Raw genomic sequence first — 72,089 nt, forward strand, 5'->3', positions numbered from 1 at the left:
AAATGGACTGCCTTGTTTGCCTCAATATCTGCTTCTTTGTTATTCATTCTCAAAACATGGAAGAATTTCAGATTTAGGGACTTTTCCATGCCTTTAATCCTTGTAATTATCCTTGCTAGCTACAAGTCCGCTGGATTAGAATTGGTCGCCACTACTTTGATGATAACCTGGGAATACCCAAAGACATTTGCCTCCCTAAGGCCCAGCTCTTTGAGGAGTTTGATTCCTTGAAAAAGAGCCATTGCTTCAGCTTGTATGCTTGAGGAATGGCCTAATCCCCAAGCAAATCTATGTGGAGAAGTGTCATGTGGGATTATGATGAGCCCTCCATCTCCATCAATTCATGGATTCCCTTTGGTTGCCCCATCAAAGAAGAGAGAGGGAAGAGTTTGTTTGGTCAGCCAGGATTGAAAATCTTCTTCATTTTCCCTGATTTTCCATTCTTTGAGGGTTGGAGGAGAGTTGTTCAATTTTTGAAACTTGAAATTGAGGGTAGTTCCCAAATCTATGTCATGTTGGCTTAGGTTTGAATCATCTCCTTTGTCTTCCAGCCAATCAACAAGTTGAATTTCCACTGAGTTGGCAACTATTATGTAGTCCTGTTCCTTATTCCGGAATATCCTTCTATTCCTTTCCAGCCAAATTTTCCAGCTAATGAATTTAGGAAAAGCACTCCACGTTGACCTGATTGTTTTGTTTTTTGGAAATGAGCCTAGATATCTAGCCATCCAGCCCGCCAACAGATTCGAAACTGAGGAGGGTAAAGTGAACTTGTATTTCCAGGAAACAATAAGCTCCTGCCATATAGAAGCTGCGAACTTGCACTCGATCATGAGGTGGAAGGTGGATTCTAAGTTTTCTTTGCAGAGCATGCATCTAGAAGGTCCATAGATGCCCCTTTTCTACAGCCTGTCTTCAGTGAGAATTTTTTGATGGAAAAGAAGCCAGTAGAAGTGGTCAAATTTTGAAATTGAAGGGATTTTCCAAATGCCTGCCCAGGGGGTAGGGTTGGGAGGCATGTGAGGTCGCTCTATACATTTAGCGTATCCCTGAGCTACCATGTAGCTTGCCCGATTTGTGCCCCAGCCTCTCACGTCCTGCCTACGCGCATGAATTGGAGCCAGCACGTGCATCTTTGTGGTGAATGTTGCCAGCTCTGAATGTAAGGCAGGTGGAACTGGGAGCTGTTTCCAACCCGTCCAAACATCATCCTTCCAGTTCGAGAGGTCCCACAGTGTGTTGATGCTAGCCTCTAACATCCAACGTTTCAACTCTGTCATGTCTCTCGATTCGTCCAGCGGGGGTCTATTCAAGATATTGTCATTCCACAGATGGATACGTTTTCCATTTCCTAGTATCCAAAAGGAATGATTTCTTATCAACGATCCAATTCTATTGGTGAGCATGCTGAAAGGAGTTATGAGTTGATTTTTGGGCTGATACAGGCATCTAAGTCTCGTTCCTCTGAAGTATTTCCTCCACAGTGCAACTTGTACCCAGCCTGGATTTGGAGCTATGATTTTCCAAATCAATTTGGCTCCCATGGCTAGGTTTTGAACACTGAGATATTTGAAGTTCAGTCCTCCCTCCTGAATTGGTCTGGTGACTATTTCCCAATTGACTAGGGAAATTCTCTTCTCGTTTTGTTTGCCTCCTTTCCAGAAAAACTGTCTGATTAGCTCCTCCATCTTTTTGATGATTCCCACAGGCGCCAAGAGAACAAAGAATTTGAATAACGGAAGGCTGTTGAGCACTAATTTTCTGGAAATGTTGAGCCAAGAGGATCCCCAGGCCTACATTTTTCTTTTAATTTGTCTAACTAGGGATACCAATCTTTGCTCAAGGCCCTCTTGTGGAAGATGGGTAGACCAAGATATTTAAATGAGGACCAAGAAGTTGAGGCTACAAATACGAGGCATCTGGCAATGGAGCTTGCAGTTGAAGCAAGAATATTCCAACAGTAGATATGGCATTTTCCATTGTTTAATACGCTGCCCGAGACCTTACAGTAGTCTTCTAGAACTTCTTTGAATTTAACAGCTGATTGAGGAGATGCAGCCCCCAACAGTAATGTATCATCAGCGAAGAGGGCCTGATTGATGCTTTTAACCCCTCTTGCAATGCATAGGCCAGTGATGTCTTGATCTTGCTACTTTTTTTCTAAATAAAAGCTCAGGATATAGGCCTATAGGACGAATAGGAGGGGTGAAAGGGGACACCCCTGCCTCAGCCCTCTAGAGGCTTTGAAAAAATCAGCAGCCCTACCATTCACCACGGGGGCAATCCAATGCTCCGAAATGCAAGCTTTGATCCACTTGATGAAATTTTGACTGAACCCCAGTTTTTGCAACACATCAAACAAGAACCTATGTCTAACACGATCAAAATCATTTGTTAGATCTAATTTAATAACCATACCTCTTTCCTTTCGGTGCAAGCTAGAATGAATCGCCTCTTGAACCAGAACGAAATTGTCCACCAACTGCCTGCCATGTATAAATCCACCTTGATTCTCCTGGATGATTTTGGGGAGAATTCTTTTCAACCTATTAGCTATTACTTTGGCTATCACTTTGTACCCAATATTGCATAAGGAGATTGGGCAAAATCTGCTGAATGAGTTTGCTCCTTTCTCTTTGGGAATGAGTGCGAGGAAGGCTTAATTTGTGCAGCCTCCAATCTTCTGATAGTCTTGGGACTTCTGAATCATTTTTAAGAACTCCTTCTCAACAATCTGCTAACAGGTCTGGAGAAATCTCGGCGTAAAACCGTCCAGTCCTAGAGCTTTGTCGGGATCCATTGTGAAAAGGGCCTCCTTGACTTCCTTTTGCGTGATTTTTCTTTCAAGTGCCTGGTTCATCTTGGAGGTGATAAGGCTAGGGACAGCGTCCAACAGACTGTCATTTTGCCCAGATCCTAAATCTTCCCTATACAGCTTCTCAACGTGCTGAGGCTGCCTTTTTTATGTTGTTAAAGTCCTTCAATATGCAGTCATCTTCTTTTATTTCAGTGATGGAATTACGACCTTTCCTGGCTTGGGCTTGTTTATGGAAAAAGGAGGAGTTTCTGTGGCCGGATTTAAGCCAAAGACTTCTGGACTTGAGCCTCCAATATTCTTCTTCTGCCAGACAGGCTTTATGGAAACTTTGCTGAAGCTTGGCCTCCTTTTCCAACTCATTTTTAGTGATTTCAGCTGCTTCAAGATGGAGATGGTGACTTTCTAGAGCGATTTGTATTTTTTTCCTTTCCGCAGCAGGGTTGGGTAGGTTCTTAGCCCAAATTTTTAGCATGACTTTAACCCTTCTAAGTTTTTCCTCCCAGACAAAAAAGGCAGATCCCTTGATTGGATCTTTCCAGTAGTCTCTGACCTTTTCCATGAAGTCTATCTCTTTGATCCAGAGAGAGCTGAATCTGAAAGGTATAGGTCCGAGATCCTTGGGGGCCAGCAGCTCTAGGCTAATGGGCTTGTGGTTTGATACGCTGCTGTGAAGAATGCGCATTCTAGTTTCTAAACCAAGAAGTAAGAAGGAGCTTTGTACCAAAAATTTGTCAAGTCTTGCTACTATGTACCCCGGGCCCACTCTCTTATTTGACCACATGAACTTACCAGTAGTCGGCTTAATGTCTATCAGATCCCACTCTTGCATGAGGTCTTCTACCAATTCTCTTGCCGGATCCCTAACAATACTGCCTCCCCTTTTTTCTGATGAGAGGAGGGTGAGGTTGAGGTCTCCGACTATGATTATATTCTCCAAATTCTCTAGATCTGCCAAGTTTTTGATGGAATCCCAGCATTGTTTTGTCTCACCTGCATTGTTAGGAGCATATACATTGAACAGGCAAATGGTTTCCTTAGATTCTAAGTGCTGCAATTTTAACAAAATCCAATGAGTGTTTAGGGATTCAGAGATTAGTGAGAACTTATTTGGATTCCAGAGCGACCCAAGTCCTCCCGATGCTCCACGGGCAGAGGTTGCTTTCGCTCCATCTTTCTTCCAAATTTTTTTGCTTGCCTGGAGGAAGGCTGAATCCTCCAATTTAGTCTCCTGGATGAGAAGGATGTCCAGGGCTTCTAGTCTTATTAAACTCTTCATTGCTTCTTCCTTGGCTTTAGTGCCCATTCCCCTACAATTCCAGGAGACTATCTTCATCATTTACTTTTGTTGTGATGAGCTCCTTTGGAGCCCTGGGTTTGGATCCTCTTCATCTTTGAGGTTTTTGCTAGGAGTTTCTCTAACGTTGGCTGGCTGCCCTGAATCTTGTCCTTATAAGTTTCTTGTTCTCCTTTTTCCTTTGCTGACATGCGCCCTCTTGTAGATCTTCTAGGGGAAGACTGTGATTCACCTATTTCCCCTTCTTCCTCCGATTCCTCGGACTCTTGGGTTTCCTCTTCTTCTTTTGACATCCTCTATTTGGATCTCTCTAGTACACTTTTGGAGGGGGAGGCTTTAGATGGAGAGATCTCCTTTGGGACTTCTGTCTCCTGCGTGTTCATGATTTCAGATCCAAGGATCTCAAATTTGTTCCCTTGGCTTTCCATGGACGGTTTCTAAGCAGGGCCCGCTTGGGGGGCTTTTGCATTTGGATTTGCATTCTTCCTGTGTGAAGTTTTGGGGTGCTTTGCCTAATTCCATCCTTCTTCCTTCCCTTTTTCTTCTACCCCTTTGGATGGGCAGTCTCTGGTGAAGTGTCCATAGACATGGCACTTTCGGCATTTGAATGATAGTTGTTCATAGTCCAGTTTCTGTACATGCGTCTAGAGACCTACAACTATTTTGATGGCTTCTGGTAGCCCAACCTCCAGATCTACCTCTACACAAATTCTGGCACAATCGTACTGATCTTTGTTGTTGGCCTTATCTATAAATTTCCCAAGAGTGTTTGCAATATGTTTCAAAGAGTCCCAGTTCCAGCAGTGAACGGGAAGATTGGGGAGTCTTACCCACACGAGGACCGTTGTAGGCACATCCACTGCTGGATCGAAGTCTGGCATCCATTTGTTTAAATATAGACCTTAAGGGCCCATGAAGTAGGGGCCATTCCTGAAAATGAGATCCTTGTCCTCTTTTGCAGAAAATTCAAATAAAAAATATTCTCTTCCAAGGAAGTAGGAGGTTAACTTGTCTTTTATCAGAGGAGCCCAGTTCCTAGCGACCCTGTTCTCAGTTGATTTCGGGGAAGGCCAAAGTCCTATAAACCGACCGACCAGAGCACGATCTGCAAGAGATAAGGCTACCTGAATCGAACCTTCAGGGGGAAGAGCGATCTCAGGGATATCTTCTAATTTTTTCACAAACTTAGTGGCTTCCACACATTTCTTATTAGGCAGAGAGGCCAGCAAGGTTCTGAAGGCCTCAACAGCAGAAGGCGGAGGAGGGGAGGAAGACCCCTGTGGGGAGTCAGTTCCTCCATGGAGAGCTAGCAGATCCAACCAGACCGGCCGCAGCTTGAAGCGGAACCCTCAGCGGACCTGCACGTAGGGATCAGGACACACATAGAGTGGGCGCGCTCGCAGGCTTCAGATCGCAAGGAATGTGGATCTCGCAGGTTGCAGAGAAGGAGCCGAGCTCAATCCCCATCACATTAAGATTGTTATTCTACCCCTCTGTTGGCTAAAAATTCCACTAGAGAATTTGCCTTGCCCCTGACATGGGAGAAAATTATCAATTCTTATTAGGGGAGAATGAGGGGTTGGAAGCCTCTATTCCTAGTAATGAGAAGACCATGGATTAAGTCTTTTATCTCATTTGCATTGTTGCTTCCATGTCCTACGCATATTTTGTAAACTATGAGGATATCTCTCATGTAGTTTCTTATGACTCCTATTCCTGCTTTCCTTATGTTTCCTTTTGAAGCTTTGTCAAAGTTTAGTTTGTAATGATGTTCTTGAGGTGCCCAGATAGCTAGACTTAAATCTATAGGTCTGGGCCATGTAATTGTGTTATGGCTTAGATTGATTAAATTGCCACCATGCTAGGATGGATTTTTCTTAGGGAGGCCCAGACCAAATACCCTCCCGAGTTTTATGCTGGTCATAAAATATTCCTTCCAAAATTCCTCGACCAGAAGGATTGGGGCCAAAACCCAAAGTCTGTTTAGAACTTGGCTTTGGAAGGGGGTTTTTGCCCAAGTCTTGACAGTCAGGACAACATCTCCTCAAACTCTATCATTTCTTCTAAATCCCTCTGCAATTTTATCCCAAAGTTTCTATAACACATGTGTCAACCAGGTGATCCATGGATTCTTGTTGATTTTTGTACATATAGTACAATGAGGGTCCAATAAATTCCCTTTAATCAGGTTCTCTCGGGTAAGGATTATGCGCTTTGTTAGAAGCCAAATGAACGTGGATACCTTCAACCATAAGCCTAAGGACTATAGCTTCTTCCAAAACAAGTCTAGGTCATCTTGTGGTGTTTGGAGAGTTAGGTGATAAATTTCTTTTACTGTGAAGGCTCCTAGAATTTTGTAGCCCCATCACAAGATGTCTGATCTTGCATTTTTCCTTATGATTTTGCACTCATTTCGTTCCGCATATTTTTAGTCTTCCATGTGTCCCTCTCCCTTCTAGAGCATTGGGATATGCCTTTGGATTTTGGTGTTGTCATCCTCTAATCAATAGTGATGGACTTGAATTCGCCCTGATATTTAAGCATTGCCTTGGCTTAAGGGGAGTTGGAAGTTGCTGACAAGGCTAGGAATTTGTTGCCATGAATCCTCCCAAAATCTCGTTGAGTTTCCATCATGGATTTTCCAAAAGCTATGCACTTGGACAATGTGTTTGTTGTGGCTTGTCAGGTACCCGATTAGGCATCCCTTGATTGATAAAGATAATCACATAAGGCCCTGCTTTACTAACTCATTTTCATACTTCATGTGCCATAGGTGCGTCTAGGACTCTGATGTGTATTTAACCCACCTCCACCATATTTTGGCTCCCAATACCATGTTGAAAATTTTTGGATCTTGCAAACCAAGACCTCCCTTTACTTTTGATAGATTAAGGGTGTCCCATTTGACTAATGACCATTTTTGCTTAAGATGATTGCCTCCCAATAAGAAAGTTCTTCGCAAATTTTTGATACTTTTTAAGACCCACTTGGGTGCGGCTAGGACTAAGAAAATATATATCAACATGGATTGGAGCATGAATTTGAGAACAACATGACGACCAACTATGTTTAGAGAGCAGAAAGTCCAACTTTTGAGTTTTTTGTTGAGTTTGTCCTGAAGTTCCCGCCAGGAGGAATGCTTGATGGTCATGTTAGTTAAGGGTTCACCCAAGTATTGGAGGGAAGGGAAATAGTGGAGAAACCGAGAATTTTGATGAGCATTGGGAGGCCTAGGTCACAATTTCGTGAGATTTTAGGTTCATGTCATCACATTGAGCTTGTTATTCTACCCCTTTGTTGGCTAAAAATTCTGCTAGAGAATTTTCCTTGCACCTGACATGGGAGAAATTTATTAATTCTTATCAAGGGAGAATGAGGGGTTGGAGACCTCTATTCCTAGCAATGAGAAGACCATGGATTAAGTCTTTGAGCTCATTTGCATTGTTGCTTCCATGTCCTGTGTATCTTTTGTAAACTATGAGGATATCACTTGTGTAGTTTCTTATGACTCTTATTCCTGCTTTCCTTATGTTTCCCTTTGAAGCTTTGTCAAAGTTTAGTTTGTAATGATGTTCTGGACATAACCAGATAGCTAGACTTATATCTCTATGTCTAGGACATATAATTGTGTTGTGGCTTAGATTGATTAAATTTCCGCCATGCTAGGATGGTTTTTTCTTTGGGAGGCCCAGACCAAATACCCTCCTGAGTTTTATGCTGGTCATAAAATAGTCCTCCCAAATTTCCTAGATTAGAAGGCTTGGGCCATAACCAAAGTATGTTTATAACTTGGCTTTGGAAGGGGTTTTTCGCCCAAGTCTTGATAGTCGAGACAACATCTCCTCAAACTCTATCAGTTCTTCTAAAGCCCTCTACAATTTTATCGCAAAGTTGATATATTGCAGGTGTCAACCAGGGGATCCATGGATTCTTGTTGATTTTTGCACATATAGCACAATGATGGTCTAATAAATTCCCTTTTAATCGAGTTCTCCCAGAACAATGTAAACTTTGAAACGGGAACTGATACTGTTACCCGTTTTGTAGAGATAGCAAAAAAGTGACCCGATTTTGGAAAGGGGTGATGTAGAACACACATGTTTTTTTTAGAGCATAGTTTTTAGCACTATAATTTTTTTTATATACATTGCGTTTTAGAATGGTAGTGATTTTGATGTTGATTTTAAAAAGTGGTAATTCTACACCATGCCCTTTTTTAAAAGGATTTTTTTTTTACTTTTAATTTTATAATGTATGAAATGTAAATAATTATTTTGTAAATTTAGTAACTTTGAAAGTGGTCTTCTTCTTCATATTTTCTTGTTTTTATTTTTATTTTTATTTTTTTGTAGTGAGGTTTTTATTGTTTTGCATATTTAAAGAAGAAGGTCGATATTTTGGATTTTTGATATTCTACATATTTATACATCGTTAATTAAATTTTCAATCCACATGAAATAATTGTCTCTAAAAAACATATATAATATATATATATATATATATATATATATATATATATATATATAGATATAAAAGACAAAAATAAAAAATAAAAAATAAAAAATGTTAAAAAAAATTATCTCATTAACCATAAAAGAATTTGTAATATATATATATATATATATATATATATATATATATATATATATAAGGAAAAAAAACATTAAAAGAAAAAAAAAAAACTAGTAAAATTAATATTAAAAAAACAAAAATTAACTCAAATTATAAAAATAAATAAAAATAAAAAATAAAAATAAAATTGAATATTATTAAAAAAACCAAAAAAAATAAAAAAATAAATAAAAATTTAACATTTAACATTTAAATTTTATTTTTTAAAACAATTTTATTTATTAAAAAAAATATTATTATTAACCTCTTTTTATAAAACAAATTTTGTTTCTTATTTTAAAAATAAATCATTAAAAAGAAATTTAAATTTTTATTTATATAAAAAAAAAATCAATTAAATTTTCCTTATGGATTTTTTTAAAACCATTTTTTTTTTTTTAAATAATTATTATATTAATTTTTTTAAACATTTTTTTTCTTATTTAAAAAAAAAAACATTAAGAAAATTTTATACGAATAAAAATTTTTAATTTTTAATTTTAAAATTTATAATAATTATTTAAAAAAAATACGATTAAAAATTTTTAATTTAAAATTTTACAATTCATAATTATTATTTAAAAGATCCCTAACTCCCAAAGAAAATAATCCAATCTTCTTTGAACGCTTTCGCCCAATTTCCCCATGTAGTGTGTATTACAAAATTTTGACTAAAATTTTGGCAAATTTCCACAAACATATCCTCTTCAAGCTAATCTATGAAAATTGGCAAACAAAACCATGATAACCAAGGGAGGAATGGCGAGGGTTTCTGAAGCACTAGGGTTTGCAGAGAAAGGACCGAAAGAGGAGCAACAGGGGAGATAAAGGCTGCAGACAAATACAAGGAGCGCCAGAGAAATAAGGCGGTGCAGAAAGAAGGAAGGAAGGCTCATAGAGCCAGGAGGGGCTGAAAGAAGCCATGGTAAGAGACCCTGGGAGGGGAGAGATCCCCTCCTACAAAAATGTAACAGCGGGGGAACAAGTGAAAGCAGATTAGGAAGAGAATCGGGGAACGAAAGAAGGGATGCGCTGGTGATGGGGAATCAGTGGCAAGCAAGATTAGGAGGCAAGTGCCTACCCAGAGCCCTAAAAAAACAAGGTTTGTGATCCCAAACAACAAACTCGAAGAATACATATGTTATATGAGAGATCACACTTTGATATGTAAGTTTGTAGGGTTCTGGCCGGCGGAAAAGGACCTAGCAAAGTGGATACACCAAAGGTGGAAGCCAAAAGGCCATATTGATTTAAAGCTGGGGGCAAAGGGCTTTTTTACAGTGATATTTGCCAATTTAGAAGACAAGGAAAGGATCTTCGAAGGGGGCCCGTATTTTATGAACAAGGCAGGTTTATTCATGAGACACTGGGAAGACAGATATAACCCTGATCAAGAAAAGATGTTAGCAGCACCTGTCTGGGTCCGGTTATTCGGCCTACCAATAGAGTTCTGGGACCCTGAAATCCTGGAGGGGATTGGAAATACAATAGGGTCTTTTTGAAAGTATCGGAATCTACAAAGAGAGGAAGATATACATCCTACGCAAGAATATGCGTATACATGAACATATCAGAGCCCTTGCTGGAATACATAGAGCTAGAATACCATGATGAAATATGGCAACAACCAATGGATTATGAACATATACCTTTCAGGTGCAGAAGGTGCCATGAATACGGACATCTCTTTAAACAATGCCCTTTGAACGCTGGAGAGGAAACAACAAGGAAGGCTAAAGAAGAAAGGGGAAGGACGGAGGAAACAAAAAAAGAAAACGAAGGATTCCAGGAAATCCAAAGAAAAAAGGGACATGGAAAAGAAACAGTAAATAAACCCCAAAACCCAAAATATGTACCAGTAGAATGTCAAAATAAGTTCAGTATACTACAATAAGAAGGAGAGATGGAAATGAAGAAGTAGACAAGGATTCTACCAAAGGCATAAAGGTAAAGGAATTAATTCAAGAAAACACAGAAAAAGTAGGAACATAGGAGAGCGCAGATATAGAGCAAACACAGATGGAGATTGATCTACAAAAGGAGAATGGAAATGATGAGGAACAAGTAATGAAGAAGCTGCTACAAGATTGGAGGAACTTGGAAGAACGGTTTATACCAGAAGAGCAAAAACAACTATATAAAGAAATGTTTCGGAATACGAGAAGAAAGAAGCCCACATGGCAAGCCCTATGGAACAAGCAGGAATACAGGAAACACAAAATGTAGGAATGGTTAGTTCTGGCAAAGGAAGTAGGAAAAGAGGAAGAAGGCCAATGAGCAAAACTATACAGGTGGTAGGGGAAACTCTAGTAAACTCAGGAAGATTCATGCCTCTCTCAGAGGTATTCCAACAACAGTCAAAAAGTTTTAAATGATTTTAACAAGCTGGAACATCAGAGGTCTCAACAGTAAAGGAAGACAAAGGTATCTAAAGGAAAGGATGAAGAAAGACAAACCTAATATAATGATATTACAAGAAACTAAGCTCGGTGCAAAAAATTAGAAGAAATAATGCGAAAAAACAAAATACAATATGAAGTTATGGCGCAGGATGCGACTGGCACAGCTAGAGGATTGGCAATACTTTGGAATCCAGAAGAGGTGCAAGCTAAAGATTGGGTAAGTCTCCCTAGAATTCTCTCAGGTTTATTTAGACTGATAGGGTCTGCAGAATGGGTGCTCATCACCGAAGTTTACGGACCACATATACCAAGGGAACGTAAAAACGTCCTTAAGGATTTACAAACTACTCGTAGACTTCTTCCTAGGATCCCATGGATAGTAGGAGGGGACTTTAATATGATTAAAGCCCTAGAAGAAAAAAAGGGAGGGAAAGCAGACCAGATCAAGATATGGAGGCTTTCAGTGAAATGTTAACAGAGCAAATATTAGTAGACATCCCTACGATAAATGGAGTTTACATGTGGAACAATCGGAGGGGAGGCAGAAATCAAATAGCCTCAAGGCTGGATAGATTCTTAGTATCAGAACAGATCTTAAACAGGGATGTATTTATAGAAGCAAAGATCCTACCAACCTTGGGCTCGGACAACTTGCCTATAAGACTGGAAATAGATATTAAAAATAACCCTCACAAATGACCTTTCAGGTTTGAAGCCTTCTGGCTTAGAAACAACCAGTTCATAACAAAGGTTGAGGAATGGTGGACCAACAGTCAACAAAGAGGAAGAAACAAGCTGCATACCTTTCAGCTAAAGGTCAAGGAACTGAAAGGGAAAATAAAAAAATGGAACAAGGAAGAGTTTGGAAACATTTTTCTGGAGTAGCAGAGATTAGAGAGGAAAATGGAAGAATTGCAACAAAAAATCATAACAGAAGGGCGAAGTGAGGAAAAGAGCAGAGAAGGAGGAACTCTAATCAGTCAACTAGAAGAAAGGAGAAAGCAGGAAGAGATCTTATGGAGACAAAAGTCCAGGGTAAAATGGCTTCGTGAAGGAGAGAGGAACACAAAAGTTTTCCACCAAGCTATGGTTCAACATAGACAAAGGAACATAATCTTTTCCATCTTAAACTGTGAAGGGCAAAGAGTTACAGAACATGAAGAAATGGAACAAGTTTTAGTAGATTACCACAAAGAGATGTTAACAGAACCTAGGGTCAACAGAAATGAGGCAACAGAAAGAATTTGCAATGAAATCCCCAAAATAAGGCACCTGGACCTGATGGATTTACGGCAGAATTTTATCAAGCAAGCTGGCACTTCCTGGGACAAGAAATTCTAGAGGTGGTAGAAGAGTCGAGAAGGCAGCAAAAGTTATGGCCAAGTCTTAACTCTACTCTATTTACTCTTATTCCTATATCGGCCAAAGTAGAGAATGCCCAAGGTTTCCGCCCAATAGCTCTTTGTAATGTTATTTATAAAATTATTCGAACCCTCATAGCAAAAAGATTGAAACCTATCCTGGTGAACATTATATCCCCGGAACAAACTGGTTTCGTAGAAGGGAGACAAATCCTTGATGGGCTGGTGGTGGCCCAGGAGGTGATTCATTCTCTAAAGGAAAAAAAAGAGAAAGGAATGATGATAAAGCTGGATTTGTCAAAAGCTTTTGATCGCCTCAACTGGAACTTCCTCAAAGCAACGCTTAGGGCTTTTGGTTTTAGTAATAGATGGATAGAATGGATCTATAACATGATAGCAACACCAAGCTTCTCTATCCTTTTGAACGGTACCCCCACCGCGACTTTCAACACTACCAGAGGATTAAGACAGGGAGACCCCCTGTCCCCCTTTCTGTTCATCATGGCGGTAGATGGTCTGGGAAGATACATCAAAAAAGAGATGAGGGAAAGGAAGATAAAAGGACTTAGGTTATGGGGTAATAATATGCCTATCACCCATCAGCAGTTCGTGGAATATATCATACTATTCTGCGAGGTATCACTAAGGGAAGTAAGAAGAGTGGAAAAGATCCTGGATATGTTTGTAGAAGCATCATGTATGGAAATCAATAAAGAAAAACCCTGCACTTTCATCTTTAACACCCCATAATCAATTAAAATTTACTTAACCAGAACTTTGGGCTTCAGACTTGGAGAGCTCCCAACTAAATACCTAGGGAACCAACTAGCTTTAAACCCTACACGAGTATCAAACTGGTATCATACTATTGACAAACTCAAGAGTAGACTTGAAAGTTGGTCCTTCAGAACGCTCAATAGAGCAGGAAGAATTGTGCTCTTGAAATCAATTCTCCAGGCCATCCCAATATACCCCTATCAGTGATGGCAGCCCCCAAAGGAATTTGTAGTAAAATAAAGGAAATTCTTGTGAAATTCTTATGGGTAGGTCCCAAACAGGAAAAGAAATGGGCCCTCGTGTCTTGGAAGGGAATATCGAAACACAAAGAGGAAGGAGGCTTGGGCCTCAGGGACCCCAGAACTCTAAATCAAGTCCTGGGGGCAAAACTCTGGTGGAGATGGATGAGAGGAGGAAGGGATATATGGAAACAAATATGGACTCAGAAATATAACATGCCCAAAACAACAGAAGACATCCTTAGAGTGACAAAAATTCCTAAAGGATCCTTAATCTGGAACCTAGCAAGCCAAAACAGAGAACTTATAAACAAATTTTCCTTCTAGGAAATCAGAAACGGGAGCATTGCTCAATTCTGGGAGGAAGCATCACAACAAAGGGACAAATTGGTTGAAATTCAAACCATTCAAAACACTTACCAGAAGGCAGAAACGATGGGACTAAAGAGGGTTAAAGATTACTGGAAGGAAGAAGAAACATATGAAATTTGGAGGATATGGAGAAAGCCAGAAGAATGGGATGAGACTATTGACGAAGCTCAGAGATAGATACTAATAAAAGAGTTGGAGACAAGAAGAATAAAAAAGAGTACGGGACCAGACATACTCAGATGGGGGAAAGCTACTAAAGGGACCTTTACAGTCAAGGAAGCCTACTATTTAGCCACTCGAAGAGAGGAAGAAGAGGAAGACAAGGACTAGAACCAACTATGGAGGAATAAATGGTGGCCGAAAGTAATAATATTTGCATGGCTAGTAGGGAAAGGGAGAATCCTGACATGGGACAAGTTACAGAAAAGAGGTTTTCAAGGCCCCCCCAGATGCAGTATTTGCGAACAAGAAGAAGAGACTCAGGAACATCTATTAAATTCCTGCCCTTATGCACAACATCAATGTGAGGAAGTTAAGAACCTCTTTGGGAAATCTAACAGAGATCCGACTGATATAAAGTAGACCATCTTCCATTGGGGAAAAGGCCATTTCTCAGGATCCATAGTAAAGAGAATATGGAGCTTACGGTAGGATTTGTCATATGGCTCTTGTGGAAAGAACGAAATCAAAGGATATTTCAGGATAAAAATAATCCACCAGAGAATATCTAGGGGAAAATTCAAAAAGCAATAAGAGAAACCATCTTGACAGAAAATGGGGAGGAGGACGAATGGAACACAACCCCGGAGGAGAAAATAATCTTAGCTAGACTCAATATAAAACACAATATGATATATCCTCGAAAGGAGAAACCTCAAAAACCAAATATACAAAGCCATGGTCAATTCAAATACCCAGGGGAAAACTTCATTAAACTGAATTTTGACGGGGCCTCAAAAGGAAACCCAGGACCTGCGGGCTTAGGAGGCATCTTCAAAGATAATATTGGTCGCACCAGATGGGTGTACGCGGACAAGGGAGGCTTAATGACCAACAATGAAGCTGAAATGATGGTTGTATACCAAGGTATTAAAATAGCAATAAGAAATGGATATAGGAACCTGGAGATAGAAGGATATTCGCAAATAGTAATTGAAATGCTCAGAAAGTTGGATAATGGAAAAGACTGGGAACAAGTGGCTAAGAGCTGGAGGATGGCAGGATTAATCCAAGACATGGCTAACATCCTGAAGCGCATAGAATATAAAATAATCAGTCATGTAAAACGAGAAGGAAACAAAGCAGCAGACTTTCTAGCAAATTGGGGATGCCAAGAAGGTAAAGTCGACAGTATATGGCCAACAATCTTGAACAAACCTGGGTGGGAAACTCTAAACTTAATAATAACTCAGGATGGAAATTGTTGGACACCTAATCCTAAAGGGTTAGTGTGGAATTCAAATGGACAAAGCAGTCCAAGAGACCTTGGGATCTGAATCCCAAGAGTCACCTATTGTACTATAAATGTGTATCTTTTGTTAATAAAAATAGAACTCACTGATTTATCTTTCACACTGTTTTCCTATCCATGTGTGTTTGACATGGTATCAGAGCCATGATGTGTGGCCTGTGTAGTTTTGTGCAACTGGTCTGAGCACTGGCCTTTGTCATTCTGACTTGAGCACAGGTCCCAGTCCTCAGAATAGTCGTAACTCCTTTTCTCTGGCACACCAGCGCTGCCTTTGTAACGCCAGTCTGTCCATGATGTTCTCTGGCGCACCAGCGCTGCCTTTGTAACGCCTGTCTGTCATATGCGTTTTATTTCTGAACGCTGGCCTGCTCCACATGTCGTGTCTGAGCGCTGTACATTAAAAAAAAAATTGTGAATAGCGCTGTCATTTGAAGCGTTTGCGCTGCCCTTATACCTGCGCTCTCTGTCTGCCAGGCGACTGTCCATAAACGTTTGATGTTCTGACTGTGCTTTCCTTGGAAGGTCGTGCTGCTGCTTTTCACCATATGTTTGTATCTCTGCGGCTTTCTCTAATGAATGCATCCGTTATGAGAACTCCCTTGTGCGTTCCTGGACATACCTCTACGTGATTCTTTGCAGAATCCCTGAAGCTCTGTCACGGCTTTCTCTAAGAGATTCTAGCATAAACGTATTGTCATTTGGATCCGGTGCCGCTGTGGAGGAACTTTGGTCCACAGGAATGCTTCGGTTCTTGCAAAGAATGATGGGTATACCAATATTCCCGTTGCATATGGTAAATCAAATCGCACGTCTATCATTTATTTGCACTCAGGTGTGGACTTGTTAAAACCAAAATACTTCTTCCCGTGGCCTGATCTTCGCTAACATATAACCTCGGCCTCGCACAGTCCTCCATTTGATCTCCCATATAGACGTTGTTGTAACAATGCATTCTGTCCAGTAATGAAACGAAGGCTGTCGGGAGGGATTTACATTCAGGTGAGCGTTGCAGTGTGACTCTCTCTGCTGGACGTGTGCTGTCTTCCACTAGAGCTGTTGTCTCTGCAAATTGTGCAGCAAATTGCTTGGTCTGTCGGGAGGGATTTAACATTCACGCTGCAGTGTGACTCTGTTGGAAAAACGCTCCAACGTGGTCGAACCTCGAAGTGGGTCAAGGATCGTAAGGCAGTGTTTTCATGTGTGATATATATGTGCGCAAGATGAAACCGATAAAAACAAGTCACGTCACATGAAGCTATGGAGAATACGGATGGATGCATCTGAACTGCGCCATGGATTTCTTTTACACAAGACAAATGGTATAAGGAAATCGCTCAGATATATTACCTCATAAATAAATTTGTCCGTGAGCTAAAATGTCAATATAGGAATTGTTGTGATCCTTGTTATGAACGATCGTTCATTTTCTAATGTTTCTTTTCATGGCGGTGCACCTTTTGTTTGTATATTGTTATGAACCCCTCGGCAACGCAGTGGAACCGGGGTCTGTATGCGCAGTTGGATATTTAATTGATATTTCAGTGTCTACTTGTGTATAAATGGTATTATGAAGTCACAGGATGGGGTAATTCTTGTTATTTCAATTCTGCGGAGCCTCTATTAGTCTCTCTAATTTTGCAGCAATGAGCTGTTTTCCTAATCTTTCTTCAAACCTTTCATGGACGCGAGGAGAGCCCAAGTTGGTATCATAGAAAATACTTGCGAAGGATCCTCGGTTTGAAAGATTGCCTTGCACACATGGAGGCACTTATGCAGATGACTGCATTGTAGAACGTGTTACGCAGCATAAATACTATATTGTAGCTACATCGGAATTTAAAGCGTCGAATTAGGAAGATTCCTGGTGTACCTATTATATACATTACCCAACACAAGTACTCTATTGAACGCTTGCCAGAAGCAACCATTGGAGGCGCGCCACGATTTTAGAATTGATTCTATCGATGTCATGCTTGATTTAAATCTTGTCCTTCAATCATTTAAGGAGCTCTTTGAAGTAGGAACTAATGTCGCAAAGCTTGACTAACTCATTTGAATAAATAAGGAGTTTACATTCTTGCAGTGGATCATCTAGGTCACATTATGAGCACAGGGCCTTTTGTTCTATTCATCTCTGAGGAAATAATCTAAGCAGCAATATGAGCAAATATTCAGACATATTTAAACTAGGATTTGTATTTCCTGTGGTGGCGATGTTTTGATGCAGCAAGACATTCCATAATCATTGAAGACATAATAAGAATCAGATTTGAAGACTCTGAAAGATGCAGTAGAAGTACATCTACCCAGGTTTGTGTCATAATTCTGAAGAAGGCGCAATTGTAAGCTAAAAATCCGAACCTGCCTATACAGTACTCTAATCTTTGATGCAAGGAGTGTTGTTGACTGTTTGCATTAAACAGAGATTAGATTTAGAGATTTGATATGACAGTATTGACACATTATTCTTTGTAAATGCCTATGATAAAGCATCTATTGAATTGGTACTGCTGACATTGATGATCTATAGACATGTATTGATGAAGTGAAGTATGATTTCACATTCTAGAGTTTCAGAGAGATTGACATTCCTTGATTCCACTGTTGTATAAAGAGTTTGGTGAGCTGATTGTAATCTTTTATGTTGCATGCTCCTCATTTGCTCACATTTATAAAGGATATTGCAATGACATTAAATTGTGAGTGATTGTTGCTGGTTGATAGTCGTGATCAGTTTCTTTAATGTATAAGATGATGAAGGAAATGACCAGACTTGAAGATGCATTAAAGTTACTGAATATCCTATTTCATTCCACTCCTGATGGGACAGTCAAAATCAGTAAGGATTTTCTCTCAGAAATTCAGACATGTCTACAAAATGCACAGGAAAAGATTGATTTTTTGCAGCTTGAATCACAGCTACAACAAGAAGAGCTACATCAAAATAGACACCATTCTGAACTTGTTTTTGTTCAGAACATTGAGACAACCACCCATCAGCAGCATGTCAATAATGTTACAGTTCATTCAGATAAAACAGCAGTTGTACATGCAGATGCAGAAACTAAGACTGCACTTCCCAAGCCCATCATCAGACCTTGGGAACAGCTTGTCCACAACAAGCACAAAACTGGTCTTGGATATGACAAGGACTTGTCCTTTCATATTCCAGACTACGCCAAGCCCATTCAGTTTCAGAGTGCTGGATTCATTCATAACAGTTCACTTGCTCCTCATGACAGTTCACCTCCAGCTGTTTCAGACTCTGCCCCTCTTCTACAGCAACAACAACAGCAACAACAACAACACATTGTAAAATGCCAACACTGTGACCGAGTTGGCCATCTGAAAGATCATTGTTTTGATCTTCATCCATGTGAGCACTGTCATAAAACCAGCCATTCTTCACACAGATGCTTTAAAAACAAAGGTCCTGCAAGAACAAAGATTCATCTTGGATGGATCGCTTCTTGGCAATGGGCATCAACAACCAAGAAGATATTCCAAACACATGTTAGAACTTGTTCCAGAATATTGAACAGTCTTGCAGTTGAGTTTTCTCCATCATCTCACCTTGTATCTGACAGGGGGGGAAATGATGGTCATCTACAAGCTTCAAAGCCACATCAAGCGAGCCTGAGCCACAACCTGCCACACCAGTTTCAGAGTTGCAGCCAGAGACAAAGATGCCCGTGAACAGATTGAGAACACTTCCTCTAGCAGAAGACACCAGCTTCTTGCCAGTTTTGGAAGAGTTCCAGGAATTGCATTAAGCATTCCAGAGTTGTTGGTTATCCTTAAACCATCACAGGTTGAGACTTCCCTTTTCAGGTTGAAGTTTTACCTTTTATGTGGGGTGAGACCTCCCTTTTATGGTTGAAGGTTTCCCTCTTTAAAACAATAGGATCACTTCCTCTAGCAGAAAACTTCAGTTTCTTGCCAGTTTTGGAAGAGTTCCGGGAACTGCACTAAGCGTTCCAGTGTTGGTGGTCATCCTTAAACCACCGCCCTTTTTTACCAACATTTCATAGAGCACATTCAGCCTAGTGCTGCCATACATTTTTTGCACATGTTGTATTAGAGCTCTCTTCTTGGACTCATACATAACCCTTCGGATTAAGGGGGGGAATGTTGGACACCTAATCCTAAAGGGTTAGTGTGGAATTCGAATGGACAAAGCAGTCCAAGAGACCTTGGGATCTGAATCCCAAGAGTCACCTATTGTACTATAAATGTGTATCTTTTGTTAATAAAAATAGAACTCACTGATTTATCTTTCACACTGTTTTCCTATCCATGTGTGTTTGACAGAAATGAAGCCTCAAAACAATAAGAAGAAGTGGGAAGGACCCCCGATCGAGGTGGTGAACGTGGCAAGGAGTGAAGGTTACAAAAGGACGAGAGATGATAAGTTGGAGCCACCTTGCATTAAGAACCAATGGCAGATGGAATGTACATTAAGAGATCTAAATATTATTTCAAAACGCAGCAGAAAGGATCATTTGAAGCGCAGAGCTGGTGGAGGTGACGGTAGAACGGTGATGGGACAAGGACCAGGTCTATAAGGGCAAGTCGAGGAGGAGTGGGCAATTATGGAGAGTGCAGATGGCAGAGAAGGGCGGTGCAACAGTGTAAGAAAGGCCGGCAGGTGAAAGGAAGTGGTTACGGGTGGAGGTATAAGGGAAAGCTTACAGGGAGTATCCCCGAAACGAGCAACGAAGGAAAGGAAAAGTAGTTAAACAGAGCAGAAAGAATCGAACAGAGTCTGCCTACAGGATTAAAGAGAATACAGTGTAAATGCACAAAGAATAGAATGAAGAGGAATGCAGCGCCGGAATGTAGGGATGAAGGACCCTCGCGATCAGGAGGCATCAAGCGAGAACGCTAGGAGGGGGAGGAGCAGACCAAGGCGAACATAAAGGAAATATATGACCTGGAACAGGAATGCCAACCGCGGATAAGGAAGAGCGAAAGAGGGAAAGCGAGGATTATGGAGGATAACCGAACAGTAAATGAGGCCAAAAAAGTTAAGGAGAGCAGAGACCGAGCAGAGGAAGCAGGCTGGAGTTCGCCCGATAGCACGGCTGGATAGGGAAGTAAGGCAAGAGAATATAGGGGAAGAGGAACAGGACGTGGAAGGGGCCGCAGAGGGAGAGGAGGTCGACGGCAAGTTGGCAACCGGGAATAGGGCCGCACCAGACTAGGAGCATACAAACACGCGAGGAAAACAATGGAACGCCAGGTGAGGTATGCTGAGAGAGCTTATAGCCAAAACATGCATGCAGACATTAGGAGAATAATTCAGAACCTGGAAGAGGAAGCAACTCAGGAGCAGTCAAAATCGGAGATGGAGGATTGGGAATATCTACTACCTGACCCTGGTAATACTAGAGGACGCATGTCTCTCTATAAACAGGCCCTTCATGTTTACTGGGTCATGAAACGACTGTTAGCAAAGGCCATGGAGTAGGTGGCCATGGAGATGGCGAAACTAGCCCAAGGTATTCCTAATCTCAAGAAGGAGATGAACGACATTCAAATTACTCTGATGATGCAGGATGGAAAGTTGGACGAGATACAACAGTAGACAGAGAAGCTGACCCACGAAGCCAAAGAGGATAAGCACCAATCGAGTGCAATGGAAGAATGATCAGCCAAGATATGTTTTTTGTCTCCTTAGCTAGGAAGCCAAATAGTTTTGCTTATCTCTGTTTTATTTTTAAGAATGAAACTAGCAGAAAGTGATGGCATCTTTGAAAGTTTAGTATATGTAACATGGGCAAACAGAGTAAGTAGATACTATTTTTGGATGGCTATTAAAAACTACAAGTGGCCAATAGACCTAGTTTCCCTTCGGGGCGGGTTGAGGCCACCACTTGAATGTACTGGTTTTTAACTCGTCTTAATAGAAATGGTTCCACCTTAGCTTACAAAAAAAATATATTTAAAAATAATAATAATAATTAACTTTTCTCGAAAAAGGCTGAAGGAGAAATGGCGGATTCCGTTCAGTGCTTCGGTGGGAATAAGACGACCATAGCCGTGACATACTGCAAGAAGGGCCGAGGTTTGATCAAGATCAATGGCTGCCCCATTGAGTCGATTGAACCTGAGATTCTCCGTTACAAGGCAGTCGAGCCCATTCTTCTATTGGGACGCCATCGCTTCGCTGGCGTGGACATGAGAATCAGAGAGAAAGGAGGAGGGCACACTTCGCAGATCTACGCGATTAGGCAAAGCATTGCAAAAGCACTGGTTGCCTTTTACCAGAAGTACGTGGACGAGCAGTCGAAGAAGGAGATAAAGGATATTCTCGTTAGGCATGACAAGACTCTGCTGGTGGCTGATCCAAGGCGCTGTGAGCCGAAGAAGTTCGGAGTTGTTCATCAGGCTTACGCTCACGCCAACACTGCCCCTCTACCCCCGCCTCCTGCATTCAAAGATGGGGGACTGCATGTTGCAGATCTGCTCCATCACACAAGAGATTGGCCCAAACTCTACAGATCCGGGCTGGATCTATCCGATCTGATCAAGATTCAAGAATACCCAACCTGGGACGTGGCAGGGTTGGGGATTGTAGTTTTTCATAATGATTCGGTTGTTGCATTCAAAGAAGGGGGACTGCATGTTGCAGATCTACTCCCTCTCACAATGGGCTGGCACAAATACTGCAGATCCGGGCCAAATCCTTCTGATCTGACCAATTTCCGAGAACACCCTGAACCTAGGCAGCAGATCGGTGACAATTTGCATCGATCGAGCAGAGGGGATGCAGATCTTGACATGCAAATGGAAGATCGACCCAATAAGAGGTTAGACCTGGAAGACTGCCTACAGCCAGAGCACATGGCAATTAGCAGTGACATCGACTTAGGAAGATCAGGAACTCAGCCAAAACCCAGACTTCAGGTAACAACAACTCGTTTTCAGATTTTTATTAAAACCCCTGAGGGGAAATCCTGGATAGTATGGGTACATGCAGGAAGCTCTATCATGCAGCTGAAACAACAAATCTGGGCATTGACCGGATATCCTGTTCAAATCCAACATTTGGTCAGTGGTAGGTGGTCTCTCCAAGACACTAGAACTTTGGAAAGCTACGAGATTAGTCCAGAAAAAACCATTGTTTTAAACCTCAGGCTGAGAGGAGGGGCTCTGCCTCAGGGACAACCAAGCTTCTCAGGAGGAGACAAGGGGAAAAAGACAGCATCTCAGCATCAACCCAAGGGAGGGTTCTCCTACAAAAACATTCTACAAGGTAACAGAGATTTAGGGTCCTCTCCAGATCAAGGCGGATATATACCCAGGCCATACATAGTAGATCAGCTAGGGCAAACTCCAGCCCTTAATTTTGACTCTACAGGGCTTGATGATTTCGTTAAATCTTATGAAACGCAGGCCCTAATCTGTCGCTTCAACAGTTTTTGGCCAAAACCATCAGATCTATTTCACTGGATTTTCACTAGTTGGACCATGGAATGTGATATACATTTATGCTCCAAGGGGTTTTTCATAGTTAGATTCGCATCCAGGGAAGTCAGAGATACAATCATCAGTGCTGGACCTTGGTTCTGGGGAACGTCGGGGTTGTTCATGACTCCATGGTTTCCAGATTTCGATCCAAACAAAATGACTGTATCCAAAGTGCCGGTCTGGGTCCGTCTATACAACCTTCCCCTTCACTTTTGGAGTGAACGTGTTTTGGAAGGAATTGGGAACATCATAGGGAAATACATCAAAACAGATCTGGGAAGGATTGATGAAAGGGTCTTCACTTTTGCACGCATATGTGTGGAAGTAGATCTAAGTAAAGGGCTGCCAGACAACATAAGGCTGATCTACAAACAACAAAATTGGCTGCAAGCACTAGACTATGAAAATACAGCTTTCAGATGCAGGCTATGCAGGCAAACAGGACACCTGCAAAGCACATGTCCAGAAGCCAAGAAAGCAAACAATAAAAGAAAGCAGAAAGAGAAGTAGAGGAAAGGATGGAAATTTTCTCCCCCTAACTCAGAAGACGAAGAATCAGAAGCAGAAGAGGAAGATACCCCCGCAGAGAAAGCTGAGGTATCTCAAGAAATGGAGACACAGAAGGAAACTACATCAGACAACAAGGCTTCACAGCTTCACCCAAATCAGGCAGAGAAGGCAAACGAGGATCAGAGCATGGGAGGGATCAAACGGCATCACCACTCAGATACTTCGGATTCAGACAAGGAAGCAGGATCTCAGAAAGCAGAAACACAGTTGGTCATAGCTACGATCGAGCCCACCCAAGGAGAGTGGCGCAAGGTCGAAAAGAAAAAGGGAAGAAAAACTTGAAGTGTGAGTTTTTACTCACTACCGAACTCAGTTTTTCTTGCCTCCTCCATTTTTCTCTTTTTTCCCTTTCTTCTTCTTCATCTGCACGTTAGCTTTGTAACGTTGCGTGGGGTGCGAAAGCACTCAAGCCCAATGGGCGTTTTATGGAAATGCTTCAAGCATATGCTAGTGTAACTTTTCATTTTTTAAATAAAAAGTTACCGATTTTTCCACTGGAAAAAAATAATTAACTTTTCTCGCCCCCCGGCCATCCGTGGTGGCACGACGGTGGGCAAAGGGTCCAACACGCAGACCCTCCACCCACTGCCACGACACCACGGGTGGCCGAGGGACGGGCGTACGATTCTAGTGGCGTGGCGGTGGGCGTAGGGTCATGCGGGCAGGCCCTCTGCCCACCACCGCACCACCACAGGCAGCCGAGGGGCGAGCGTCCGATTCCTGGAATCGGACGCCCGCCCCCGACTGCCTGTTGTAGTGCAACAGTGGGTGGACGAGCCCTGCGTGCAGGACCCTCCATCCACTGCCGTGCCACCACGGGTGGTCGGGGGTCGGGCAGGCCCTCCGCGCCACCACGGGCGGCCGGGGGCAGGAAAAGTTAATTTTTTTTTTATAAATAATAATTATCAATTGTAAAATTTTAAATTAAAATTTTTTAATCATATAATTTTTTTTTAAATAATAATTCTAAATTTTAAAATTTTTAATTACAAATTTTTAATCGTATAATTTTTTTAAATAATAATTATAAATTTTAAAATAAAATCAAAATTGAAATTTTAAATTATTTTTTTTTAAAGAATTTTTAAATCTTAAATTAAAAATTTTAATTCGTTTAAAAAAAAATTAAGAATTTTTTAATGATTTTTTTTTAATAAGAAAAAAAATTTGTTTAAAAAAAATTAATAATAATAATTATAAAAATAAATAAATAAATAAAAATTGTTTAAAAAGATAATTTAAATTTAATTTTTTTTTTAGTTTTTTATTTTATATTTTAATCTTATTTTGGTTTTTTTTAATGATTTTCATATTTTTTTGGATTCTTTTTTTTTTTTAATTTGAGTTAATTTTTGTTTTTTTTTAATATTAATTTTACTAGTTTTTTAATTTTTTTCGTTAGTATTACTATTATTATTATTTTTTAACTAGTTTCTTTTTATTTTTATTTTTTTCTAGTTTTTGCTAATGTTTTTTTTCAATTTCTCTATTTTTACTTAATTTTATATATCTATTTTTATTTTTTTTTTGCCCCAAATTCTTTTATGGTTTATGAGATAAAGTTTTTTTTAACATTTTTTTTTTTTGACTTTTTTATATATATTTTATAATTTTTTTTAAGTAGTCAACATTTTAATCTTAATTTTAGTAGTTTTTAATTTTATTTTTTTTAAATCTAGTTCGTTTTTAATTTTTTTTTTTTTTTTTACCTAATTAATTTTTAGTTTATTTTAAATGTTATTTTTTGTTTTTGCCAAAAAATTTTATGGTTTAGAAGATATATATATATATATATATATATATATATATATATATATATATATATATATTTATTTATTTTTTTAACTCTTTATTTGTTTATAATGTTTTTTTTTTTTTTAATTCTTATCATTAATTTTGTTTTTTTACATTTTTATGAATTTGAATTCTTATATTTGAATTTATGTTATGTTATTTTCTTTACTCTTTTTTTTTCTTCTTTTTTGTTTGTTTGTTTGTTTTTTTTTTTAATTTTAATGTTTTTCCGGGTCATGAAAAAATATTTTACGCCATTATTTCGAAATGTTGAAATTTTACTTTTGGATATAGAAAAAAAAAGGGGGTGTTTTCCCAACGTTAACAATTTTCATTTTGAGGGTGTTTTTTGGGCAATTTTTGCGCAAAAATTTAGTTTTCACTGCCATTTTTAAAACATGTTGACAATTTATCCCAAACAACGAAACAATTAAATAACAAAAAAAAAAGTGTTATTCCAACATCAACACTTTTAATTTTTAACATTGTTTTTGATGTTTTTTCGAGGTTTTTTGGCCATAGTTCCCGTTTTGAGTTTATAGTTCCCGTTTCAAAGTTTACATTGTTCCAGGTAAAGATTATGCGCTTTATTAGAAGCCAAATGAAAGTGGATACCTTCGACCATAAGCCTAAGGACCATAGCTTCTTCCAGAACAAGTCTAGGTCATGTTGTGGTGTGTGGCGAGTTAGAAGATAAACCTCTTTTACTGTGAAGGCTCCTAGATTTTCGTAGCCCCATCACAAGATGTCTAATCTTGCATTTTTCCTTATGGTTTTGCACTCATTTCGGGCCACATATTTTAAGTCTTCCATGTGTCCCTCTCCCTTTTAGAGCATTAGGAGATGCCATTTTTGGATTTCGGTGTTGTCATCCTCTAATCAATAGTGATGGACTTGAATTCACCTTGGATATTTAAGCATTGCCTTCGCTTAAGGGGAGTTGGAAGTTGCTGACAAGGCTAGGAATTTGTTGCCATGAATCCTCCCAAAATATTGTTGATTTTCCATCATGGCTTTTTCAAAAGCTATACACCTGGCCAATGTGTTTGTTTTGGCTTGCAAGGTACCAGATTAGGGATCCTTTGATTGAAAAAGATAATCACATAAAGCCCTGCTTCACTGACTCATTTGCATACTTCATGTGCCATAGATGTGCCTAGGACATTGATGTGTATTTAACCCACCTCCACCATATTTTTGCTCTCAATACCATGCTGAAAATTTTTGGATCTTGCAAACCAAGACCTCCCTTTCCTTTTGACAGATTAAGGGTGTCCCATTTGACTAACGACCATTTTTTCTTAAGATGATTGCCTCCCAATAAGAAAGTTCTTCACAAATTTTTTATGTTTTTCAAGACCCACTTAGGTGCAGCTAGGACTAAGAAAATATATATCAACATGGATTCGAGCACGAATTTGAGAACAACATGACGACCAACTATGTTCAAAGAGCAGAAAGTCTAGCTTTCCAGGTTTTTGTTGAATGTGTCCACGAGTTCCCACCAGGAGGAATGCTTTATGATCATGTTAGTTAAGGGTGCACCTAAGTATTTGGAGGGAAGGGAAATAGTGGAGAAACCAAGAATTTTGGTGAATATTTCTTTGAGTAATAAGAGGGTTATTAAAGAAGAATACCTTTGACTTTTCCAAATTGATAGTGGTACACGAGGCTTCCGAGAAAAGCTTTAAGGTCTATTTAAAAATTTTGTTTTTCTTAACCGATGGGTGGTTTGGGAGAAGGGTATTATCAACAAATTGTTAATGACTCTCAAGGATGTCATCATGGAGAGCTAGGCCTTCCAAATTTCCCTTATGCAAGGCTTCTTTGATATTTCTTCCTAGCCCTTCTGCCATGAGAATAAAGAGGAAGAATAAGAGAAGGGGGTCTCCTTGCCGAATGCTTCGAGAGGCTTTGAAAGTGTCAGAGGGGGAGCCATTAACTAAGATTGAAAAGAAGGTTGTGAAAACTAGAGACATGACCTTTGAGAGTATCAGAGGGGGAACCATTAAAACTAATATTGTGAATAAGGTTGTGAAAACCATAGACATGGCCCATTGGGTCCATTTAGCATTAAAGCCAAAGTTTATAGGCCCAGTTTAATTTGTGAAAGGCTTTGGAGAGATCTAGCTTAAGTAACATGCTCAATTTCTTTAGGATTTTGAGGGACTGAATGGTTTATTGTGCCAAAATAATTCCATCATAAAATTTCCAACCTTCCACATATCCAGTTTGCTAAGGAGAAATGAGGATGGGTAGGATGGGCTTGAGGAGATTGGTTACCACTTTGGTGATGATTTTGTAAATGACATCGAAAAGTGTGATGGGTCAGAATTACTAGTTAAAGCAACATTGTCCTCCTTTGGCACCAATGCTAGGCATTGAATGCAAAGAAAATGGACCAATTGGCTCTTGAGTCTTTGATGATGTTCAAGATATCATAGTTGAGAAAGTGCCAACATTGCCTAAAGAATGCAACAATGAATCCATCTGATCCAGGGGCTTTCCCATCCACTATTTGATGAATGACCTCATTGACTTATGATGTGCTAATGGGCCTAATGAGTGTCATGTTGTGCATTGCTTGTAACCAGCTTGAGGATGTTGGTCGTGATTTTGCAGGTGGCTTCACTACATTGAAGCCAAGGATAAAATAGCAGATCCATGTACAAGACCAGAAGTACTTCTTAAATGTCCTCTTGTTTCACTACATTTTTTCCATTCTCAGATTGTAAAATTGTGCTTATGTTGTGAGATTGATTTTGGATGGGGGGCGATAGTAGAACAATGTGTTGCATTTCCCTTTAACCATCTTATCCTTGAATTATGTTTCCAATATATCACTTCTTGCTTGTATCTTTCCTCCAATCTTATTGTGAGGGAAATTTCTTTGTCTGCTACTTCCGTAATTCATCGATTATTGATCAATTTCCCTATTGGAGTAAAACACCATTTCCTTTTCCAGAGTTTGTTTCTCTTGGAAGATATTTCCAAATTATTCTCTAATTCATTTTTCGAGTAGAAGTTTTATTTGGCTTCACTACATTGAAGCCAAGTATCAAAAAGAGCAAATCCATGTAGAAGACCACAAGTACTTCTTAAATTTCCTCTTATTTCTCCACATTTTTTCCATTCTCATATTGTAAAATTGTGATTATGTTGTGAGATTGATGTTGAATGGGGGAGGGATAGCAAAACAATGTGTTGCATTTCCCTTTAACCATCTTATCCTTGAAGTATGTTTCCAATATATCTCTTCTTGCTTGTATCTTTCCTCTAATATTCTTGTGAGGGAAATTTCTTTGTCTGCTACTTCTGTAATTCATCAATTGTTGATAAATTTCCCTATTGGAGTAACACCCATTCCTTTTCTAGGGTTTGTTTCTCTTGGAATATATTTGCAAATTATTCTCTATCCCATTTTTCGAGTAGAAGTTTTATTTGCTTGAGATTTTGTTGAAAGACAAACATTTTCAATCCGTCAATGGGGCTCATGTTTTGCCGCCATTCATGGATTTTTCCTGTTATGTTGGCATCTGTAAGCCATAATAGTTCAAATCCAAGTGGACATTTTAAAGGTTTTCTTAAAGTCACCCATGATAGACAAATCAGCCAATGATCTAAGTCAACCGATAAGAAGAATCTTTGATGTTAGTTCATCCCCACAAGTGGAAATTTTCTTAGACAAAGAAATGATCTAGTCAAGAAAAGATATGTGTTTTTCCTCCTCATCTGTTATTCCAAGTGAAGAGTCCATTTTTGGCTTTCATGTCCACCGTGTCATTGTCCTCAATGAAGCTTTGAAGGTCCTTTGATTCAAGCTCCAAGGTGATGTCATCCCCCTTTCTGTTCACTCAAAGAGGTTAAAATCACCTCCTATAATACATTTGTGCTTGTCAATTCTCATTTGAAGAGAATGGAGATGCTTGCACATTTCCTACTTTAGTGTTGGAAGTCCAGGGCCATAAACATTAGAAAGAAAGGAATTCATATTTGTGCCTAATAGAAGAAAAGAGATAGAGAGAATAAAGGTTTCTTGAGATAAGCTTGCAATGTTAATCTAAAATGGGTCCTGTGTTTTTTTTCCAAGGAAAAAGTCGTAATTTTATTAGTGAAAACAAAATTACATGTTGCATTTGCTGAGTATGCATAGCATCATCTAGTCCATGACTCATGATAATTGGGAACTAACAGTGATCAAACTAATATACATTTGTGGAGAAAAGTTAGGCTTTTCTCCCTTTCTTTTTTCTCTACCTTATGCCATTCCCCAAGGGACGACGCCGAAGAGACAAGCACAAGCTTTATTCTAACTTCAAGTCTTGTATTGTCTTTGTTTGAGTCTGAATTGTCTGATGAATGTGTACGCTTGTATCCACTGGTATCCATTGCGTCTAGTATGTTCGCTGGTCGTACTAGATCGTTCTAAGATTCTGGTTCCTGTGTTTTCTGGTTGTTCTCCATGTGAGTGGCTTCTTCCCCTGCTTTGTCCTCCTCTTCAGGCTCTGGTGGGGGGAATTACCAGACTTTGGCCTGTTTCCCGCTCATCTTCTTCCTTCTATAGTGTCTTTCTTGGCTTCAAGGCATATGTTTTGAAGATGCCCTGTTTGCATGCATATTCTACATCTAAAAGTTGTGTTCTCATAATCTAAAAGTTATCTAATTCCGCTGATTGTGGATGAGTTGAATGTGGTCCGGTAAGCCTTTTCTTATATCTACTTCCACACATATATGAGTGTATGTGTAAATCATTTCCTCCAATCTTTGGGTATATATCTTTATATATTTCCAAATCATGTTCCCAATACCTGCAAGAACACAATCGTCCCAGAAATAGAGAGGGAGGTTGTGTAGCCAAACACAAACTGACATTATGGAAGCAACCATGGTGTTTGCATCAAATTCTGGGAACCAAGGTATGATAAATAATCTTGTCGATCCCCAGAACCATGGTCCATATTGTAGGATGTTCTCTTCCATCCAATGAAGGGAACTTTACAATGAAGTAACCTTTGGAGTAGAGGTGTATTTCTCAATGCATTGTCCAATTGGTCAAAACCCAGTGAAATAGCTCAATTGGTTTCAGCCAGAAATAGTTGAAACGACATATAAGGGCTTGTGATTCAAATGAAGCACAATGCTCATCTGTTTCTGGGTTGTCTATAGTAAGTTTTGGAATGAGTTCAATTGCTCCACTATGTACGGGCTAGGGGTAGTACCTGTTGATTTGGTTAATTTAGAAATTGCGCTTTTTCCCCATTGTAAGATGTTCTTGAAGGAGATACCTCCATTAATATGCTTATGTTTTGTTTCTGAGCTCTTATAAGTATTGCTCCCATAACCTCCTCCTGCATTTTTATTCTATTGGAGGTTGCAGCACCACCCCTTAGTCTCAAGTTAAGGATTATGGATGATGTTGATAGGATATGATAATACTTCAAGGATCGGTTATCCTGTAAAGCTCTGCCCCCAAATATTAGATTCTGCATATGTGCAGGGTATCTGACCTTTTACGTGATGAAATGTTTCAGTTGCATCACTCTGCTTGTTATTTACCTAGACTAGTAAAGAAATCCCAGCAATGGTTTTTATAAAGATTTGAAATCTGAGAGGAATTACTAGGTTCTAGAGTTGAAGCTCCAATTTGTTTTTGAGGGGAAACTATATTATTAATATCATCTTTGTCACAGTACTCTTAAAAATGGACCTAATTTAGTTTAACAAGTTATATGATGATCATGTGAATAAATCTACGAAAAAGCTCAGGAAAAGAATTTCTATAATGTATCTATGATATAAATTAAAAGTTTTTAAAGACAAAAATAAAAGCAAATTAAATGTGTGCATTTAAATATAACAAATAATGTTTTTAAATATATACATTATATAAACTAATCTATATTTATCTTAATTTTAGATACCAAATTTTGAGAGGGATTAAAAAATCTCTTCATTTTAAAAAAGATTTGATACCTAAGCATTGAGAGGATCAAAAAATCTATTTTCTCTAAAAAAGGTTTGCAACTCAAGAGATTTGATCTCTCTTGACTCTTGATAGATTTGATCTCTCTTGACTCTTGATAGATTACGGGGTAGGCGAGTTGGTAATTGCATGGCGGTGTAGTGCCTTTGTAAGGCAGACTTCGTATTTGAGGTCACGAGTTCAAATCCCTGGACTTACCTTGGTGACCCGTTGTAGTGGGCACGCGCGAAGCCCAGAGGTTATAGTGGTGGCGGGCCCAGAGGTTATAGTGGTGGCGGCCAAAGTCGACCCCGTATCATGCAAGTTGCGAGGTTGTCCCAGTTGCCAATTCCTCTGTCATAAAATATATATATATTAATAACTAAAATAATTAGATTTCTCTTAGCCAATAAATTTTGTAAAAGATATTATAGTTCACAAATTTGTTACATAAAATGCAATGAAAAATCTGGTATCTCAATTCAACCATGAAAATTTAAAGCTATATCATGGCCGTATAAATATAAAGTATAACAAACCAGTTGAATTGTTGGACTAAAAGAAAATTCCACCAATATCACTAATTAGCGTCTAATGCACTAAGCTTTGAGTAGCAATCTATATTTACGCCGTAAGGCGTTTCCATTTGAAATCAACTTTCCTATTAGATGACGTGTACATTTCTAAGCCTTTGATTTAAGTGTTAGACGATTAAAATAATTTTAGCCATACGATTGATTAGACGGTTACAATAAGGTATTCAAATTAAAAATGCGGCGGAACAGATCACCTCGCCCTGGCTCAGCGTTCCTTCCAGGGGCTTCGCGGAGTGGAGACGTCGCCCTTGCCCTAGCTCGGCCCTGCTTCCATGGATCATCTGCAGTGTTTGCTTTCACACTCTCTGCATCGAACGCTTAAAGTCGAATGTCGCGGGCGTGGTGGAGGACAGGCAGGCTTAAAGCAGCTGTTGTTGTGGGAAAGGAGATTCGGCTCCTTTTCTTCTATGTTTTATTTCAGGAATGCAATGCAACAAACTTCGCCATCTCTGTTACTTTCTACGCACTCAGTTTCTCCTGGAACATTGCCATCCAGATACCGCTGACCAGGGTTTAGATGGGATGCTTTCCAGGGTAATCTCCTCTGTTTCAACAGGGTCTTTCCAAATTTTTGCAAGCAAACTGGTAACACATCTCTTTTATTTATTTTATCATTTTTTTTAATGCAAAGTAATAATTTATCTCTTTTTTTATTATTCAGGTCATAGGGACGAGTTTTGCACTTGCGTTTTCCAAGGCAGCAAAAGATCTACACACTTGTTCCCTTGGAACGGCTACACATATGGTTACCTCTGATTTTGAACACGCTGCAGCTCATGGGCTTAATGTTTCCAAAACTTGGGCCTTCAACGATGGCCAATACAAAGCACTACAGACTTCTCCGATGTATATGATGAACAAGACTTTCAGGGCTGTGCATAGGCCCTTGCAATACGTCAATCGTTGAATCCCTCCACCGATTTTTTGTTTTTTGGGTGTTTGATTGTGCTGGCATTGCTGGTCTTTCTGGATCTTGTGCATGTTTTTGGCTTCTCTGACCTAATGCAGAGATAACCACCACTTCTTCCCACATGATTTCCCATTCTGTGATTTCAATGTAGGAACTTGTCTTAAGATTAGTTATCCATCATTTCTTTGTGCGCATTTTTCTTTTCAAATCATCAATTCTGGCCTATGGAGTTTTAGTGTTTGGAATCGATCTGCAAGTAAAAAGTTGAAATTTTGTTATTTGGAAGCGATTTGCAAGTAAAAGGCTGAAATTTTGGTGTTTGGAATAGATTTGCAAGTAAAAGATCCTTGTTATAGTGTGATTGACATGTTGAAGTTCCATTTGTTTTACTTTAATTCTCACAACTCATATTTCAGGTAGCCTTTCAGGGTTTTAAGGTTGGAATGTTAAACTGTTGACCTTTGATACTGATCCAAGATTTATTGGTATTTACAGAGCAAGAATGATCCATTTGGAGTTCATATGCCCAAGCTTACTCATGCAAACCCACATTTTGCAACTCAAGTTGAAAGACTAACTGCCAAACAAGATCACGGTTTCTTCTCTATGCGATCCGGATTGTATGATCCACATTTTCTTCAGTGATGGGAGAATTTATTAGAGGCTGAATCGGTCAAAACAGTCAAACTCCAGTAATATTCTGGCTTAAAATCCAGCAGTCAACAAAATGTCCAAAATATTATCAGAGCTGTTGTAGAATGGATCTGTATGAAGCCTGTTTTCTGTCAAATTGTTTATGCATACAAGATTATTGTAAATGCCACCATCTTACATCTTATTTCTGCCCATTCGTTTGAAACACAATGTTAACCATGGATTTACAGCACACTCATGAAATAAATAAAAAATATGTACTGCAAATCAGAGAGCCAACTTGAAGGTTGAATAAAGGATCCAATGGAAGAACTTTAGAGACTAAAACCTAAAAGAACGTAATCACAATCAGAAGGTTTTTTTAAAAAAGATGAAAAGTGACTTGTGCAACAGTGACTTTCAGGCATAATATATTACCTCAAGTCAGAAACTAATAATCGAGAAAAATTGTGACATATAAAGAATCATTGAAGAAAAAATGAATAAACAAAATGCCTTTCAAAAATAGAAAAGAGAAAACACTAACATTACCCTGGATACATCAGTGTCTGATCCGAACAGGTTTCGAACATACTGGATGTTGGGGTACATAGTTTTCTCTAGATTGCTGCCCAGCAATAGTAGATAGAGAATTTGAAATCGAAAGCCGTTAATGTTGCTGCAACTTGCAATGTATCTAAAAAAATATAGTTTATATTTTTACATAACAAATGCGGAGTCATTAAGATTTCGATAATTTTTTACATAAAAAATGCTAAGTCATTAAGATTTCGATAATAGGTGGCCTCCGGAGTAAGCTGAGCCGATTTTTCAAGCGTTACAGGTTCCTCTACCAATCGACTAGTTTTGTCAATATCTCCAATGTTTGTTTCCATGCTCATTTTCGCTATCAGCATAGCATGTCTAGAAGCATCAATTGCTCTTTCTTTCACATTCAATATTAATTCAGTAGACCATGGTCTAAGAGGTGTCTTCTAATCCATTTTGATCTGTGGAGTGCCCAATATAAGAAGAATGAGGGATACTTTCCTTCATTATACTTTTAGATGACATTACAAAACTAAAGACATCGCAAAGGTAAAATTCAAGGTTTTGAAACCTATTGTAATCCAACAATTGTAATGTTTGCTTTAGCAATATCCACAGTATGCTTCTGTGGAATAACATGACTACTTTCATCCAAAATCTAACTGAACATTCCTTGCAAGGGTGCAAGATTGGTTAAAGCTCCACTCAAAATAACTAGTGAGAAGGAAGCTCCTTGACATGCATATTTCAAAGATTTTATTGTAAATTTTGGGGATATTCCAAGCATATATCTTCAATTTTGACCATTATAGACATTGATGACTCAATAATATGATCATTTTTCCCATCGATTGCTTTTTAATCGCACTAAATCCAAATTTGTTGTAAAATTTGTAGCTCAAAACATGGGTTTTTGTATAATTAGGACAAATGGAAGAAAACACGCATGGCTCTCATAGAAAAACCAAATATGTCTTAGTTGTGGATAAGACTGAAATTGTGATGGCCTGTCTACAAATGCCTTGATGGCCATTGTTCCTTTCAATTTTATGAATCTACTGTGTTTTTATGAACAGAAAACAAAACCAGACCATGCCAAAACTGAGATGAATGAGAAGGATAATTATTGCAGACACCAGAGCAGATTTCAATGGCCATGATGGCATGTATGTTGATGCTTCTATATGTGTTGGGAGTGCCTTGATATCAATTGCAAAACGTTCCTGAACCTGCTTCAGCACATCCTCCTCTGATGAAGAAGCAGAAGAAACAAAGGTAATTGCAAGATCCTTTGTGCCAAACCGTCCAACCAATCCAACCCTGTGCAAATAAGTATCTGCAAACTCAGGCATGTCATAGTTGATAACAATATTAACTCTTTCAATGTCAATTCCCCTGCCTACCAGATCAGTTGCAACCAGAAGCTTCTTATTCCCCTCCTTGAAACTTTTGTATCTCATCAGTCTTTCATCCTGCTGCATTCCAGAATGAATGCAGGTACAAGGAAAGCTGCACCCCACCAGCAGCTTGGATAGCTCAGAAGCCCTTTTCACACTTTTCACAAATATAACCACCTGGTTGAAACCCAAGACATCCAGCAAATCAGTCAGCTTCCTGTTCTTTTCTACCTCAGCCAGTTTTATATAGTGCTGAAATAGACCATGAAGTGTGAGCTTGGCCTCATCATCAACATATATCTCCATAGGATCCTGCATGAATTTCTTGCAGACATGCCTGATTTCCTTGCTCAGTGTGGCTGAAAACATCATGACCTGCTTGTCATGATGGGTCATCTTGAAAATGGCCTGTACATCTCTCCTCATGTCCAAAGATTCCAGCATTTTGTCACATTCATCCATAATAAAATGCCTGATATTTCTCAGACTGAGATCCTTGTCTTTTGCCAATGCCAGAATCCTTCTAGGGGTCCCAACAACTATTTGGGGGGATTCATTTTTTAATATTGCCTTGTGAGTTTTGATAGGCAGGCCTCCATAGAATACAACAACCTTCAATTCTTTCAGATGAGTCATAAACCTCTCAAATTCATGGCATATCTGGTATGCCAATTCTCTAGTATGGCACAAAACTAGGGCAGAACCTTGGCCTTCTATGGGTTCGATCTACTGCACAGTTGAAAGCACGAAAATTGTTGTTTTCCCCCATTCCAGATTTGGCCTGACAGAGTACAGTCATGCCCAGAATCGCCTGAGGAATGCACTCGTGCTAAACTTCTGAGGGATGTTCAAATACAGAGTCCACAATTGCTCGAAGGAGCTCTGGCTTCAGTAGGAAATCCCACATAATCTTTCTTGGAGGCTTCATCAGTGGCAAAATGTTCCTCCAATGCTCGTGCGTCCAATTCCTCTTCTTCATAGTCCAGGAGCTCTTCATTATAAATCTCTTCCTTCAACTCTTCCACATTGTCTACTCCTTGTTTTGCCATTTTCACTAAAAATATGAAGCACAAGCGCAACTTTATGATGAAATAGCAGAAGAGGTTTTATTGCTATAAAAGATGAAATAATGATGCAAAAAACCAGCCTTGTGTGTCTCAAAGCACTCTCAGAAATTATATAAATTAAGGTTCAACAGACATACCCATCTCATTCAAATTGGTGACAACTTCATAGCGTGATATTTAAAGTACATTTGAGAGAACTGCCTTTTCTGGCTATGTTGGTTATGTTTTCCACCAACCCTGCATCAACCACACTAATTAAATGTCATGTAGTCACTATTACATTTCAATTGGTGACAAATTCATAGGGTGATATTTAAAATACATTTGAGAGAACCACCTATAAGTTGTATGAAAGCTGACTTAGCAGTCTTTGGTTCCCTACCAAAGATTGTAATTATTAGTGCCAAGTGCTTTCAACTTTCTCCATGGTAGACGCTTCGAGGGTTGCATTGCACTAATAGATTTCAAAACTTTGTGACGAGGCTTGATTCTAAACTCTAAACTACACAACATGAGATTAGAATGTGTTAAAAGAAACTTTGAACAAAATAGTCAATGATTTTCTGCACTTTACAACCCACAATGCAACAGAAATGGTGGCATTAATTTAAGGACTTTGCCCTTTGTAAAGGCCTGAAAATAAGCAGAAATATCCCAAGTAGAAGTAGAAGAGAAAATTGTTAATTGAAGTTAGAGGAGGAAAGGTTCTTCTAAATTTAGAAGTGCAATAAATTTGGTAGAAGAACCGGCATATGAAGGTAAGGAATATGAATAGAAAACAAAACCAGACCATGCCAAAACTGAGATGAATGAGAAGGATAATTATTGCAGACACCAGAGTAGATTTCAATGGCTATGATGGCATGTATGTTGATGCTTCTATATGTGCTGGGAGTGCCTTGATATCAACTGCAAAATGTTCTTGAACCTGCTTCAGCATATCCTCCTCTGATGAAGAAGCAGAAGAAACAAAGATAATTGCAAGACCCTTTGTGCCAAACCGTCCAGCCCTTCCAACCCTGTGCAAATAAGTATCTGCAGACTCAGGCATGTCATAGTGGATAACAATATTATCTCTTTCAATGTCAATTCCCCTACCTACCAGATCAGTTGCAACCAGAAGCCTCTTATTCCCCTCCTTGAAACTTTTGTATCTCATCAGTCTTTCATCCTGCTGCATTCCAGAATGAATGCAGGTCCAAGGAAAGCTGCACCCCACCAGCAGCTTGGATAGCTTAGAAGCCCTTTTCACACTCTTCACAAATATAACCACCTGGTTGAAATCCAGGACATCAAGGACATCACAGTTTCTTCTCTATGCGATCCGGATTGCGCAATTCACATTTTCTTCAGTGATGGGAAAATTTATTAGAGGCCGAATCACTCAAAACAGTCAAACTCCAGTAATAATCTGGCTTAAAATCCAGCAGTCAACAAAATGTCCAAACTATTATCAGAGCTGTTGTAGGATGGATCTGTATGAAGTCGGTTTTCTATCAAATTGTTTATGCATACAAGATTATTGTAAATGCCACCATCTTACATCTTATTTTTGCCCATTCGTTTATGGGAGTTAGGATTGTTCTTATGTGTCAGATGCATGACCTCAATTGGTAAAATTTGTGTACCTGATTCTTATTGAAGTTAATGTTAAAATGTCTCAACTTTGAAACTACTTTTATAATAATGTGAATAGAAAGGCAAAAATAGCGCATGAATAATGTGAATAGATTCATGGCAGATATGTAGACTCTTTCTCGTTGAATATAATATATTCTTTGAGGTATGACTAAAGGGAACAAACATTACATTTAGCTTGTTTGACAATTATTACTTCTTTTACACTTGTCATCTCCCTGAAGTTTGAAAACGCAAAAATCATGCGTGAATAATGGAGACCAAGCCGAACAGAGAATTAACAATATATCATTGTAGCAACTTAAACTGGAAACCACGAGTGACAAGCACGCAAATGCATGTCTTTTATGAATATACATTGGATTTTTTCAATTCCTGAGAGGGTTTTTCTCTGGTTAAAAGTCAGTGTGATCTCTGTCTGAATACTTTTCCCCTCCCTCTCCAGTCACACCTCCAGCAAAGTGCGATGACTGTTATGCATGCCCTATTGGTAGCACTTGCTGTTGTGCCTATGACATCGGTAATTTCTGCCTTTAATGGGGATGATGTTCTTATAAATCAACTACCTAATGCAGAGATAACCACCACTGCTTCCCACACGATTTCCCATTCTGTGATTTCAATGTAGGAACTTGTCTTAAGATTAGTCATCCATCATTTCTTTGTGCGCATTTTTCATTTCAAATCACCAATTCCGGCTTATGGAGTTTTAGTGTTTGGAATCAATTTGCAAGTAAAAAGTTGAAATTTTGTTATTTGGAAGCGATTTGCAAGTAGAAGGCTGAAATTTTGGTGTTTGGAATAGATTTGCAACTAAAAGACCCTTGTTATAGTGTGATTGACATGTTAAAGTTCCATTTGTCTTACTTTAATTATCACAACTCATATTTCAGGTAGCCTTTCAGGGTTTTAAGGTTTGGAATGTTAATCTGTTGACCTTTGATACTCATCCAAGATTTATTGGTAATCATAGAGCAAGAATGATCCATTTGGAGTTCATATGCCCAAGCTTACTCATGCAAATCCACATTTTGCAACTCAAGTTGAAAGACTAGCTGCCAAACAAGATCACGGTTTCTTCTTTATGCGATCCAGATTGTATGATTCACATTTTCTTCAGTGATGGGAGAATTTATTAGAGGCTGAATCGGTCAAAACAATCAAACTCCAGTAATATTCTGGCTTAAAATCCAGCAGTCAACAAAATGTCCAAAATATTATCAGAGTTGTTGTAGGATGGATCTGTATGAAGCCTGTTTTCTGTCAAATTGTTTATGCATACAAGATTATTGTAAATGCCACCATCTTACATCTTATTTCTGCCCATTCATTTGAAACACAATGTTAACCACAGATTTACAACACACTCATAAAATAAATAAAAAATATGTACTGCAGATCAGAGAGCCAACTTGAAGGTTGAATAAAGGATCCAATGGAAGAGCTTTAGAGACTAAAACCTAAAAGAACATAATCACAATCAGAATGTTTTTTTAAAAAGATGAAAAGTGACTTGTGCAACAGTGACTTTCAGGGATAATATCTTACCTCAAGTCAGAAACTAATAATCGAAAGAAGGTAAATCCAGATAGTATGTGTGCAATTTGCTTAGTTGTAAGAACATTTATACTAAGTTACTGAAATGGGAAAAGGAAAACAGAGGCAAATAGGAACAGAACTATAAATTGGTTATAGGGCTCTAACCATCCTAACAAAAAAATGGTAGACGTTCCAGAGGGATTCAGGGAATCTAAATGAACCCACTTCTCATCTCTCAGCCTATATTATTCATATAAAATTTATGAGTAACGTACAATTGTATGGTCAAGATAGGAATGGGAACAAAAATGTAACAAAAAGGGAGCTTTTGGTCAAGTTTATGGTAAAATAAATATCAGAGGATAAGAAATCTAAACAGATTACCCTTCCAAAATATATTATACATAAAATCTATCAATAATTTGGTAATAAAATGTCAGGAAGGAAATGGAAATGAAAACATGAATTAAACTAGAAATAGGTCTCTCGGTCAGGCTTGTGGTAACATAGACTACATGAATCTCACATTGATGTCATATTGAGAGAAGGTAAAACCAAATAATGTGTGTGCAATTTACTAAATTGTGAATATATCTATGCTAGGTTTACTGGAATGGGAAAAGGGAAACAAAATGGGTAGTAGGAATGCAACTATAAATTGGCCTAGAGGGTTTTAGGGAATCAAAATGAAACCCTTTCTTGTCTCTCCGCATATATTATACATATAAATTTGATTGGTAATGTACAACTTTCGTGTCAAGATAGGAACGGGAGCAAGAAAGTAGCAAGAAATGGGCTATTTTTTAGGTGATAAGAAAACTCGAACAATCACCCTTCCAAAATATATTGTAGATACGAATCCATTACTAATCTACTAACAAAATGTCTAAAAAGAAATAAAACTGAGAACAAGAGCTAAACTAGAAGCAACTCCTCTGGTCAGGCTTCTGGTATCTAAACTACATAAATTTTGCATTGATGTCACAGGAATATGTTATTGATGTCATAGGAATAAGTTTATAAAGAGGGCCTCTACATATTCAAATGAAGTGCAACAAACATTTTCAGGTTAAGAGAAACATCTAGATTTTACTAGATTATTACTTATTACCTTTGAGATGGGGCATTTCTCATATTTAACTAATATAATCCATGTCTCTAATAAATCCAAAAAAAAATGAAAATCTAACTTACTGTATTGAGGTTCTTTGAATTCCCCATACAATTCATTATTTGAATCATAGATGGTCTCCATTTTACGTTCACTCTTAATACAACCTAATGATGCGATTTTTCCAGTTAGGGGATGCACAACCAACTTCATATAATATCATGTATTTCCACAAAGATTACATTTATCATGGATAAGAGAGAAAAAACCATTTTATCATATTATGTTATAGTAATTTTTACACATATATCATTATAGATATCAATTCAACAAGGATAAAATAATAAGATTTACCTAATCATAATTTTAAAAGATTTGCTGAATAATATTATGCAAAATAGCTTTACTTCATTAATATTTTTTGACTTTTGCCTTGTTCAATGGGTATCTATTATGGGTTAGTGCTATTGTATATTAAAATGATGTGATACAGTTCTCCCTTTTTCTTGATAAATCCAAACATTATGCAATTCTTAGGGATTGATAAAATTTTTGTACTTGAAGGCTGATATCATATGAAGTTGGTTGTGCATTGAGTGATTAGAAAGTGCATGTTATTGGGACATATGATTAATAATTTAAGATTAATGGTTTTAAAGTGGACACTGTCAATGATTCAACCAATCAATGGTATGTACAGTTTAATGGAACCCAAAACAGTAAGTAAGACTTTTATTGCCTTTCTTTCTTTTCTTTTGGGAGTATAAGAGACATGGTCATGTTAGTTGTAATTAGAATGTCCCATTGCAGGATTAATGATTTAATAAAATGTTGATTGTTCTGTTAATCTGAAGTAGTTTATAATGTTTGACTATTGTGATGCTCTGTTGTTTAAATTTCCTATATAACATCAAAATGTTTTATGTAATCATTTTTTTAGTTTATACAGATGTCTATCTCAGGGATAATGATTTTATAATGTAGATTGCTCTGTTAACCTGAAATCGTTTATAGGGTCCCATTTGACTATTGTGATGCTTTCTTGCTTAAATCGCATGTAACATGTCATGTTCTTTTCTTAGTTTATACTGTTACAGAAGCTACCAGAGACCTATCCTATGTTATGCTATTAGCATCTTCTTGATCCTATTCTCATCTTGACATTACATTTGTACATTACTGATGAGGGGACATGGGTTCATGTTTTTTACACTGCAAGAAGAATGAAATCCGAAGCCCATGTTATTATTTTCCAATTTGGCGTCTTGGTTGTAACATAAACCGAACGTTATTTCATACCTATTTTGTGTTTTTTTTTTTCATTTTCTAATTCTGGTAACAGAGAGTGGGTGTTCTGCAACTTCCTCTCATAATATGTATTCGTTGTTTGACCTGAAGTAAGCTATTTTCCCTAATACTCCCTGCAGCATGAGTTACTTTTCAGTTGCCTCCTTATAACTTTCCACTTTGATTTTATCATCTTAAAATTTTCAATTTAGTGCTTTATTGAACCTCTATTTTGGCTGCTTCATCTGATGTATTACAAGATAGAATCTCTATTTTGGCTGCTTCATATTTAAATTTTTAATGCATCTTTAACCTTTTGTTTGTGGACATTTCGGTATGAATAAGTGGTATCCTTTTGTCAATCCATGCACTGATTATATGTATCCATGACTTTTATCTTCTGTTGATTGTATTCTGTGGTCCTAGTATAAAGATAATTACATTGAAGGTGTCATTTGTGGTGTTCCAGCGGGTGGGGCCATATGCTGCTGGAAATGTATCAAGAACAAATGGCCATAATGAAGCAAAATTGGCTTCTAGTGGCCGTCCCTTTATCCAGCAATTAGATAATAATTTAAAGACCAATATGGTGAGGCTTTCCTTGTCACACAGTACAGAGTCAGGAATCAAGGAACCAAATGCTACCACATCGGTAACTAGTATGTTACCTAATTTGCATGTAGTATGTTTCATCTTTTAAGCTTTGCATTCTCTGAATTTTCCTTTTTTTTTTTGTTTTATACTAAAAGACTCGCTACTATTGGACTAGTACAAAACATTTTGTAGCATAAACAAGCTAATTGGACTATAGTATTGGGTTCCTTTTTTTATTTCTGGCTTTCATTTTATTGGTTGTATTATTTGAAGAAACTAAGTAAGTTATGTTTTTTGCTTTTGCTACTGCTATGTAACCACTGAAGGTATTTCTAGCACACCTCAATGGAGCTGGAATAGCCTTTTCTTAAAAGAATCTTCCTGCAAGTTCAGGTCCACTGTCATATGTCTCGACTCCAAAGAAAAACAGTACATCAACAGTGCAGCCTACAAAATTTTTTCATACCTTAAGTACACCTGATATAGTTCCTGTCATTGTGCCTAGAAGCAATTCATTAAGACCGGACACAATAGCAGATGCTAAGAAAGAAATGAACAATGTTGGAAGAGTGTTCCATCTACAGTATCAACCAAATCAACTGATGTGATTAAATCTGGCAGCAACAGAGATGAATCTGACAAGATAGACTCCATAAATCCGAAGCCCAAGATAGGCAATGACAAAACAGACCTAAACATTGCTAGGGCTGAGCAACACGTTTCCTCTAGACTTGACAATACAAACACTAGTTCTATTGTTTGTGATGGAAATCAACCAGGGGCAAGATGGATTGGTGTAGCCAAATTTAGAAGAAATTCACCAGTAGATTCAGTTGTAAGCCCACATGATAGAAGTCCTGCTTTTCCATGGTCAAATTTTCCATCTCAATTCCTTTTGAAGATGAAGTAGAATGTGATCATAATCCCATTAGATTTATGTAAGGTGTTCTTTGGTGGCACTTATTATGTTATTTTTGGGTTTGTGATGCCACATACTTCATTACACTTCATTACACTGCATAAATATATATTGAATAAAGATGGACAACCATTTTTGTTTCACATTTTTTGCTCTGAATACTCAGAAAGATATCATTGCATGTAGTTTGAAGTTATGATACATACTTTCGCTTTCAACAACGTCCATTCACATGTTGATATTGTTATTCTTCCGCACTTTATGCCTTACGCCGTTTCCTTTGTGTTGTAGGGAAAAGTATCCGACTCGGATGACCCTATCCCACTCTAAGGGTGACAGTTCCTTAGCAACAACTGTAAAACAAACTACTTAAGGTTTACTTCTTTATGAAAGCAAAAGAGAATGGAGAAAGCACTAACCGTTGCCTTGCGCTTAATGTCGAATCCAAACTCTTCTCTTTGGCCGCTTGTTCCTAGCTCTTTGTTCTTCTGCTCGCCCAGCTACAACGAGATCCTGCACAATAACAAAGAAGGAAACTACAAGAGGCATGCAATCATAACTGGTTCATGGATTAGTGTAAACCAAACATGCAATCATCACAATATATAATTGAAACAAGAGCACATAGAAGAACCTCAATAGCTTTTATTAATGAAGAAATAAAGGTTCTGAGAGTATTACAACCACTGCAGGCTCCAACCCAACAACACCTCCCAGCAGAAAGAATTGCTCTTCTTCACCTCTCTCAAACAATCACCCAATAACTCAATGATGAAACCAACAGCATATCATTACTTTGCACAAAATTCCAGCCTCCAGAGCTCATACGAGAGAGCTCAATATATAGATGAATTGAGAAAGGATGAGTCAGCTTGCAACTGATGTGTAGCTGCCTTGTGTCCTCTCTCTCTTCAGTTAATCTTTAGTTGATCTTCAGTTCTTGAGTCCACTTGGTGAACCTTGCTTCCACTTGGAGAAACAAAGCCTCTGACTCATCACAAGGCGAAATCCCTGATCCAAGTGTCATTTTTGGAAGATTCCAGAGCAATGACTCAGTGTGCCACATGTCCAAACTCGCTCAACGCAGGTGGGCTTTGTTCTACCTGCTTTGCAACGCAGGTACACCATGGAGCAGTTGTGTTTCAGCGCAGAAGCCTAGTGGAGAACCTGCTTTGATTTCAGGACTGCTTGTTTTTGAGTGTTTTCAGGTGGAGAACTGATCTGAGAGCTGTTGGTTTGCTGACCTTGTTCCTCTAGGGGTAGGAACATCATGTTTAGGGAACTTTGGATCCCTTGGATTATTGACAATTCATGCTTATTGCTGTAAGGCACAAAATTGTCTATAACAGATGCCCCCTAAAGTATGAGGTCGTTTATCGGGTGAAATGCTTTATTGAGAGGATCCGAAGTTAATTCAATCTGCTGAGAAGTGTCCTGTAATAAGATACAATACAATACATTATTTTTCATACATTTTTTCATGATCTAGCTGAGGCGGGCATTCCCATGCTCAACTTTATAAATACATTTTGGTACATAGAACAGACGATCGTCTGATTGTAGACTGATAATTCTCTGCCGAAGTTACCATCCTTTGAGAAGGATGATCATCTGCTGTAATGATGTACATATCAAATGTCTTTATGTCCTGAATATATATCGCAGCCCGAATGGATGAAACTAGATCCGGGGTCTTCAATCTCTTCCGATCTTCACTCGATGTACAAGTCGATCCATGTGAGAATTTCTTGAAGTTGAACATGGAAAGACATCGCTTGATTACCGGTCAATGATGTAAACCGTTAACAAGCGCGAGAGGAATCACCGATAAGGATGATGACCCTCAAGGTACGGCAGTACAATCTACATGGTGAGAATAAAGGACTTGGCGTCGACCACCATGCAAAATCTTCTGGTCGAAGGTCATTGATGTATACCTGTCGCCGGAAGTGAGAAACTTGCCATTGAGGCATGCAAGCTTCAAAGTACTGAAGGGGTTGTTCCTAGATCAACTCCTTGGATAATGAGCTGATGTCGACAAGGAGTGATCCGTCAAAGGAGGGCCTTAATGAATCCCACATCAGTGACACGGAACGGAGCTAGTGATTGTGATTAGGTGAAAACAAACTGTGATGTATGATTCAGGGTGGCGGTCATGAAGTGGATGAAGGATAATGTATGGCAGTGGGTGGAACATGGTTGACTCTTTACAGAACCACATCTCTTGAACATATAACGACACTGATGTGATGGATTGGTAGCATTACCCCAATTGCGGATGGTGTGGCGAGGACCATGGTTATGCGACCGGTGAATGAAACAACCCAACCCGATGTGATACAGAGGACAAAGTGTCATGTTCAAGAGCGACTTGCTACCATTAATGCTGTGAGGTTCTCCCAATTTTTCCCCAGTCATTGCTGACCAGTACCTCTTTATTTTTGTCAAGCTTGAGGAGGATAACATATGCTTGTTCTATAACCTGCCCTTCGGGCAAGCCCATCGCTATGTTTTAACGAGCCTAGCGATAGGGAAACTCGTTCTCGTCTAAAGACAAGTTTGTCGCTATTTAATCATTTTAACGAGTCTAACGACAAAGAAAACTCGGTCCTTTTCATTTTTAGAGAGTCTGAAAAGGTACGAAAAGTTAACTCCAAAATTCCTTTTTCATCATCTAATCCCTTAAGTCCGAAAAAGTTTAAAACAATACAGAAGGGATGAATTTTCGGTTGCTTTAACGAGCCGAACAAAACAAGCGCTCGATCTTTTTGTGCAATAATCCCTCAGGTCCAAAAAGATTAAAATCTAGAGGAGGGATAGCTTTCCGGTCGCTTTAACGAGCTGGAAGGCCAAAACTCGGCAAACTTTTCATTTTTTACGAGTCAGTGAAAAGAGCTCAAAGAAGACTCGTCTTTTGAGGAACGAGTGATGAACAGGGATAGCAGCAGATTCCAGGTACAGGTTGGAATTCTCCAATCACGGCAGTGTCACAAGGATGGCTAAGTGAAATCACTCTTCGCAGCTGTTCCTCAAAATGGGTAAACAAACATATGGAGGTGAACGATTGGCCAAATGAACGGATGGAGGTGATGGCATATAAACACGACCAAGGGCTTTTAATATGGCTTTCAAAGGTTACATTTCTCGAGGTTGTTTACCGGTTCATTTTTTCTGGATGAGCTTGAACTGCTAGGGAAAGATTGCTCACAATTTATGTTTATTTTTTAACGAGCATGAACTCTACACAAAAACTGCTCGATTTTTGCGTTTATTTTTTAACGAGCATGAACATTTCTAAAACTGCTCGATTATACCAGTCTTAATACAAGGAATGCCTTAGGTGAGGTAATCTTATTTAAGGAGCGATACCTCACTAATTACTCCAATTTGGCAGGTTTTAACTTTTGCCCTTCATCCTTTCTTTATGCAAGCTGGAAACGGCTAATCCTACGAGTTTAACGGGTTAGACCTACAGGTTTAAAGGGAGGACCTAAAAATTTAAAAAAATAAATAGTCGTCCCGTGCTTGCACTCCAAAAGGTTTGCATGCCCCCAGGTATAAAGTATAATTTCGAGATTCTGCCATCTCTTACTTATTATCCGAAAAATGGTTTTGTTTGCTGCCGCAAACTAAACTTTTTTTTTTGGCGATGTCTATCATTAGGTTGCTAAGGATGGTGACTACTTGTTGCAGCAATTTCCTCTCTTTCTTTGAAGACTGCCCCTACTTCTCTTTTAAAACAACTTGTTTTAATAGGTGAGGCTTGACATTCAAAGATGGTGCCTTCTTGCTGCCACAAATAGATCCCCTCCTTAGGAGAGCCCACTTCTTTAGACAAAGGGAGCGGTTCTTCCGCTTCAACATAACTTTGACAAAAGAATTTTATCCTAGAACAACCCTCTCTTCCTCTGCCGAACGGGGTACGGACTAGTCCATCCTTCTGCGGAAATTAACTTTATACCTAAGGTTTTCTCTGCCCGAGGCAGGCCAGGGTGCATGCCCCCTGGGTCCCAGTTCTTTTCTTTCCGAATTACTCGCATTCATCGGGAAGTAGAACCGGAGGCGGTGGCATTCCTTGAGCGAATAAACCGTTAAGGGATGGTATTTGACTATTTGCAATGCGTGATCCTGGAAATGAAAGTTGGTCTACGAGCTGGACCATTCTTCCTTCGTGCGGAAAACACATGACTCTAAAGAGCGAGGACACTATTGCCTCCATGCAATATATATAGTCTCGTCCAAGGAGTAAGTTATATGCCAAGGGTCCCTGGACGACCATGATGTTCATGCGAACTGTCTTCCCTTTCAATGTAACTGGAACATTGGGGAGAATCCCTAACGGGTGACTGGTTCCTTTATCAAAACCTGATAGATTTCTCATCTCAGGTAAAAGCGCCGGGCAACCCAGTGCTTTCCAAGCAACAGAGGAAAGGATACTCACAGATGCCCCTTCATCAATGATAGTTCCAGCCATCACCATTCTGTAGATTTGGACTATGATTCTGAATGGGATACTGGCTGGTAACCGGGGTCTGCCTAGTTGATTCCAATCAAAGGATACAACTAGGTTGCTTGGTGGTGGGACCGAATATACGGCCGGATACGACCCTGACGATGTTCCTTCCTGCGATAAAGGAATGGGCGCATTGCCCTGATGTTCATCAGAGTCTGTGTTGATGAAAATAATATGGACGGTGTCATCCTTATCCTCTTCAGTGAGGGTGTCATTTGAAGATGGGTCTTCAATGACGGAGTCATTGGATGATGAAACCTCTGAAGGAAGAACCGGGTCAACTGCCGTTTCGACCTTTAGACTTTCGTCTGGTCTGGATTCAGCAGGTTCATTCTCAATGACCGACACTTCAGCTGACCATTTGGGCGGGTCAGCTGGATTTTCAACTATCGAGGGATTAGGCGCGAGTTTTTGGTATCCAGGAGGAAGTCGTAACGGTGAAACCGGACGATCTTCTAAAACTCTCTTTGCCTCATCTAAGAATGGACATCGGTGGATGGCATGCTCGCCTTCACACAATATACAGGGTGATCTTGGTCTCCCTCTTCGTCCTTCACTCTCGCTAGTTGATGGACCGCAATCAACATGACTACCAGAGGTTGATGCTACCGGATTGTGCAACCTTGGGGACCAGTCCCTTAGTATCCGGGGAATACAAGGACAATCACGATGGAAGTGGGCCCCTTTGCAAATGACACATGGCGATTTAGGCCCGGTCGGTGCAGTGTGTGGGTTTTTGTCAGCTGTCTTTTGCTTGCCCCCAGTCGCCTTCGCCATAGGCTCCTTCTGCTTCTTTTCTCTCTTCTTCTTTTCCTTCTTCTCCACGGGAGGCTGACTTTTGCCGGCTCTACCTTGTGAAGATGAAGGATGAGAGGAAGAATTGTAAGAAGTGGAAGGCTGGTGGGTAGCTCTAGATTGGTCTGACTGTTGATTCGACTGCTCAGGATTAGTGGCGATCTGGACTACATTAGTTGAAAAGAGCCATACAGGTAGGCCGATTGTCAAACCTGGAAGTGACAATGTTGCCATATGAGGCGCACCAACATCTCCCCAAGAGGAGAAGGGATTTGGACCTCCGCCAAGGTTGCTTCCTTGGTTGGTGGGCTCCATACTTTTCAACTGAAAGATCAACGTGGGAATAACAGGTGATTATGTTCCGCTTAAAATAAATTTTATTAACGATGCTTTTAGACACAAACTTGCTTTTTCATATTTTAAGAGTCGAGAAAAAGCTAAAGATGACTCTAGTCGCCTTCGATGTTTTAACGAGCCCGAAGTGACAAATGCTCGGATGGACTTTTTCAGTTATAGAGTTTGAAAAAGGCCAAAAGAAACTGCTCTAGAGTTCTAGGCAGAGGGTGTGCCAAACCTTTCGCGAAATCACAGAATACGTTTTACGGTACGGGTGGTCGATCTTCGTGAATGCTGTGTTCACTGCATCGCGATCAGTAGGGCGGTTGACACGGCTTCCTATGGATAAAGGATAATTGCCTATAGGGGTATCCCAATATATACGCGACGGTACGTGGGAGCACAAGTCCGTATTAGTGCCACCGACTCTCAGGAGGAATCACCCACCTTCGTAGAGATCGACAGTCACTATGTTTAACGACGCCGGAACACGTCTCTACCTAGACCTCTATGTGTTTGCGTTATGTTACAAAGCGTTGTTATGTAAATTGGATTTATTTTAATGTTGATCTTGCTTATCAGTTTGCCTTTAAGGATCACCACGAGATGTATATAACAAATTCCTGAATGCAGTCTAAGATGAGAAGCAAACTTTTCAATCTTTCAACTTTGAAAACCTTAACTACTGAGGGAAAAGAAAGGCAAATCTTTTCACACAGATCATAGAGCACACACTAAAATGCAAATTTTCCTAAATCGTCAAGCACACAGTCAAATGCAAAATGCACAATGCATGTATTTTCTTTTCCCTTTCTTAATGTGGATGGATACAAAAAGAAAGTGGTTATATAACTTTGATTTCGATTTAAAGCGAAAGTAAACAAGTTTGTCCAAAATCAAAAGACACCTTAAGATTCACTTGCTTAATCACTGGAAATACATGAAATCAAACCATACTAACGAAAGTAAAATGACTAATCAGCTATGGACAGCAAACAAGCTAACTCTTTAGACCAGCAAAATGCCTAACACAGGTTCAGATCTAAGAGGCCAAAAGCATGACTAGTTTACTTTTCGTTATGGGAAATTGTAAATGAGTAAGAAATACAAAGAACAAGTACAATTTCGTTATATAACAGAGGCGGAATGATGGCAAGTAATATTGGTTTCAAAACAGGCACAAGACTGACACCTAGTAGCAAAACTAAGTGAAAACAGGCAAGAGAAAGGAGGAAACCCCAAATGCACTAAGCAAATTTGGGTCAACGCAGGCTCTGCACAGTCAAACTGGCTCTCAACGCAGGTAGCCAGTTCGGGACCTGCGTTGCAAAGCAGGTAGCCTGTGTACTACCTGCTTTGGAAAACGAGAATTGCGTTTTCACAGTTTCCGGGTCATAATTTTCTAAAAAATGCACGGTTTTTGCTCCAATCAGAAGCAATCAGTCAAGCACACTCAAAGGGATGATTTAGAAGGTGCAAAGCTATCACTAAGAGCTTACAAGGATCCTTTTAGATCAGCTCTTCAAATCATGAATTTGCTCAGAAAATGAGCAAGAGTAGCTGCCCTCTACTTCGCTTTTGATATAGTCAAAAGCTTTTCGATTTGGTACTCTTTTGTTCAGGAAATGAATAGCAAAATACTACAAACACAATCAAACGGATACGATCCCCAGCGGAGTCGCCAGTTTGTTGTAGGGAAAAGTATCCGACTCGGATGACCCTATCCCACTCTAAGGGTGACAGTTCCTTAGCAACAACTGTAAAACAAACTACTTAAGGTTTACTTCTTTATGAAAGCAAAAGAGAATGGAGAAAGCACTAACCGTTGCCTTGCGCTTAATGTCGAATCCAAACTCTTCTCTTTGGCCGCTTGTTCCTAGCTCTTTGTTCTTCTGCTCGCCCAGCTACAACGAGATCCTGCACAATAACAAAGAAGGAAACTACAAGAGGCATGCAATCATAACTGGTTCATGGATTAGTGTAAACCAAACATGCAATCATCACAATATATAATTGAAACAAGAGCACATAGAAGAACCTCAATAGCTTTTATTAATGAAGAAATAAAGGTTCTGAGAGTATTACAACCATTGCAGGCTCCAACCCAGCAACACCTCCCAGCAGAAAGAATTGCTCTTCTTCACCTCTCTCAAACAATCACCCAATAACTCAATGATGAAACCAACAGCATATCATTACTTTGCACAAAATTCCAGCCTCCAGAGCTCATAGGAGAGAGCTCAATATATAGATGAATTGAGAAAGGATGAGTCAGCTTGCAACTGATGTGTAGCTGCCTTGTGTCCTCTCTCTCTTCAGTTAATCTTTAGTTGATCTTCAGTTCTTGAGTCCACTTGGTGAACCTTGCTTCCACTTGGAGAAACAAAGCCTCTGACTCATCACAAGGTGAAATCCCTGATCCAAGTGTCATTTTTGGAAGATTCCAGAGCAATGACTCAGTGTGCCACATGTCCAAACTCGCTCAACGCAGGTGGGCTTTGTTCTACCTGCTTTGCAACGCAGGTACACCATGGAGCAGTTGTGTTTCAGCGCAGAAGCCTAGTGGAGCACCTGCTTTGATTTCAGGACTGCTTGTTTTTGAGTGTTTTCAGGTGGAGAACTGATCTGAGAGCTATTGGTTTGCTGACCTTGTTCCTCTAGGGGTAGGAACATCATGTTTAGGGAACTTTGGATCCCTTGGATTATTGACAATTCATGCTTATTGCTGTAAGGCACAAAATTGTCTATAACACTTCGCAACATCTGGTGCAAATGCTAGTTACGATTATTTTAAAATAAAGAAAGTATAACAAACCAGTTGAACTTTTGGACTACAAAAAAAAATCCACCAATATCACTAATCAACGTCTAATGCACTAAGCTTTGAGTAACAATCTATATTTACGATTATTTTAAAACAAAGAAAGGAAAATGCGTTCAAATGCCAGTCATTTTTATGACCAAAAATACTTAACCTTAGATAAATCAGTTTGGCGAAATTCATAAAAGATTAACCTAAAATACCACGGTTTTCATAAACCTCGAGGTCAAAAACCACTAGTAACTTGACCAAGTCGAGTTTACCTTATTATTTTAAACTTATATAAAGGAAGATATATTTCACGTGAATACCACGGTTTTTCATAAACCTCGAGCTCAAAAACCACTAGTAACTTGACCAAGTCAAGTTTACCTTATTATTTTAAACTTATATAAAGGAAGATATATTTCACGTGAATACCACGGTTTTTCATAAACCTCGAGCTCAAAAACCACTAGTAACTTGACCAAGTCAAGTTTACCTTATTATTTTCAGTTTAAAAGCTCTTTTTATTTTTAAGTAAGGTTATTTATTTTTTAGTTTTTTTAACCCGTTAGTTTTATTTATATTTTATTTTGATCCCGTAAAAATGTTTAGAGGACATCACATTATATTACATTACAACATCTCTTCCACATTGGACACAAATCCAAAAAGTATTGACTTATTTATTTTTAATTCCTTTTCTTTTTTTGGTAATAGATCCAAAAAGTATTGATTTTTGTTTTTTTAATTTTTTTTTGGTAATTAAGTTGAATGACCAAATTAGTGTCTTTTAGTGAATAAAAAAAATATCTATCCATGAGAAGGATTTTTATTTTTTTTAAATCCAGGAAAAATTGTAATTTTATTAATGAAAACAAAATTACATGTTATAGATGCTTACATGAAAACAAAATTACATGTTGTAGATGCTTACATGCATTCAGTCATTCGAAACTCGTGTTCAAAACAAAAAACATTAAAAACTACTTCGAAATGGAGGTGACCCTTTTCTCCATTTCTTTTTTTCTACCTTTGGTCATTCTCCTTGGGATGAAGTGGTTGTTACAAGTGCTAGTTGGGACCCTTCATTCTTTCCTGGATTTCCCTTATCTGAATCTGAACTTTCGGATAAATGATGATGTTTAGAGGCCCCTCTCTCCTTTGCTTCAGAGATGATCTCATGCTGCAATGTGTGTGTTGGGATACTTGAATCTTCATGATTAACTCCTTCCTTTTCTACGATGTCTATTGTGGGCTTCTTCAGTGGTAGGGGGTGTCATTTCTTCATCGTCTTATTCTTCTTCAGGGAGTTGTTGTGGGAATTGCTATCCCTTGGGCTGATTTCCTGATTTCTTCTTCCTTCGAGGTTATTTCTAGGTATGAGGACATGAGATTTGTAAATGTTTGGTTTGTCGGCATATTTGACATCTAGACGTCATGTTCTCAAAATCTAGAAATTGTATCCAACATTGCTTGTTATGTGTTAGGAAAATACGATTCGCAAACCTTTGTTGAGATCCACCTCCACACAAATTTTGGCAAAAGTGTAGATTCGTTTTTGACTCTTTGTGTGTCTATCTTTATGTATCTCCCTAAGAGGTCCCCAATGCCTTCAAGCACTTTATTGTGCCAAAAATGTAGGGGGGGTGATGCAATTTATAACCCAAATCGACAGCCTTGATACCACCATTGTATTGGCATCGAAATATGGGAACCATGGGGTGACAAAAAGTACCACATAATCACGGGCCCTCTCACAGTATATATTCACCTTCCTCCAATGATGCAAACTTTACTATGAAAAAACCCTTGGAGCGGAGGTGAATCTCACAGTTTATTGTCCAAATTATGAAGATCCAATGGAAAAGATCCATTGGTTTTGGCCAAAAAGCGTTGCACCTACATATAATTTCTTGAGATAAATAGGTTGTGCATAGATCAGTTGTTTCTGATAGATATACAATCATTTTTGATATTTGATTCAGTTGCTCCACTTTATAAGGTCTGGGTATATTGTATTGTTATGGTATCATTGATACTTCAGATTTCCCTTTGAGGATGTCTTTGAACGAAGGATCTCCGTTTACTGATCAGGCTTTGTAGGAGCATTGAAATACCCAGATTGTGTGAAATACTTTGCTTCAGTTGGTTGATGCTCTCTGAGGCCTGAACCCAAAATAAAAGTGATTTTCCTTTTGGGGTTTTAATAAAAAATTGAAAAGTTGTCTTGGTTCCCCAATCCGACACTCATTCATGAGAATCACGCAAGTCATCTACCATATCAAAATCAGGGAAGGGATCAAAGAGGAGTGGAAGGGGTTGCAATGGAAAAAATGTACATTATCGGATGTCCCAAACCCCATCCTTTGCTACCCGATCCATCAAAGAAAGCCCCCCATTTCGATTGACTTGAGAGACGTCAGATCAATGTAGGGAAACTCGAGACAAAGAAGATAATTCTTGATCTCTCCAAAGCAAAGACCGATCTAAAACTTGGAATACTAGATCTTATAGACAATAGGTTGATCTATGTAGGATGCCTCGAAACAACAAGGAAGAATATGGATTTGGCAAAAGTAGAGGCCGACATACCACTAGGGAATCTAAATTTGCAAAACGGCGAATCATTGTTGGGAGTTTAATTAGACGTTTAAAGCTCCTAATATTTAATTATCAACCAGGAATCGCAAACACAAGTTGCACTACGTATTGGGTGAAGATCTAAATGAAGAGTATGTGATTTCCTTCATCATGAATTTCTAAGTGTGGAAGCCTAAATACTCATATTAAAAACTCCTTCACCTACTCAAACAATTCAAAAACCCTCTTGTCTAGTTAAGAGAACTCTTCCATCTACTTTAAAGAATCCAATATGTAACAATCAAAAAAATCATACCCAACTTATGAAACTCAATATGTTTATTTGTTCATCAAACCCTACAGAACACCATCCCTTCCCTAAACCTATTTCATTCTTTCCAAGAGACTTATATCAAACACAGGCTTGCTATGAATAATGCAAAAACTCATATGACTCAATTCAGATACTCAAACTACTTATTCTAACTGATAAAATACATAAAAGAATTTAGATCTTCTCCATTTTCACACACAATCAACTTGTCCCAAAATCACTCTCACTCAAATTGTATCTATTGTAAAGAAAAACCACTCTCACTCAAATTGTTATAGTTCTGATACAACTTGTTATAGATCTAACCTGGAAATATTATAGATCTGATATGAAAATATAAAATAATGCAAATGAACCCAGAAATAATATGAAATGATTCTTTATTGATGAAACCCTTAAGGTAGGGAAACACCATACATTCACTCCTTAAGGAAGGAGAACACTACACAAGCCATATGCATGTTCATACAATAATTCTTGACTCTCTTACATGTGGAGTCTCTAGCCTCTATATAGGCCTCATACATACAATACCATGGATCATTACAATGGTTCCCTCATACAATCAAACTAATACCATGGGCCCATTACATTATTATTAACTACTTGTGGTCTCTTACATGATATGGGTTAACCACCTTATTTATTACTATGGCCCATCCCATTATTACATTATTACCTTGGGTACCTCCCTTGGTACCCCATATTATCCCCCCTAGGTATATAACATTCCACCCCCCTTTGCATGTTTCGTCCCTGAAACATGGGAAGAACAAAACTAATAATATCTACTCAAAAGAGTAGTCCATTGGTGCCATGCACGTGCATCTAGCCATCCACGAGAAAGGTGAACCCTCGGTCTCGCTGGTGCCTCGCTCGCTTGAGATGGAAGTTGACTGTGGTAGCTCTGCAGTGTTGATGTGTAGTAGGTGGATCTTCACTCCTCTCTATCTGTCCTGTGGGGGTTGTTGTCCATGTGGCTAATTTGTTGCCATCTTGATGGTTGTCTTGCGGGGTGATGTAGGTGATGATATGTTGAAGTTTTAACCCACAATGGCTTTTTCTTTAATTCACCCTGCTGTGGTGCCTGTTGTGGTGTCTTCTTTTCCAATATGACTTCAACCACTGAGCTCTCATCTGATGTACCTGTAACCTTTTTTGCTTCAGCCTCTGTTTGTGTTTGATTGTCGATCATCAAAGGCTCATCATCTGATATGTCAGTCCCTGGAACATCTTCTGCTTCCGCCTCCATGTGCTCTACTTGTTTATTGATGGAAATATCTTGTAATGTAATTTTCTTCTTTTTATACCAGAGCTTCAGGAATTTCTTCTGCACATTAATATTGATAGTACCCGTAGATTCCATCCAAGGATATCCCAAAACAACATCCATATTATCCATCTCTGAAGTATAAAAATCACCATGCAACACATACTTATCCATAGAAATCTTCAAATCCTTATACACTTGAACATCCTCATCATCCACCTGTGTGTTTTCAATGTGTTTTGTAGGAACTTGCAATGTTTTTGCCAAATTAGCATTGATGAAATTATGCTTGCAACTAGGACTTATAGAAACAATGATCTTCTCTTTTTGAATCAATCAATGAACCTGCAATAAGAAAACATCAGTAGAAAATAACCCTTTAGGTTCCATGGTTTCCTTCTTTTCTGTAAAAATAAAATCTTTTCTAGGCAATGTGTCTGTTTGTGTGAGCTTATCAACAAGATTAGTTTTTCGACCAAAGTGGTCCATAATAGCTTTTGTGAATATGTCCCAAATCCAAAACCTTCTATTGGAACATTGATGCTCTTGCCACCATTGTCGTCTTTCATTGTCCAAGTACATGCTTGCCACCATAAGCTGAGTCTCATTATCTAAGATGTTATTCAGATTGAAATACTGCTCCATTTGTGCTAGCCATCTAGCTGGATGAGAGCCATCAAATTTATACAAGTCCCTCAAATTCCGATTTGGGCCCGCCATCACAAACAATTTGGCGAAAATTTGAAATGGTCACAATTCCATCAATATTGCTCAGAATCCCTATTATAACTTATTTTTGGAAATGGAACAACAATTCTGCATCTGCCCATGTGATAGAAATCTTGATTAAGACATTGGAATTTCAGATCTGCGCTGCTACTCTCTCGCCGTCACCCAAAATTTCTAAAAAAAGAGCCGATTTTAAATCAGCGATATCTCCCTCATCCGGACTCCGATTCGACTGATTTTTTTTTGAAATTGGGTATTTTTTCACAAAGAATCCAGATCTGCAATTAGATTTTTCAGATCTTGTGCTAGGACATCTAGATCTGCGCCGCAAATTCACTGCCCAGAAAAATTGTCTACAACCCCACTGATTTTTAAATCAATGATATCTCCTTCATCCGGACTCCGATTTGATCGATTTGTTTTTTGAAATCGGGTATTTTTTCACATAGAATCCATATTTGCAATTAGATTTTTCATAGCTTGCACCAAAATGTACAGATCTGATCTGCAAACTTGCCGCCCAAAAATTCCTGCAAAAAAAAAAATTTCTCCACTTTTGTGCCCAAGAAAGTGCTCTGATACCAATTGTTATAGCTCTGATACCACTTGTTATAGATATAACCTAGAAATATTATATATCTGATATGAAAATATAAGATAATGCAAATGAACCCAGAAATAATATGAAATGATTCTTTATTGATCAAACCCTTAAGGTAGGGCAACACCATACATTCACTCCTTAAGGAAGGAGAACACTCCACAAGACATATGCTTGTTCATACAATAATCCTTGACTCTCTTACATGTGGAGTCTCTAGCTTCTATATAGGCCTCATACATACAATACCATGGATCATTACCATGGTTCCCTCATACCATCAAACTAATACCATGGGCCCATTACATTATTATTAACTACTTGTGGTCCCTTACATGATATGGGTTAACCACCTTATTTATTACTATGGCCCATCCCATTATTACATTATTACCTTGGGTACCTCCCTTGGTACCCCATATTATCCCCCCTAGGTATATAACACAAATTGTATCTATTGTAAAGAAAAATCACTCTCATGAAATGCTCATTCGAAATGAAAAATATTCACTCTTACTGAAAATCGAACTAGCAGAATGAAAAGACTCTTTCTATTTGAAATCAAAATTCAAATTGTACCTAGTGGGAATGGATTATTCTAATTGAATTTGAAACACTCTACTATCAATTTAAGTTATGTTCAATGGAAAACTAAATTATTCTGATTTAAATTGTTGCAATGACCAATTGAATACTAAATTACTTCAATTGCAATGCCAATTCAAACCTAGACTAATCCTAATTGAAATCGAATGTTGTAACTACCAATTCAAACTGTATCTAATGGAAAATGAAACTATTCTAATCAAACTCAAAATGCCTTGCTACAAAACTCAGGTATGAAACAATTGTTCAGGTTTCAAATTGTATGAGAAACACTCTTCTTCAATCGAAATCATTCTAATGTTAACCACATGACTCAAACACATGTATTCCCAATCATAAGTTGTTCCAACTTATAAACATTAACTATAACTTTAAATTACATTCCATTGCAGTGATATTCTTAACTGTGCTACACCGATGCATTCATGCTTGCTCATTCATAAAGATAACAGAGTATGCATTTTCAAATAATTATGCAAGATTTGGTTTTAACCATAATGATTTACAATGCCATGGTTCAATAAAAAATATTCTTCAAAGAAATCAATCATCGATGAGGACGATCACTTCATGTCTAGAAACCAATCAAAGGCTCAATTATGATATCAACGATGAACGTTCAAACAATCAATTGACCAAACCATTCGAGATTCAGATAAATGTAAGCTAAACTATGAGAAATCACACAGTAAAAATTTCCTAAGTCTACTCTAACCATGAAGCTCGGTTCCAAATGTGGTGGGCCCCGCCACGCCTAGAGCAAGCTAATCTAATTCAATAAAATGTAGATCAAAGCACAAATACCATGACTTACAACAAGATAACACCGAAATTGATTTAATTCAAAGCTTAGATGCAGTCATGCATAGTTTAATATCTTCTGAAACAAAGTTTTTAAAAATTAACAACAACAGGAAATTACATTGTCGTCACTGCTTAACCCCCTGATTTCAATTTCATTGGCCCTTTTAAGAGGCAATCGACAAGTACAAAACTTAACAAAATATACCTTAACATCACAACCCGCTAACTAACAACTAATCTTGGACTGTATGATCTCTTCGAATCAGCTGCATGTAGCTTGGCAAAACACTTCTACCTGGATCAACAACTTCTATCTCTGGATAAACTGCTTCTATCTCTGGCCACAAAGATATCAGGGCATGAGATTTCAGAAGATCTCACAAACTGTTTATACTTCACCATAAGGAATTGCCACCTGTCGACTGCCACCTTGAGTATGGGTCTGGAAACAAGGTTTCAAGTACATAATAGTAGTAGTGCTTAGATGACAAAGCATCCACCACCTCATCCTCCATCCTGGTACTTAATCTGTCATTCCATGTCAATAACCTTGAGAGCTAGGAGCCCAAAAATAGTTAGTTAGGAATATTTTAATAGCATGACTCTACAATCTACCTAAATTCAACCACAAACACTAAAATAATGTCAAATAAATGTTTTTACCTTTAGTTATGTGATGGCAAAGTTTTATCAGTGAATGAAGTGGCATAGTAGGTGAAAAGAGGTACATTTATAGGTAAAAAAGGGGTAAAATAGGAGTACAAGGGTAAGAAAGTAGATACAAAAATGGGCACTAACATCCCCCCATGCCTGTACAAATGCATGTCCTCATGCATTATTCATAATCCACCAAAAAGGATAGTTGTGAGAGAGACCCTTGGTTAACAACCTGCAGCCTTGACCAAGACCTCTAACCCACACTTAACCAGAATGGAACACTTTTTGAATTGAAGAGCTAATTCTTGAGCATTGAGCTCCCTTGTAGGCTTGAGCCGAGATGTTTTCCATCGCAATAGTTTCTTATTTTTTCACTTTAACTAATCATTCTGAGAAAATAGTCTGAGATTAATATCTCTGATCGGGTTATTCACCTCTCGCACATCATGAAACAGAACTTTGTACTTATGTGCCTATTCTTGCAGCTTCACAATCCTTTTCTATAGCTTAATCAGACGAGTTTTTAAGTTTTCCTCTTCAATAAAAGTGGGGATCTTTGCTGGTGTGGTGGACTGTTGAGAGCCACTTCCTCCTCGAGCTCCGCTAATACCCTTCTTGGTTGAGGTAATATGATGTCCTCTCTTACTAGTGCTTTTGTTGATCATTGGTTGGATAGTAGACATATCTTCTAGATCCTGAGCAATGTTCAGAGGAACGTTTTCTTCAGAAACTAGAGTATTCATCTCTTCAGTTTTGTAATATTCCCAATTTTTGTGAGTGAAAAATTCACTAAGGAGTTTTGCCATTTTTGGTGATATTAAAAAAAAGGAGAAAATATTATTTTGTGGGAGAAAAGTGGAAATTATTATTTTAATGAAGAATGGCAGCAAATTAATACTTTATTAGTGGAAGGTGGGGACCACCAAGGGAGAGGACTAGAAATTATAAATAGAGCTTGGAGGCCTCATTTGGTATCTTTGATCATTTCACAATTCAACATTAGTTCTCTTGAGCTTCTTAGCCAAGACAACCATGTTGTTCAGCACAAGGAATATCGGAGCAGGAATTCCACCCTCATTTCGGAGAACTTCGAGTGTCTCCCTAGTGAGGCAATTTGGGGAGCTCAACTTAGAGTTTCCATTGGGCATATTTGCAAGTTATTTCAGCTAGGCTGAGTTGAGAGAATTCTTGGAGCCAAAATTCTACATTTCTGGAAGTGCAAAGGGGTTGGAAGAACAGAGGTTGAGGAGAGATAAATGTTGGAGATTGGATGTATTCCTCAAGGGAGAATTTATCCAAAGTTGGGAGAGATTTCCAGTGGTATATTTGGGCTTAATTCAACATTATTAGTTTGTGGGGCGTTTTCTGGCCAAATTAGGCAATTTGTACTTATTGGGGGTCACCAGGGATTGGTGGATTAGGTCAAAACCCTTTTTGGGTTTTTGTGGGTTTATTGAGAGGAGTCTACAGATTATTTTACAAAAAAATTTGGGCGATATTTGGACCTAAAATCCTTATTCTTATAAAAGGGCGAATTGGTAGTTAGCTAAGGAATTTGCACCATTTTGTGGATTTGACTTTGGCTTGGAGATAGGCCAAACCCTTTTGGGTTTTTTCTGGGTTTTGGGCAAGGAGAAATCTTGTAATCCTATAGAATTTTTTGGGCACTCTAGAGTGGGAAAATCAAGGGGTGAACTAAAGCAACAATGTAGTTTTGCAGCAGTAACATAGTTTTCTAAAGGAGCTTGCTATTATAGTTGTTGAGATTTCTTATATTCGTTACTTGGTGCTTGTAGCTTGCCTTATGCAAGCCCAACTGCATTTTCTCCAACTCATTTGTACCAAAACACTATTATTAATAAAAGCTTGGCGAGTCTGTGGATTTGGAGATATTTCTAGTTTATGTGTATGCATTTTTGAAAAAAATTGTGTTATTATCTTTGCATGACTTTGTTATGATTGTAAAATTTCCATTAGGAATATTACATTGGTATCATAACATGATCTTGGTCAGTTGTGGAGTAGCCATCAAGATCATGGAATATTTGGGCATGTATGCACTGTGATGGGTGAACTATAGGCAAATACATGGCTCAAGGGAGAGTGAGTATAATTGAGGGAAAAATGACCCTCGCCCACTTTGATGATTCAGCTAGGAGTTCTGTCAAAAAATGGGTATAAGAATTGGACACATATTTCCGACTAAACCCCATGAGGAAGGTGGACGCTATTAGACATACCACTTTGCACTTGGATGGAGATGTTATGGAATGGTGTTATCAAGGGTTGATCCCTTTGGTACATGTACGTATCACATCCTACAAAGAGTTCACACAGAGGCTTGTGGAGAAATTTGACCAAAAGGACACCAAACCCCCTCAAAGGGAGTGGATAGGATGAGGAAAGCTAGAGGATGAGTCCAGGAGGCATTTCTACTGGTGGAGACTGGGTTTTAGATGTCAAAAGGTCGAGGTGGAGGTTGAGTAGGAGGACACACAGGATGGGGAGGGGCACATCAATATACTCGATGTGGCACATGAGTCACCATTGTTGGATACCTATTTGCTAGCTCCAGCTAACACCTCGTTCGAGGGAGTAGAGCATACACTCGGAGGGTCATCTATTAATGAGATGCCAATGGTTGATGAGGTACCCAGTGCTATGACCCTGTTTCCAGACAGTGGCTACCCATAACAAGTTGATGAGGTGCCTGGAGGCATACCTGTCATTGAGGAGGTACCAGAAGAGACAGAGGGTTCCAGATCAGTGACCGAGTTCACAGAGGATAGTTGCCCTCCACGGTTTCATCAGTTACGGGCTAGCCTTCTAACATTGAGAAAGAAGGCCATGATAGTGCGAGAGGCCATTCTACAACAAAACGAGGAGTTGGAGAGCATGAGAGAGATTTGTGTTGAGTCAACGACAAAATTGACTCACGTTGGGGAATAGCTGGGTTCCCTAATGGTTCAATTGGAGTGCACATTAGAGTGATGGGGCAACCCTACTTAGACATTACAAGCTGGTAGCGATAGTAGGTTACCACTACACATTGGAGAGGGAGAGGCAGGGTCACCTTGACATATTTTATGTGTTGACCAACATGGTGAGATGAGGTGACATGAGTTGCGCAGGGTGCATCCCTTGCAGGATGGAGGGTTAATTCCATGTACAGGAGTTTATGCTCTCGATCCTTCCCTTAGGGTTTGATGGCAAGAGATATTGAGTTGATATCTAATGGATCTAGCTAGGAGGTGAGATGCATCCATGACCAAAACTTAGCGGAGTTTGTGGATTACTAGGGGGGCTCGAGGGCCAGACTATTGTTGGGATCCAAGTGGGATTATCCATCACATCATGGAGTCGGTAGGTCATGGTAGCAACTATGTGATGGACTCGGTGGTTGGATGCACACACATTTTCATATCCCCTTCAGAGTTCCTGACAACACTAGTGACAAGATGGATTGGCAGAGGAGAAAGCAGATTTCATGAGTTGTCATGGAATATTGATGTGCATGGAGTCATAGGCTGATTAGCCTACTCTGGCAGAAGCTGGTAGGAGGAGGTGGCATTGGCAGACCAGTAGATAGGGAATTACATGGATACAATGATCTCTCATTAGTATATTGGACACTGGAGCTACTAAGGATAGACACAATAATGTCATTCCCATTGGCATGTGAGGAGTCAAACCACTCAGGTCTTTCAGGGAAGATGGGGAGATGTAGCCCAAATCATGGAGGGTTACTAGTAGAGTGGTGGATGCGTTGGCACATGCAGGATGGCATATGATACAGGGTGGTACGAAAGTAGGCAGTGGTACCAAGGGGTGCACAAGGATATGCCGCAGAGCCCAGTCTTATGCAAATGGATGTGACCTGATGCATAGAAACCCAATTTTAAAACCTAACATCTAGTGTTCTATAGAGGTATGCAGTTATGAGTAGTGGCCTGCATAAGAGCATGGAGATGCATGGTTTTTTGATGTAGAATGTTGGTTTGCATTGAGCGACTCACATCACATCACATCACGTATGACAGGAACAATTATCAGTCATTGGATCACGTAGATGAACAGTGGAGATTGACTTGGAGGGAGATATCAGGAGGAAATGGGAGTGAACAAACGTGAGTCGTTGGATCCTGGGCGAGCAGATCCAACGACTATCAGGAAGATAAGGTGCACAGGCGATAGCGAGAGGGGGACAGGCGAGTGGGCAGTAAGTTGTATTTATCGCACCACCTTCGGAGGTCGGGCGGTAATCGTACACGGGCTCACGATCAAATTTATCGCATGACGTGTGGCAGATGGGACAGGGCAGAAAACGCTTTGATCTCGCGTTAACACGCGATTAGACTATGGCAGTGGGGAAAGTGATCACCATTGGATTGCACAGATGGACAACGAAATACACCATCGAGATCACAAAAGGTAGAAAGAGTGAGTAAAGGAAAATACACTATCAGAGGTGGAAAGCGGATTTGAAACTTTATACACGGGAGCCGTGAGTCATATCGGGTCCAGCACCTAATATCGCATTGGCACTTTGGGAGCGGAGCTACTATGGTTCAAACGGTCCATTGTGATTGCCGATAGCGATTAGCGATTAGAGCCCGAACCCGATAAAGGAATTAACCATATTTAATACTGATGAAGGGGCATTGCAATATCACATCGGCGGGAGTCGAGGGGTTTGGGCCTTTACACACAGACACACATGCGATTTGCAATTGCGATAAGAGCCCAGACTCGATAAGGGAAAAACTGTTCTTAAGACTTTATCGCATTGACAGAAGTCAGGGGCATAGCCTTTTACACACATGATGTGATTTTCCAATAGCGATGAGAGAAGAAAGCGCCAAGTTATATGGTCGGGTCTTATGAAAGGCTTGAACTTCGTGCTTAGGCCTAGGGCTAGAAAGGGGCTTTGTTGGATTTCAGAGGGTTTATTCGGGGAATGAAGAGGTTTTTAGGAAGAAAATAGAGATAGCGGGGCTATGGGAATATAATGGAAATGAAGGAGAAGAAGGAAATAGACTGTTGCGAGCTCCCTTTCTGCATAAACACATGGCCAAGCTACTATTTGGTCCTCCAATACTGAAGTATGTAGCAGAGCTAACAATCCTTCTTATACATCACTTGCAGGCATAGATGATTTGGTTGTTGTCGTTTGGCACTCTGGACGTGAGCAACTGGGGACAGGGATCTCACCCGAGATATTGGGATGGCACTCAATGCACTAGGGGAGAGACTTCTCACTAGTGGTATTGGGTCGATGCACGAGTTGGCAACCACAGGTTAAGGGATGAGGTGATCATATGTAGGGGTGGCATATCATTCATCAGTGAGCCTACACCTTGGGAGTAGGTCACAAGGGAGATATGTGTCACTCTTTCCATAGGGAATGTCAGGACCATGCATGAGCAGAGGATACCGTGTATGATTGAGGCAGATTTCTGGTATGTGTCCGACCTCTAGACATTCTATTGGCACACTATCGAGAGGGTGGATGGTAGACTCAGTGGTGATGGTTGGCAGAAGCAGGATGGGTCTGCATACATTGAGTCGATTACGAGTATCAAATACCCATCTATTGGCTTCCTTTAGGGGGTAGTTATTTGGCACATGTGGCTTCCAAAAGTCATCAGTACTACACAGTGGCAAGCACAAGGAAGTTTAGCATGCATTAGATTAGTTCATGATATATGGGGCCTAGATGTCAGTTTCATGCAAGGATTAGGGATGAGGAACAAATAGATTCCAACAGTTGTTAAAGATATGTTGCAGCAGGTCTAGTTATGGGATCCATGGATTAAGTTTATTGATAGGACACTCCATTCTATGATGAGTAGGTTCATGGGAGACAATGATCTAGTTCACCTTGGGTGTGATGCAAGGGAGATTGGCCTTCACAAATATCCCACCATTAGGTTTCGAGAGGGGAGGATACAATCTGAGCATGATGGGAAGTTTTTCATAGTTAGAGTGGCACAGCGTTAGCATGGTGGCACCCTTCTGAGATTAGCATGGGATCTGGGTACAAAAAGATTTGGCGGTTCATCTACCCTTAGGGGTAAGCTGCTTTCTATAGTGGGAGATCATTCAAATATTCCATTGGAATTTGATGATTTGTTGTTGACATGGGGATCATCACTAGTATGGCAGGATGTTCAACAACGGGGAGTGGTTCAATGGCACATTTGGGACCCTGACATTAGCTAGGCCAATGTTTGGAGCAACAGGATATTGCTTGAGGACAAGAAATTTCTGGCGGGGAGGACTGTAATGTTCCCAATTTTTGTGAGTGAAAAATCCACTAAGGATTTTTGCCAATTTTTGGTGATATTTTTTTATTTTATTTATTTATTTTTATTTTTTATTTTTATTATTTATTTATTTATTTATTTTATTTTATTTATTTATTTTATTTTATTTATTTATTTTTATTTTTATTTTTATTTTTATTTTATTTTATTTTATTTATTTAATTTTTTTTTTTTTTTTTTTTTCAGAATATGTCTACTTATATATTAATACAAAATATTTTTACACCGAGGCCATGGCCTCGTAAAAGCTAGCCCGAAGATGCGGCATGTTTACAAGCATAGCAGAGCAATACGCAAAAAACCAGCTGAGTATTGCCCTGAAGAACTGCAAAGAACCTGACCATGACTAAAGCAAAAAATCAAAAAACCGCCATTGTTGTACATGGAACTGAAAATTAAGCAGGGGCCATATGACAACCATAATAGGAAAACTAGACCATATCGAGTGAACCGAGAGACATTTCCTGAAACCCAAATCTGAATACAAACTTCAGAAGTAGTTGTGACTACAACCGAGACTGGAAACCAAAGGCTAGCAGGTGCCCCTTTTGTGGGGGGAACTAGCGATTTGAGCTAGAGAACTTATCATGATAGTAAGGAAGGTGATAAGTAAACATTCTCGAGCTTACTAAATTCCCAAAAAACCAAAAAGCACCAACCTATTTAAACATCATGAGAGGGATTGGGTGGCTCTTCGATGATGCAGCAACCATACTTGTAAACATTGTCATCCTTAGAGGATCCCCCCTGATCCTTCATGATTTGGGAAGCCGTGCTTTTGCTTGAGCTTGAAGCCTTGCTCGGTTTGAAGTTCATCTGGATGGAACCATGTCTGTCTTCCTCCAGCCTTTATGTAGTTGCCCCAAGGGAACCCACTTACTGACCTGAATTGAGCTCGTTAAGCTCTATGGTGACCGAGGCCATAAAGGAGAAAGTGCCATGACTACAGGGGAGTTGTAGCCGAGCGGTGTTAGTCGAAGAATTAAGGGAGCTCGCTGCTATATTGTGCAGTCCTCTGCCCCTACCCCGTCCACTCCATGTAGCCGGATACCGGTCCATGCGGAAGTCTGAGCAAAAATTCGAGGAGTCCATCGTGGAAGAGGAGTCTTGACGGCCCATTTGCCCCTGGGAGCTGCCTCTTCTGCAGCTCATCCTCTGGCGAAGTTTTGGTATAACTGGAGGAACAGGGTGATTCGAGCAACTTGATAAACTATGGAGGCAGAAGGGGATGAGGACAAGCTTGGCTTCAGCACTCAGAAGGGCGAAAGGGAGAGCATAGGACGAGTGGCTAGCGAAATTGCAGGTGTGACAGTGAGTAGCTTGAAGGTATAGCCAGAAAGTCACCCAACGAACCAGAGCCCAATGTATTCCTGGGAAGGTTCGAGAGCGAACCGCTGCAGCTACAAAGGAGGGACTTAAGCGGAAAGGAGAAACGCGAATGTGGCAAGTTGAGAACGCCATGATCAGGAAATAAACTGGCAAAAGAGGAGGGACAGGCTGCATTAAAGCAACATTAAACTTGAGCGCAGGGGAAGTTATAACTGGTGCTGTGAGAGGCCGAGTGGTGGTGGAGGTCAACCACGTGCCCACCCAAGGAGCTGTAGTGCCCACTCTAGTTTCCTGACTCTAATATGATAATATCTTACATACTTTAGTCTATGAGGAACTCAGGTTGAGGATCCAGAAACGTGACTATATTATCAGTGAATGTGATGGTTATGTATGTTCTCTATTAATATTATGATTACGATATAATGAATGGTTATGTGTACTCCATTGATATCATGATGGTGATAGTAGTAAAGGATAGACATGTTTCTATTTATGTTATAAATGATGATAGCTTTGATCTATATGTATGGTCCCATTAAGGTTATGATGATGCTAGCCATGATGGAGGTATCCCCTATATTAGCTACTTACATTAGTTCTGGTGCACAATGAACAATGATGTGAATTACCAAGTGATGGTAATAATGCTATTATGACAATGACTAACACTGCAAAACCTGGTTACTGATTATTATTGAGTGTGGTAGGAAACCACCAGAGGCACTCGCACATGACGAGTTGACGACACCTGGTTTGATGAAAATTCATATTATTTTTATCTTTGAAAGTCTAAGTCGATCTTGAAATCTGCCATATATGTTTAACTATATTCTGATGATATGTTAATGGTTGCAGGCACAGATTAGTTGCTTGACCGAATGACTCACATATGGGTGATGGGGTTGTACAAGTGGATGGAACTACATGGGAGAGGTGGGACAGAGTCCCTGATCTCACCCACTAGCACTCCTGCCGTGATTTGGGCTGGAAGGGTTGAAACACCTTTGCCTTGAAGATCACGATGCCATGAGGGCAGGTCCCAAAGTTGGGTCGCTCAGGAGGACTTTACCGGGGGGCGCGCATCAAGGCGGATTCCTTGATCCCCGACACCATTAGTCTCACTATAGCAAGCAACACAAGAGATGACAATGGTCTATGACGTTACACTATAATTTCCCCTCGTAGTCATTGGATGCTTGAAGGGCAAGTGGTGTGGCACCCTTGGAACTTCTAGGGAAGTTCTTGAAGGGCACAACCAAACTTGGCACCCTTGGAATCACAAATAAACTATTAGGTGTGGCACCCTTGGAACTTCTAGGGAAGTTCTTGAAGGGCACAACCAAACTGGCACCCTTGACATCACAAATAAACTATTAGGTGTGGCACCCTTGGAACTTCTAGGGAAGTTCTTGAAGGGCACAACCAAACTTGGCACCCTTGGAATCATTAAAAATAAATAATAATAAATAAATATAAGCAAGGAATGAAAACTAGGTAAATTTACATCAAGGGTAAATGATGATTAGAAACCAATGTAATTAAATAAAAAATAAAACTTGGAATAAGGAGGATCATAGGAAGAATTAAAATAGAGTACCTTAAAAACTCTACCCTTCCCATATTGGAAAGTACTAGGAAGATTATGTGGTTTAATTAGGAAAAAGGGGAAAGACAAACATAATTGTAAGGATAAAGATTAATCCTAAACTAATTTAAACCTAATTAAGAAAAGAGGAAGGTGAATTAAAATGAGAATAATAAATTAAATTTAGAGAAATGTAGAGAAGCTCCATGTGTCAACAACCAACACAAGAATATCCATCTAAGAGATAACCTGAGTTAAATTAGGGAGTAGATTGGGGATAAAATCTCTACTCATTAATTGACTTCAAGTAATGAACACAAATTAAGGAATAAAAGGGGGGAATAAAGAGACAACTAGGAGAAGATAGGAAACTTGTTGAGGTGAGGAAAATATTAGTTTTAAATAAAAAGTTAAGTAAATAATTTTGGGTGACCCTTGATGAGAGAGTGACACATGGGTAGGTGAATAATCAAACTATTGAAATATATATATATATATATATATATATATGCATGACATGCCAAGTGTCGTCTAGGAGGACTCTTATAAAAGAAGGGGAAAGCCATAGGAGAAAGGACTTTTGGGGAAACCCTATTGTTGGATGGATGAGATGATGTCAGAGCAGTGATTACGAAGCTATAGTGAGTTTGGTGAGCTAGAGGATTTTAGAGAGGGTACTCTTGAGCCAAGGGTGCTCTCCTCTATCAACTAGTGCTTTCCTCCATTGTACAACCCCATTGCAGCTCGGGGGTCTGCGAGGAAGAAGAGTACCCAAGGAGTAGGCTGGGAGGTTAAACAGTGGGTCTTCGCATTCGAATCAAGTGCGTCATCATTCACTCGCAGAGGTGACCAGCTACAGGTGAATTCCAGTAACAACAGAGCAAGTGGAGTCTCGCCTTCTGGTGAACGGTACATATGTATTTCGTTACTATTGATCTTAGTTAAAAGTATGTAAATGTTATGATATGTTTCCTGAAATGAGTGTCAGGAATGTGTGTGCTAAATAAATTTGAAATTTCAATGTGTTTCTTTTCCGGTTGTATTTGCTGTTAACACAAAAAAAAAATGTATATAGTCTAGATCTTGGTCCTTACACTTGGTATCAGAGCAAGTTGAACCCTTGAGACCTATGGGCCCATGCATGCATGACTAGTTGTTAAATATCTACTACACTCTACCTAGAAATTATGTATGGTAACCTTTCAAGGCTCTCTCTAATAAGTATTTATTTTTGGTTAAAAAAAAAAAAAAAACCTATTCATTCCGATGGTCTATTGCAATTCAGGTTATTTTCTCATGGGCTGGCCCCAGTCCCGTTTCAATCATTTGAGCTCGTTGATCATAGATTCTCTTGATGGCTCTATGCGGCGTAAATGTCTCTGAAAGAGTGGTTATGGTTTTTTCCAACACGCTTGAATATCTCTAGTTTGACTCCTGTATTACGAAATCTAGATATTTGCTCTGGTGACTTGAAGCCTGACCGAAAGGCTCCAAGCCAATCGCGTGTTTTTGGAACATAACCTTTGTTGTTTACAAACTCTTCATTCAAATTTACAAAACCTTTACACGAATTTTGTCAATTTCTTCTTTTGGCAACTCCTCGGATTCTATGAGCTTCTTTTCATACATATCTAGTGATGGTGGATGGCTTCTAATAACTTGATACATCTTCAGTTGAGTGAAAGATGGTTCATCAATCTCTCATGCCCAAACCTGCGACAGCAAACAAGATCATCAATGACATCAGACTGGAAGGTTTGCCACCATTCTGCAGCAAGTTCACATGCAAGCACGACAACTTCTACATCATCGCCATTCACATGGAAAATGGGCACACTCAAAGCCTTTGCGGCATCAATACAATACTGTGAGGATCTACCAGATTCAGGACTAGTAGTGAAAAAAAACTGATTATTAATCACAATATGAACAGTCCCGCAAGTAGTGTAGTTCGGCAAAGCACTGAGATGAAAAGTCTCGTAAACCAACCCTTGTCCGGAAACAATTCCGTCTCCATGAATCAAAATCCCCATTTCTTTATCTGATCCTTGTTGGTAGAATAATACGGCTCTGCCCTAGTTTTTCCTATAACGACAGGATCCACTGTGTCGAGATGTTGGGATTGGAAAACTATGCGTTTTCCTTCATCTCTTTATTTGTCATAAATGCCCTTTAACGTAATTGACATCCTGTGCGTTTCTGTCACAATTTCTTCCCGATGTAGAACCATCTCATATGATAGAACATTTGTGGGAAGATCTTTGTAGATATCGCTGCAAAGGTCACAATAATTGGGCACTTGATAATTATTTACAAACACTGGGCATTGTAGTAAATCTACACCCATTTAGAAAGATGCGTACATGTCATTTGGCTTTCAAATGCACAACTGACGTTCGATATTGCTTGTAAACTGGCACCTGGGCACATATGTTTTGAAAAATATCTTTCGCAGTCCATATATTAACATGAATCTTGCAACACTTACTATGAAATTTGGATACGAAACCGGTAACATATGTTCTTTGTTTAAAACCCCGCTTTGATATTCGCTGAAGGTGATCTGCGTGTTTGTTTGGAAATCGACGCTCTGACACTTATGGCATCAAACACTTGAACTCATACCTTGCCATTTGTGCCATTCCTTAGGTTGGCATACAATTGGACTTCTGTGTTATGGTTTCAATGGATTTCTCTGACCTGGATAATTCGATGCCACCTAATGAAAACTAAGACTTTTAGTTCTGTTTGAGCATTAAACACCTGGCCCTCAACGTTCTCCCATGACGGTGAAGAACCCAAGCCAAATCTTAATTATTACAATGGAAGCTGAGCTGTCTGACAACCTTCAATAAATATAAGCTTCCGCTTAAAAAATCCCCAGAATTCCAGATAAATCAAAGCACGAAATCGCTTTAAAGTGTTCCGAAATCCACGCGATGAGATCGTGCTGACTAACTATTCCGAGATTAAAAATGGTATGTGGACAGTGTACGATTAAGTGTAATCAAGATGACAATAAAATCACTGGCACATCCTTTTATATAAATTTCACAACTTTACGTTTTAAAAACACAACGTGGACAGTTTGTATTGAACTACATGGGCGGTGGTTGCAAATTTTGATTAGCATGCAACAAACTGTGTAACATCAGTTTTTGATCTCGTCTCAGATCTAGAGCTGAGCTGAAAAATGTACTTCGAACCGTTATTTAAATTGATTTTTAACTGGATTAATTAACCTTGAACATATTTCAGATCGCATTGATTAATCAATCTTGAACATATTTTGGATCGGTTGTATCCGTTGAACCTTGAGCAGTCTGTGTAAGAATGGGATACAAAATTCAATGAGATATTGGGTCCTCGTGTCAGGCGATTTGCATATTGTTATCTGCTCTATGACAGACACAGTTTCAAGATTTAAGTCA

General features: G+C 39.1%; 1 protein-coding gene and 1 pseudogene across 1 annotated transcript; both read right to left on the bottom strand.

The window, feature by feature from the left end:
- Positions 1 to 2,939: 2,939 nt before the first annotated feature.
- On the bottom strand, positions 2,940 to 4,094 carry LOC149161141 (uncharacterized). The gene has a single exon (XM_089434786.1). The coding sequence runs from the start codon at positions 4,092 to 4,094 to the stop codon at positions 2,940 to 2,942; it is 1,155 nt and encodes a 384-aa protein (XP_089290912.1).
- Positions 4,095 to 34,887: 30,793 nt separating this feature from the next.
- Positions 34,888 to 36,052, bottom strand: LOC149161142 (DEAD-box ATP-dependent RNA helicase 15 pseudogene; annotated as a pseudogene).
- Between the last annotated feature and the right edge of the window lie 36,037 nt (positions 36,053 to 72,089).

The sequence above is a fragment of the Pinus tabuliformis genome, chromosome 5_2 (genome assembly GCF_031772625.1).
Source record: "Pinus tabuliformis cultivar Carrire ecotype Pingquan chromosome 5_2, CPIR1, whole genome shotgun sequence".
Lineage (NCBI taxonomy): Eukaryota > Viridiplantae > Streptophyta > Pinopsida > Pinales > Pinaceae > Pinus > Pinus tabuliformis.

What these genes read in the sequence shown, in the direction of transcription:
- LOC149161141 (XM_089434786.1), bottom strand. Translation starts at nt 4,094, where the DNA reads ATGAAGAGTTTAATAAGACTAGAAGCCCTGGACATCCTTCTCATCCAG.